Below are 72,089 nucleotides of genomic sequence, written 5' to 3'. Positions count from 1 at the left end.
CCATTAACAAGTAACAGTGAAACAACGTCAAGCTACAGAGAGATAAAAAAAGAAATGTACCAAAATTACTTTGAACAAAGATTGAAGCTAGTCCTATAGTAAACTCAATCTTGTCCAGACAAAGCTTAGTCTGAGTCTGTTAAACTGTTACTTAGTGTCTATAGACTTGCAGGTGCTGGTACTGAACATTTCCAACCAGAAACTGAGTGTGGCTGAAAGTATTCAAATTTCTGAATGTAGTTTAGTTTGATAAGTGCAGGGTTTCTGTACGTATGAATAAAGAACTATCACACTTTACTGTAGCAGTCATTTCTTCTCCACACCCACACATCTCCATTCTCCATTCTTTGATTGAAGTTTAATTGGCATTGATTGACATTGACTGACATTGACTGACATTTGACCGACACTGACTGATACTGACTGTCACTGACTGACATTGACCACACTGACTGACACTCACTGACATTGACCTTCAGCCTTCTCGGCAGAGTGCAGAGTGTAAAATGGCCGTACCGTCAGCTCGTTGCTCCGGTCCTCTCTTGCTCCTGTGTGAGGCTGGACTCCCCCTGTAAGGAGACACAGGATGAGCTGTGATAAGAGAGTGTGATCATGACAGAGCTGAGAGCCCCCCTATGAGACCCCTACTGCCTGTGAAACTCCTGTGCTCAGTGTACTGCACTTCACTAATGCTGTGCTGACTGCTCCTACATACAGCACCCACACTATTCTTTCACACTCCGCGTACTTCATGTGGATACTCACTGTGTCTCTTACACAGCTTCCAGGTAGCCGTGGCAACAGCTGCCACCAGCAACAGCATCCCTAGTGCCATCAGGATGATTGTGAGATCTGAAAGACTGTACGGCAGCAACAGGGTGTGTGAAATTTTCAGCCCATTTGAAATGCCCAAATGACACAGGAGTCTCTCTGAGTACTGCAGCCTTCTTCATCAGTTCAGAAGTGCACAGACAAGCACAAACATGTACAGAGAGAACTGCTGGACTCCAGAAACAGGGAGTGGAGAAAAAGGAAATGGAAGCACTAGGGGTCATGTGGGACACCAAGTACATGTAGCATGTACCATATACCAGCATGCACTGGGCCATGTTCTGCTGATAAGTGCTGGAGAGGCCTGGTTATCTGGACTTTACTGAGCACGTCTGCAGGAGGAGGCCTCACTGACTTTGAGACAGGGGGGATTTTGAGACACATTTGTCAGGAAATGTACCAATTTAAATATAAAGAATTTACTATGTTACTAATGGTAATCCTTTTGTTTTCATACTGAACTTCTTGATTTAAAAAGAAACAGATTTGAATATTTCACTGGCTCTTCCATCACAAATACCACACCTTTTATTGTAATTGTTTGTTGCTGGAACAGGTGAGATAGTTGTTGAGACTGTTGAATACTTTGAGGTTGAAGGCTTGGAGGATGTTGCTGCTGTGGTTGCTGTGGTAACCAGAAGAGATGTGCTTAGTGCTGCAGATGCTGAAGAATGGGGTGCTATGAAAAGTGGAGGAAAAAATAATAAAAAGTTAATCATATTTTATGAATATTTTATGGTGTTATGTGTAGTGTTATTGTATCTATGTGTGTGTGTGTGTGTGCCTGTGTGAATGCAAATGTTTCTGCTTGTGTGTGTGTGTGTGTGTGTGTGTGTGAATGGGGGCATGAGTACGTGTTCATGTGAAAGAACAGAACTCAGCACTGGTGTGCACCTGGCAGTTTGTGAGAGAGCACTAGCTAGCACCAAAGGGTTTCACAACATGACATTTAGAACACTCTGTTTCTCTCAACCCTCACTGACAGAAAGTGACAGAAAAGGTCATTGAAAATTCGAGGATAGAATGCATTCTTATACAGGCTCGTTTTGAGTTCCTTACGTGTAGTTGTAGTTTTCTGAGTGACAGTGAGGTGAACAGGGATCTGTAGTTCTCCAGCAGCACACCAATACCAGCCTGGGTCCTCCGATTTCAGCTCCCTCACCATCACAGTGAAGTCCTTTTTAGAGTGGTCATCTGTCATCTCTGATCTTCCATATTTACCAGGTTTACCAGAATTCACATCCAGACAGGAGCCCTTTATCCTGCACCACTTCTTCATGCTTATTGGTTCATTATAGTGACACCGGCCACCTCCTGCTGCTCAACCCAGAGTCCAGGAGGCCCTGAACACCACAGAATAAACACAAAAATATACAACATTCATTTATACACAAACTGTACAAGTCACTTGATGATCAATGCAAATAACTGTCATATTGGTACTGACGTGGATACAGATTGGGAGTGGTGTTGCAAAATAATGCAATTAAAGCACCAATCTGCTGGAGGTCCAAATACACCAATAGTTCTGCAGTGAAGTAATGACATGCCTGGACTTTTACATATTCTGGAAGAATTCAATACTGCTAGCATAAGAGGTAAGATCACTCATTTACCCACAATGCAGCAGTCTGCAGTAGAAAGTTCTGTGCAGCTTATGATTGCATAACACTGGAATAGTGAAGATGCCGTTATTAAGAGGAAGCAGGTCTCTCTGAATGCAGTGTGTGCTGCAGCCATCTTACCTGCAGTGACTGACAGGTGCAGATATGCTCCCTTATCTTGAGCGCGCTGGATCTCTACAGCACACCAGTAATATCCAGAGTCCCAGGTTGTCAGGATTGTCATGGTAACAGTGAAGACATGATGGGTGGGGTCATCAGTGATTGATGTTTTACCAGTACGTTTAGGAGAGTCAGTGCGTACTACAGTTTTACAAAAATTCCAGTTTGACCCATGACACCAGTATTTCACGTGATAGTCATATTCTCTATCATAGAGACATGGGATGGTGACAGATCTTCCTCTCTGTACAACTACTTTACTCACTGTGTACACTCAGTCAGCATCTGCAGAGAGAAACACACACATCATCAGTGTGGGTGAATTTTACAGAGCACAGTGTGGTGCAGTCTGTAGGGCAGCTGACTCTCAGGCTAAGTGTGAACCCTCCTGTGTGTTTAGGGTTCAATCTTCTGCACCCAACCTTTTTGATCTGTTCCCTTCTTCTCTCTCCTGTTTGAATAAGTGCTAAATGTTTGAATTTATATAGCACCTTCATTCACCCATTTCCACCCACTCACCATCTCATACACACACTCACACACCAACGGCAATTGGCTGCCATTCAAGGTACCAAGGGGGTTTGTCTTGCTCAGGGACACTTTGCTCTAACCGCCTGAGCCAATGCCGCCACAATAATATACACAGGGAAAAATCACTAATACTCTAATTCATTCTAATACACCATAATAAAAGACATAACCAACACACTGCATCGAGGTAAAATATGGTCTAACACCAACGCATTTTATGATGTCTTTGTATGAAATTAAAGTGTTTAATTGTCAAAACCAAGGCATTAAAAATGTTTCTCTATTTCCTGAGATCATGGACTTTTAAAAATGATACGAACGCATTATACAATGAAAACAATGATGTTTGAGAAGAACATGCTCTCTGGATGGCAGTACCATCACAGGTGGAGACTTAAAAGCAACAATTTGTGAGGGGGAGCTCCAGAAAATACTGTGTACCAATGAGCACACAAAGATGTGCATTTCGTCCACTCTTTCAGTTCTCTTTATTTTAGCAGATAAAATAAAGATAACTTTATTTCCTGAGGTTAATACCCTCTGCTCACCACAGTGATAAACATTGTACTGTGGGAACATTTTAATGTTGGGTTGAAGCCATTTCTGTGGAAGCATTCACACTTACAGAACAAAATAATATCAACTTCTCTTTTAAGTAAAACTCAGAGCCATTCTAATCATGCACGATGTGAAGTGTGAAAACGTTATATTGCAACTCCTTCCGCTTCTTGGGTTCAACATCACACACAAAGCTATGTTCACGCTTTAATTGTGTTTCGACATTTGTATTTGTACTTGTCAGCTCTTAATCCTTGTGTGGTCTTAAGGGTCAAAAATGACTCACCACTATGTTTAATAGCAGACAAAAAACCCCATTATGATCTTTTTTCAACTTGAAATTTGATGACAAAGTTTGTGATGAGTGACAGGTTTTTTCTTCATGCAAAATAGAATTCAGTTCATTAAAAGTTAATTAAGCTGCTTTAACGGTTCAAGGGTTTTGTGAAGGCATTTTTGACCCTTAGGCCAAGGGGAGTATACACAATGTGAAGACTACACAAGGGTTAAAGCAGAACTGCTGCTCACAGGATATTAAAATAAAAACATAAAATAAAAATATCTATCCTGTGAACAGCAGTTCTGCAGAAAGAAATGCCTTGTTAATCAGAGAGGTCTGAGGAGAAAGGCCTGACTGGTCAATACTGACAGGGAGGTGACAGTGATGTAAATAAGCGCACATTACAACAGTGATACGCAGAAGAGCATCTCTGGACACACAACGCATCAAACCTCTAAGTGGATAGGCTACAGCCGCAGATGAACACTCAGTCTAAAAAATAATCATCAATCAATACCTAATAAAGTGCTCACTGAGTGTATATATATTCAGAATAGAACTAATAAACTCAAATCGACCATCACTACATACTTTGAATTTATGCACTTCAATCTTTTTTGTTTGTTTTTTCTAGACACTGTGGTGCGTGAAAATCCCAGGAGATAAGCAGTTTCTGAGATATTCTAACCACCCTGTCTGGCACTAACAACCATTCTCCAGTCAAAATCACTTTTCTTCACATTTCTTCCTCATTCTGACATTTTGTTTGAAAAACAGCTGAACATCTACAAAAGCTGCATTTAGTAGCTGCCACATGATTGGCTGATTAAATATTTGCATTAACAAGCTGGTGTACAGGTCTACCTAATAAAGTGCTCACTGAGTGTATTCTAATCACATTAGTCCTATTATGTATTATGTAAACTACATACTTCAGTATTACTCATTCATTCAAGTTCATGGCACAGACAGTCTCTCTGCTACAATGCTAGTGTTCAGTATACAGTGTGAGAAACGAGTCCTACCTGGCAGCACAGTGAGGAAGAGGATGGAGAGGAAGAGTATCAGAGTGAGAGCCATATGTGCCTGATGGGTGTGTGTGTCTGTTAGAGACTCCAGCTCCCTTTAGGGTGAGTCTCACTTCCTGTTCATCTCAGTCCCCACCTCTTTGGTCCCTCGTACTCCGTAGTCTGTGCTCTCTCAGTGGCCAGAGCAGGATAACTAAAATTATCATTTAATATTTTTTATGTATACCAGAGGTGGGCAAAGAGCGCCATATCCATTTCTGGATTTCATACCAACTTCTGGCCTTAATTACATAATTAGCCTTTTACGACATCTGAAATTTTAGCTGCAGTACATTTCTTGATGACTGGTCTTATGTCCCCCATTTTACTGTCATCAAATCTTTGAGAGAACCAGTGTTGGTGCATTCAGCCAATTAGTTCATTTAACCAGGGTAACTGGTGGAAACAAAAACCTGCATACACCTTGGCCCTCAAGGACCGGAATTGCCCACCCCTCTATTATACTGTAAACTAAAATGATTCATACAGTTAGATCATTAAATTGTTATTCAGTGGTAATATTATTGTTCATTTTTAATTATATATATGTGAAAGTCTATTGGAAATTTGTCATTGGAATTGTCATTTGCTAGCGCTACCGGGAGATTGTGTTCGGAATGCTCTGGGGTTTTTTAAATCGCCGAGGAAAAATGTGATCATTCTAATCTGTCCAGCAGAGGGCGATAGTTCCTTTTCAAGTTAGGAAAATGATGGTGGTGAAAATGATGATGGAATGATGAAATGAAAATGATGATGGTCCAGTTGGAAAAATCAGAGTCAAATATTTGTAATGGGATGACTGGCTGTATTTGATGTTCTGAAATAGGAATCCTCAGGTTCCACACGTTACTGAACATCCAGGCCTCTTCCTTTGGGCTTGTGGACAAAATTCCTTTTGGGACATAGTCTTTCGTCACGTTGCTGCCCCCTACTGAACAGACAGGGAACATTCACGCAACGGTATCAAGATCAGTGGGGCTCTAATACGAGCACGCTTGAGCACAACTAAAAAAGGTGCAATAAAAACAGGAATAGGAATGTTTGTAAATATATGGGACTAAAAAGAAATGCAAGTTCCACAAGTCTTAGCACATGGCTTTAATATGCATCCCATAACATTTTGGGTGTTGATATTTCATGATCAATTAAACATATTTCGGATATGAATCAACTGTAAATCCAGCATAACGTACCTGTGTGTTCTGCCTGGCAACTGAGCTGTAAATCACATCACTATCTGCTGCAGAACGGTGAGACGAGTGTGTGGTCTGTACAGAACAGGACACGCACACACAATATTTCAGTCACTCAAAAAATAACATTACAGAGAGTTATGCAAACATTTCCCATTACATATTCTCTGGGTGAACTGCAGTGGGATTAGCTGGAGGTTAATCCTCAATACCACAAAAATGCATTAAAACTCAAACAGCTAATCGTTAACAGATTTGGAGAGAGTTCTGTGAAGGTTTAGACTGCAGCTACAAAACACACTGCAATTGATCGTGTGTTTTGTGTGTGTAAAATAAAGATGCAAATTGTGGTTAAACAACTCAAAAGGGGAATTTATATATTAATATGTTCTCATTTCACAGTGTGTTACTTTAAATTCTGATATTTACTGGCTGTGTCGCTGACTCTGAGGTATGATGAACAATCTCACCTGTAGATATTTCAGGATGACTGAGCTGTACAGAACCTCATCTGCAGGGTTTTCAGACGGCTGGGACAGTAAAGGGGAACGTTTCTGTTACTGAGCACGGTTAGCGGCTCAATTTAATTTAGTCTGTTCAGTCAATTCAAGTTCATTATGTGAAAAATGCCCCATTGAGGATTATCCCATGAATCAATATATAAACCATTTAATAAAAAAAAATGTTTAATGAATGAATTTAATGTCATTTCATTGCCTGACTGAACAGAAAGTGGATGATTGACAATAATTGGCATTGGCTGACATTGACTGACATGGACTGGCACAGACTGACACTCACTGACATTGACCCTCAGCCTTCTCGGCAGAGTGCAGAGTGTAAAACGGCCGTACCGTCAGCTCGTTGCTCCGGTCCTCTCTTACTCCTGTGTGAGGCTGGACTCCCTCTGTAAGGAGACAGGATGAGCTGTGATAAGAGAGTGTGATCATGACAGAGCTGAGAGCCCCCCTATGAGACCCCTACTGCCTGTGAAACTCCTGTGCTCAGTGTACTGCACTTCACTAATGCTGTGCTGACTGCTCCTACATACAGCACCCACACTATTCTTTCACACTCAGAGTACTTCATGTGGATACTCACTGTGTCTCTTACACAGCTGCCACCAGCAACAGCACCCCTAGTGCCATCAGGATGATTGTGAGATCTGAAAGACTGAACAGCAGCAACAGGGTGTGAAATTTTCTGCCAATTTGAAATGCTCAAATGACACAGAAGTCTCTCTCAGTACTGCAGCCTGCTCCATGAGTTCAGAAGAGCACAGACAAGCACAAACATGCACAGAGAGAACTGCTGGACTCCAGAAACAGGGAGTGAAGAAAAAGGAAATGGAAGCACTCAGGGTCATGTGGGACACCAAGTACATGCAGCGTATACCATATCCCAGCATGCACTGGACCATGTGCTGCTGATAAGTGCTGGAGAGGCCTGGTTATCTGGACTTTAGTGAGCACGTCTGCAGGAGGAGGCCTCACTGACTTTGAGACGGGGATTTTGAGACACATTTGTCAGAAAAAGTATCAACTTAAATAAAAAACTAGACAGACTTTACTATGTTACTAATTTTAATGCTTTTGTTTTTATACTGAACTTCTTGATTTAAAAAGAAACTGACTTGAAGATTTTACTGGCTCTTGGAGGATGTTGCTGCTGTGGTTGCTGTGGTCACCAGAAGAGATGTGCTTAGTGCTGCAGATGCTGAAGAATGGGTTGCAATGAAGAGACAGTGGAGGAAAAAATGATCTTAATTAATAAAGTCATTTTTATTAATATTTTATGGTGTTATTTATATTGTCATTGCATTTATATGTGTGTGCCTGTGTGAATACGAATGTGTGTGTGTGTGCTTCTATCTGTGAATGTGTGCATGAGTGTTGTGACACTGTGGTAAGAACTGGCGTGCACCCTACAGTCTGTGAGAGACCACTAGCTAGCACCAAAGGGTTTCACAACATGACATTTACAACACTCTGTTTCTCACAACCCTCACTGACAGAAAGTGACAGAAACCACCATTGAAAATTTGAGAATCGAATGCATTCAAATACATGCTTGTTTTGAGCTCCTTACGTGTGGTGACTGTGGTAGTTTTCTGAGTGACAGTAAGGTGAACAGGGATCTGTAGTTCTCCAGCAGCACACCAATACCAGCCTGGGTCCTCCATGTTCAGCTCCCTCACCGTCACAGTGAAGACCTTTTTAGAGCGGTCATCTTTCATCTCTGATCTTCCAGATTCACCAGAATTCACTTCCACACAGGAGCCCTCTATGCTGCACCACTTCTTCATGCTGCTCGGTTCATTATAGTGACACGGCACACTGACATGGCCCCCTTCCACACCGGCCACCTCCTGCTGCTCAACCCAGAGTCCAGGATAGTCTGAACAAAATAAAAACAAAAATATATGGCTATATATATTTGATTCAAAACCGTCCATGTATTTTGTTCACCACAATATCATGTCCATTTGTTTCAATAATCCATAGATGAACATTAAAACACACAACTATTTCTACAACAGTTCTGATACAAAATGGCTCCAAAAATACCACTGCATCAATAAATTTCCCGTACAAAATCAGCATGGATACAGACTGGGAGTGGGGTTGCAGAAAATGCAAGAAGCATTTATATAGAGCTGAAATTAACCAATCATTATGCAACAATTATACAATTATATTTTTCAACACACATGCCGGATCTTTTACATGTTTTGATTCTCAGACAACTGGTAATTAAAATGAAGGAAAACGCAGTGTTGCTAGGATAACCATTAGGATCAGTTATTTACCCACAGTGCAGCAGTCTGCAGTAGAAAGTTCTGTGCAGCATATGATTGGATAACACTGGAATAGTGAAGATGCCGTTATTAAGAGGAAGCAGGCCTCACTGAGTGCAGTGCGTGCTGCAGACATCTTTCCTCTGACCATCAGGTACAGATGTACTTTCTTATCTAGAATCAAATGATCCTCAATCTCTACAGCACACCAGTAATATCCAGAATTCTTCTTCTTCAGCTTTGTCATGGTAACGGTGAAGACATGATGGGTGTGGTCATCAGTGATTGTTTCAGTGCATACTACAGATTCACAAATATACCAGTATGACCCATAACACCAGTATTTCACATGATTTTCATATTCTCTATCATAGAGACATGGGATGGTGACAGATCTTCCTCTCTGTACAACTACTTCACTCACTGTGTACACACTGTCAGCATCTGCAGAGAGAAACACACACATCATCAGTGTGGGTGTATTTTACAGAGCAGTGTGGTGCAGTCTGTAGGGCAGCTGACTCTCAGGATAAGGGTGAACCGTCCTGTGTGTTTGGGGGTTCAATCCTCTGCACCCAACCATCTCCATCTGTTTCCCTCTTCTCACTCCGGTTTGAATAAATGCTAAATGTCAGCATTTATATAGCACCTTTATCCAAAGCGCTGTAACATTGATGCTTCTCATTCACCCATTCATACACATGCTCCCACACATGCAAGGCACCAAACAGCTGGTCAGGAGCGTTTAGGGGGTTTGTCTTGGTCAGGGACACTTTGATACACTGCCTGATGACTGCTCTTACCACCTGAGCCAATGTCGGCACAATAAAGTGCACAGGGGAACATCACTAATACTCTATTTCATTCTAATGCACCGTAACAAAAGGTGTAACCAACACACTGCATCTCGATAAAATATGGTCTACCACACCAATGCATTAAAATAAAGGCATCATTGGACTTTAATGCTGATAGGATTTTATGATGCTCTTGTGTGAAATTAAAGTGTTTGATTGTGAAAACCAAGACATTCCTTGACAATTCAATACAACATAATATATAATTTTTTTTTTTTTTTTACATAAAAGGAACAAATGTCTTTCACTGGAGTTCATTTTGAAATGTTTCTTGGATACCTCCTTAAAAGAAACAATGTGTGAGCGGTTAACTCCACAAAATACTGTCTACAAATGAGCACACACAGAATTCTTTCCACTCTTTCAGTTCTCTTTATTTTAGCAGAGCTATAAACAGCATTATTTCCTGTGGTTAATACCCTCTGCTCACCACAGTGACAGACATTGTACTGTGGGTACATTTTAATGTGGGGTAGAAGCCATTACTGTGAAAGCATTCACACTTACAGAACAAGATCATATCTACTTGAGTAAAACTCAGCTATAATTTAATGTATCGTCCACCCTTGTCCAACTGCAAATTGCACAAACATGCATTTCTTATCTGTTAAACACAAAAGGTGAGAAATAAAGGCGTATGAAGTGCAAGAGTTCATGAAAAATGTTCAATAAAAAAAGAAAAGAAACTGATTAATGACACGCATGCAAAGCATCTTTTTTAACTTGGCTAATCGTTTTTTAAGTACATGAATTCAAAATATGTATCCATGGTCAATTTGCGTTTATTAGTTCTATTCCTGCCCTGCGATAGACTGGCAACATGTCCATTTTTACATTTACATTTTAGTCATATGGCAGACGCTTTAAATCCAAAGCGATGTACAAATGCATAGGTTCTTCCAGAAGTTAAAGCATCACATCCATAACTAGCAAAATAAACATGAAGGGCTGTTCTAAACAAAATGGCCATAAGTGCAATTTCTTTTTCTTTTTTTGGGGGGTTAGACAAGAGGGATATCGGAGAGGGGGGGGGGGGGGGGGGGGATGGGGGATGGGGGTTCAGGAGGTAGGACTAAGGTACAGTTTAAAAAGGTGTGTTTTTAGCCTGCGTCAAAATAGGGAGGGATTCTGCTGTCCTGACAGTGGTAAGTGCGCACTGAGTGTATTTTAATCACATTAGTCCTATTATGCATTTTGTAAACTACATGCTTCAGTATTACTCATTCATTCAAGTTTATGGCACAGACAGTCTCTCTGCTACAATGCTCCAGAGTTCAGTATACAGCATTGTAGCAGAGAGACTGTGGCCAGAGCAGGATAACTATTACAATTTAATATGTCCCCCATTTTACTGTGATCTAATCTTTGACAGAACCATTGTTGGTGAGACGGGTGGGTGGGGGTTGGACCCGAAATGCACGACTCATGAACAATAATAGGATAAAGTCCCGTCAGGGCTTTATTCGGGACGAATCCCAGGAGCGTAGTCAAAACAAGCAAAGTCCATACACGTAGATCCAGCCAAACAAACAATAAACAAACAAAAAGCACGGTGCCGGGGGAAGAGGCAAACTCATAGTCGGTAGACGTGCAGGGAGGTCCGGTAGCAGGAGAGCGGTCAGCGGGGCAGAAGTACAGGCGGACGGCAGGCAGGGTCGTAGTCGTGGGCGATGCGAAAGTCGAAACGATAAAACAAACAGCGAGGCAAAGGTACAAAAAGCGGTAGGCGAGGACGTGGTCAAAAACTGGTCGGTGGTCGGTGGTCGGTGGTCGGTGGTCGGTGGTCGGTGGTCGGTGGTCGGTGGTCGGTGGTCGGTGGTCGTCTATGACCGTAATGCTCAAGAGTTGCTCGGACGTACAAGAGGCACACAATTTCGCAACGCACAGAAGCGCGACTGGGCTATAAATGCAGGTGTAGACAGGTGTAGTTAGTTACGAGAGCAGCAAGGAAATGGAAAACAGGTACGATGGATGACAAGTTTAACAAGGTAATTAGTCATCGTTAGTAATAAACCTATCCTGCCCTAGCATTAGTAAATTAGAAAATGACATGCACGAGAAACGTAAGGTAACATGAACACATGATTAGTTTGTTAGTTCTACCCAATCCTGATCTAGCGTCTGCGTACAAATAAACATAAATCCAAACATAACACTAAACGAACTAAGACGATAACCACTCAACATAACAAGGTAAAATAATCGTAACGAAACATAACTAGACTTGACGAGAAAATCAATGGTAACAAGAAACTAAACAACATGACGAACCTAGACTAACATAATACATGATAAGACAATACGTGACTAAGACAAAATGAATAAACATAAAACATGGCAAGACAGACCTGAAACGTGACAGTTGGTGCATTCAGCCAATTAGTTCATTTAGCCAGGGTAATTGGTGGAAACAAAAACCTGCATACACCCTGGCCCTCAATGACCGGAATTGCCACCCCTCTATTATACTGTAAACTAAATTGTTATTCACTGGTAATACTATTATTTTTCATTATATATGTCTATAGGAAATTTGTCATTGGAATTGAAATTTGTTCACGCTACTGGGAGATTGTGTTGGGAATGCTCTGTGGTTTTCTAAATCGCCGAGGAAAAATCTGATCGTTCCAATCTGTCCAGCAGAGGGCGATAGTTCCTTTTCAAGTTAGGAAAATTATGGTGTCTTTTTTGGTCCAGGAAGAAAAAGCAGAGTCAAATATTTGTAATGGGGTGACTGGCTGTGTTGGATGCTCTGAAATAGGAATCCTCAGGTTCCACACGTTGCTGAACATCCAGGCCTCTTCCTTTGGGCTTGTGGACAAAATTCCTGTTGGGACGCAGTCTTTCGTCACGTTGCTGCCCCCTACTGAACAGACAGGGAACATTCACGCAAAGGTTTCAAGATCAGTGGGGCTCTAATACGAGCACGCTTGAGCACAACTAGAAAAGGTGCAATAAAAACAGGAATAGGAATATTTGTAAATATATGGGACTAAAAAGAAATGCAAGTTCCACACGTCGTCGCACATGCATCCCATAACATTTTGGGTCTTGATATTTCATATTCAGTGAAACATATTTCTTATATAAACCAACTGTAAATCCAGCATAACGTACCTGTGTTTTCTGCCCGGCAACTGAGCTGTAAATCACATCACTATCTGCTGCAGAACGGTGAGACGAGTGTGTGGTCTGTACAGAACAGGACATGCACACACAATATTTCAGTATTTCAATAACATTACAGAGAGTTACGCAAACATTTCCCATTACATATTCTCTGGGTGAACTGCAGTGCGATTAGCTGGAGGTTAATCCTCAATACCACAAAAATGCATTAAAATTCAAACAGCGAATCGTTAACAGATTTGGATAGCAGTTCCTGAGTTCTGTGAAGGTTTAGACTGCAGCTACAAAACACTGCAATTGATCCTGTGTTTTGTGTGTGTAAAATAAAGATGCAAATTGTGGTTAAACAACTCAAAAGGGGAATATATATTAATATATATATATATATTAATATAATTAATATATAATATATTAATATTAATATATATTAATATGTTCTCATTTCACTTTAAATTCTGATATTTACTGGCTGTGTAGCTGACTCTGAGATATGATGAACAATCTCACCTGTAGATATCTCAGGATGACTGAGCTGTACAGGACCTCATCTGCAGGGTTTTCAGACGGCTGGGACAGTAAAGGGGAACATGTTTCTGTTACTGAGCACGGTTAGGGGGTCGGCTCAATTTAATTCAGTCAGTTCAGTCAATTCAAGTTCATTATGTGAAAAATGCCCCATTGAGGATTATCCCCTGAATCGATACATAAACCATTTAATTAAAACAAATGTTTAATGAATGAATTTAATGTCATTTCATTGCCTGACTGAACAAAAAGTGGAACTGACCCCAACCCTGTCCATGCTACCAGAGCAGAGGAGAACACACTAAATAAACTCACAAGTAAACATTCTGGACCATTTTCCCTCAAAATGAATGCTTGTTTTCAAAGCTGTTGAGAGCAGGATAATTTTTCAGCATTTAGCGCCTGTGAGTTCATCTCCACTATCACAGCCCATTGCTGCTCAGTGACTTCCTGTTTTGAGTTTAAATTATGTCACATGACAATCATTTACAGACGCTCTTTTCCAGAGTGGTGAACAGTGGAGAATATCAGTTACTCTCAGGAATACAGAAAAGTGGTATCACCACAGAGGCACAAAGGCGCATTTATCATCTCTTATAATCAAGTGTAATATTTGCCAATCAACTTATTTGTGTTGTAACAAAATAAAGTATGATTTCTAAGAAATACAGGATCTCTAAAGATGTAGGATGAGATGAGACTGAATAATAACAGAACGATTCTCTGCAAAGGCACTTTACAAATGTGTGAGAAATCCAGCCACTACTCAACCTGTGACTGTTGTGGACTTATTCTGTGTGATGATGACTGTGTGTTGGTGAACACTGTGCTGTAGGTCACTTCATCTTCAGAGTCTGCAGTCTGCCAGGGGAGAGACACAACATTGAACTCATAACAGCTGGTCTATCCATACAGACTTCTACCTTTCATATTGTACAGTAGGGCCGTTCAACTGGTGGACCAGAGACAAGCAAGTGAGCCCATTAACAAGTAACAGTGAAACAACGTCAAGCTACAGAGAGATAAAAAAAGAAATGTACCCAAATTGCTTTGAACAAAGATTGAAGCTAGTCCTATAGTAAACTCAATCTTGTCCAGACGAAGCTTAGTCTGAGTCTGTTAAACTGTTACTTAGTGTCTATAGACTTGCAGGTGCTGGTACTGAACATTTCCAACCAGAAACTGAGTGTGGGTGAATATATTCAACTTGAGATTTTTCTGAATGTAGTTTTGTTTGATAAGTGCAGCATTTCTGTATGTATGAATAAAGAACTATCACACTTTACTGTAGCAGTCATTTCTTCTCCACGCCCACACCCCCACAATCTCTGGATGTCCATCTCCATTCTGCAGTTCTGTGTTTTGCGGATCAGCTCAAATTTTGATTGAAGTTTAATTGGCATTGATTGACATTGACTGACATTGACTGACATTTGACCGACACTGACTGATACTGACTGACACTGATTGACAATGACCACACTCACTGACACTGACTGACATTGAACACATTGACTGACACTCACTGACATTGACCTTCAGCCTTCTCGGCAGAGTGCAGAGTGTAAAATGGCTGTACCGTCAGCTCGTTGGTCCGGTCCTCTCTTGCTCCTGTGTGAGGCTGGACTCCCTCTGTAAGGAGACACAGGATGAGCTGTGATAAGAGAGTGTGATCATGACAGAGCTGAGAGCCCCCCTATGAGACCCCTACTGCCTGTGAAACTCCTGTGCTCAGTGTACTGCACTTCACTAATGCTGTGCTGACTGCTCCTACATACAGCACCCACACTATTCTTTCACACTCCGCGTACTTCATGCGGATACTCACTGTGTCTCTTACACAGCTTCCAGGTAACCGTGGCAACAGCTGCCACCAGCAACAGCATCCCTAGTGCCATCAGGATGATTTTGAGATCTGAAAGACTGAACAGCAGCAACAGGGTGTGTGAAATTTTCTGCCCATTTGAAATGCTCAAATGACACAGGAGTTTCTCTCAGTACTGCAGCCTTCTCCATCAGTTCAGAAGAGCGCAGACAAGCACAAATATGCACAGAGAGAACTGCTGGACTCCAGAAACAGGGAGTGGAGAAAAAGGAAATGGAAGCACTCGGGGTCACGTGGGACACCAAGTACATGCAGCGTGTACCATATCCCAGCATGCACTGGGCCATGTGCTGCTGATAAGTGCTGGAGAGGCCTGGTTATCTGGACTTTAGTGAGCACGTCTGCAGGAGGAGGCCTCACTGACTTTGAGACAGGGCGGATTTTGAGACACATTTGTCAGGAAAAGTACCAATTTAAATATAAAGACTTTACTATGTTACTAATGTTAATCCTTTTGTTTTCATACTGAACTTCTTGATTTAAAAAGAAACAGATTTGAATATTTTACTGGCTCTTCCATCACAAATACCACACCTTTTATTGTAATTGTTTGTTGCTGGAACAGGTGAGATAGTTGTTGAGACTGTTGAATACTTTGAGGTTGAAGGCTTGGAGGATGTTGCTGCTGTGGTTGCTGCGGTAACCAGAAGAGATGTGCTTAGTGCTGCAGATGCTGAAGAATGGGTTGCTATGAAGAGTGGAGGAAAAAATAATAAAAAGTTAAGCATATTTTATGAATATTTTATGGTGTTATGTATAGTGTTATTGTATCTATGTGTGTGTGTGCCTGTGTGAATGCAAATGTTTGTGCTTGTGTGTGTATGTGTGTGTGTGCGAATGGGGGCATGAGTACGTGTTCATGTGAAAGAACAGAACTCAGCACTGGTGTGCACCTGGCAGTCGGTGAGAGAGCACTAGCTAGCACCAAAGGGTTTCACAACATGACATTTAGAACACTCTGTTTCTCTCAACCCTCACTGACAGAAAGTGACAGAAAAGATCATTGAAAATTCGAGGATAGAATGCATTCTTATACAGGCTCGTTTTGAGTTCCTTACGTGTGGTGACTGTGGTAGTTGTAGTTTTCTGAGTGACAGTGAGGTGAACAGGGATCTGTAGTTCTCCAGCAGCACACCAATACCAGCCTGTGTCCTCCATGTTCAGCTCCCTCACCATCACAGTGAAGACCTTTTTAGAGTGGTCTTCTTTCATCTCTGATCTTCCAGATTTACCAGAATTCTCTTCCAGACAGGAGCCCTTTATCCTGTACCACTTCTTCATGCTGCTCGGTTCATTATAGTGACACGGCACACTGACATGGCCCCCTTCCACACCGGCCACCTCCTGCTGCTCAACCCAGAGTCCAGGAATGTCTGAACACCACAGAATAAACACAAAAATATACAACATTCATTTATACACAAACTGTACAAGTCACTTGAAGATCAAAGCAAATAACTGTCATATTGGTACTGACTTGGATACAGATTGGGAGTGGTGTTGCAAAATAATGCAATTAAAGCACCAATCTGCTGGAGGTCCAAATACACCAATAGTTCTGCAGTGAAGTAATGACATGCCTGGACTTTTACATATTCTGGAAGAATTCAATACTGCTAGCATAAGAGGTAAAATCACTAATTTACCCACAATGCAGCAGTCTGCAGTAGAAAGTTCTGTGCAGCTTATGATTGCATAACACTGGAATAGTGAAGATGCCGTTATTAAGAGGAAGCAGGTCTCTCTGAGTGCAGTGTGTGCTGCAGCCATCTTACCTGCAGTGACTGACAGGTACAGACGTGCTCCCTTATCAAAAGCGCCCTGGATCTCTACAGCACACCAGTAATATCCAGAGTCCCAGGTTGTCAGCATTGTCATGGAAACAGTGAAGACATGATGGGTGGGGTCATCAGTGATTGATGTTTTACCAGAACGTTTAGGAGAGTCAGTGCGTACTACAGTTTTACAAAAATTCCAGTTTGACCCATGACACCAGCTTTTCACGTGATAGTCATATTCTCTATCATAGACACATGGGATGGTGACAGATTTTCCACGCTGTACAGCTACTTCACTCACTGTGTACACACCGTCAGCATCTGCAGAGAGAAACACACATCATCAGTGTGGGTGTATTTTACAGAGCACAATGTGGTGCAGTCTGTAGGGCAGCTGACTCTCAGGCTAAGTGTCAAACCTCCTGTGTGTTTAGGGTTCAATCTTCTGCACCCAACCATTTTGATCTCTTCCCTTCTTCTCTCTCCAGTTTGAATAAACGCTAAATGTCTGAATTCATATAGCACCTTCATTCACCCATTTTCACCCACTCACCCACTCATACACACACTCACACACCAACGGCGATTGGCTGCCATTCAAGGTACCAAGGGGGTTTGTCTTGCTCAGACACTTTGCTCTAACTGCCTGAGCCAATGCCGCCACAATAATATACACAGGGAAAAATCACTAATACTCTAATTCATTCTAATACACCATAACAAAAGACATAACCAACACACTGCATCGAGGTAAAATATGGTCTAACACACCAATGCATCTTATGATGTCTTTGTATGAAATTAAAGTGTTTGATTGGCAAAACCAAGGCATTAAAAATGTTTCTCTATTTCCTGAGATCATGGACTTTTACAAACGCATTATACAATGAAAACAATGATGTTTCAGAAGAACATGCTCTCTGGATGGCAGTACCATCACAGGTGGAGACTTAAAAGCAACAATTTGTGAGGGGGAGCTCCAGAAAATACTGTGTACCAATGAGCACACAAAGATGTGCATTTCGTCCACTCTTTCAGTTCTCTTTATTTTAGCAGAGCTACAAACAGCATTATTTCCTGAGGTTAATACCCTCTGCTCACCACAGTGACAAACATTGTACTGTGGGAACATTTTAACGTTGGGTTGAAGCCATTTCTGTGGAAACATTCACACTTACAGAACAAAATAATATCAACTTCTCTTTTTAAAGATATTCTTTAGGCCTTTTTCAGCTTTATTGGACAGTATATAGACAGGAAGAATGGGGACGAGAGAGAGGGAAAGACAAGCGACAAATTGTCAGACGGTCAGATTCAAACCGTTGACGTCGCGGCTCACAATGAGCATGCGGTCAGTGCTCTGCAGGCTGCGCCACCGAGACACCCCAACTTCTCTTTTAAGTAAAACTCAGAGCCATTCTAATCATGCACTATGTGAAGTGTGAAAAAGTCATATTGCAACTCCTTCCACTTCTTGGGTTCAACATCACACACAAAGCTATGTTCACGCTTTAATTGTGTTCAGACATTTGTATTTGTACTTGTCAGCTCTGAACGCTTGTGTTGTCTTACGGGTCAAAAATAGCAGGTTTAATAGCAGACAAAAAAACCCCATTATGATCTTTTTTCAACTTGAAATTTGATGACAAAGTTTGTGATGAGTGACAGGTTTTTTCTTCATGCAAAATAGAATTCAGTTCATTAAAAGTCAATTAAGCTGCTTTAAAGGTTCAAGGGTTTTGTGAAGGCATTTTTGACCCTTAGGCCAAGGGGAGTATACACAATGTGAAGACTACACAAGGGTTAAAGCAGAGCTGTGCTCACAGGATATAAAAAAAGAAAATATATATATATATATATATCCTGTGAACAGCAGTTCTGCAGAAAGAAATGCCTTGTTAATCAGAGAGGTCTGAGGAGAAAGGCCTGACTGGTCAGTACTGACAGGGAGGTGACAGTGATGTAAATAAGCTCACTACATACTTAGAATCTATGCACTTCAACCCTTTTTTTTTTTTTTTCTAGACACTGTGGTGCGTGAAAATCGCAGGAGATAAGCAGTTTCTGAGATATTCTATCCACCCTGTCTGGCGCTAACAACCATTCTCCGGTCAAAATGACTTTTCTTCACATTTCTTCCTCATTCTGACATTTTGTTTGAAAAACAGCCGAACATCTACAACAGTTGCATTTAGTAGCTGCCACATGATTGGCTGATTAAATATTTGCACTAACAAGCTGGTGTACAGGTCTACCTAACAAAGTGCTCACTGAGTGTATTGTAGTCACATTAGTCCTATTATGTATTATGTAAACTACATACTTCAGTATTACTCATTCATTCAAGTTCATGGCACAGACAGTCTCTCTGCTACAATGCTAGTGTTCAGTATACAGTGTGAGAAACAAGTCCTACCTGGCAGCACAGTGAGGAAGAGGATGGAGAGGAAGAGTATCAGAGTGAGAGCCATATGTTCCTGACGGGTGTGTGTGTCTGTTAGAGACTCCAGCTCCCTTTAGCGTGAGTCTCACTTCCTGTTCATCTCAGTCCCCACCTCTTTGGTCCCTCGTACTCTGTCGTCTGTGCTCTCTCAGTGGCCAGAGCAGGATAACTATTATTATCATTTAATATTTTTTATGTATTCCAGAGGTGGGCAAAGAGCGCCATATCCATTTCTGGATTTCATACCAACTTCTGGCCTTAATTACATAATTAGCCTTTTACGACATCTGACATTTTAGCTGCAGTACATTTCTTGATGACTGGTCTTGTGTCCCCCATTTTACTGTCATCAAATCTTTGAGAGAACCATTGTTGGTGCATTCAGCCAATTAGTTCATTTAGCCAGGGTAACTGGTGGAAACAAAAACCTGCATACACCTTGGCCGTCAAGGACCGGAATTGCCCACCCCTCTATTATACTGTAAACTGAAATGATTCATACAGTTAGATCATTAAATTGTTCTTCAGTGGTAATATTATTGTTCATTTTTAATTACATATATTTGAATATATTAGAAAATTACCTTTATACTTTAGGTCATTTGTAATTGTAATTGTCATTTGTTAGCGCTCCTGGGAAATTGTGTTTCGAATGCTCTGGGGTTTTTAAATCGCCGAGGAAAAATGTGATCGTTCTAATCTGTCCAGCAGAGGGTGATAGTTCCTTTTTTAGTTAGCAAAATTGTGGTGTCTTTTTTTGTCCAGTAATAAAATATTTGTCAAATATTTGTAATGGGGTGACTGGCTGTTTTTGATGCTCTGAAATAGGAATCCTCAGGTTCCACACGTTGCTGAACATCCAGGCCTCTTCCTTTCGGCTTGTGGTCAAAATTCCTGTTGGGACGACACTCTTTCGTCACGTTGCTGCCCCCTACTGAACAGACAGGGAACATTCACGCAAAGGTATCAGGATAATTGGGGTTCCAATACGAGCACGCTTGAGCACAACTCGAAAAGGTTAAACGAAAAACAGGAATAGGAATGTTTATCAATATAAGAGGGATTAAAAAATAAATGCAAGTTCCACAAGTCGCAGCACATGGCTTTAATACGTATCCCATAACATTTTGGGTGCTGATATTTCATGATCAATGAAACATATTTCTTATATAAATCAACAGTAATTCCACCAAAACGTACCTGTGTTTTCTGCCCGACAACTGAGCTGTAAATCACATCACCGGCTCTATCTGCTGCAGAACGGTGAGACGAGTGTGTGGTCTGCACACACAATATTTTAGTAACTCAAAAAATGACATGACAGGGAGTTACGCAAACATTTCCCATTACATATTCTCTGGGTCAACTGCAGTGCGATTAGCTGGAGGTTAATCTTCAAAACGAAAAAAAATTCATTAAATCTCGAACAGTTAATCGTTAATAGATTTGGATAGCAGTTCCTGAGTTCTGTGAAGGTTTAGACTGCAGCTACAAAACACACTGGAATTGATCCTGTGTTTTGTGTGTGTAAAATAAAGATGCAAATTGTGGTTAAACAACTCAAAAGGGGAATATATATATAAATATGTTCTCATTTCACAGTGTGGCACGTTAAATTCTGATATTTACTGGCTGTCTAGCTGACTCTGAGATATGATGAACAATCTCACCTGTAGATTTTTCAGGATAACTGAGCTGTACAGGACCTCATCTGCAGGGTTTTCAGATGGCTGGGACAGTAAAGGGGAACATGTTTCTGTTACTGAGCACGGTTAGGGGGTCGGCTCAATTTAATTCAGTCAATTCAAGTACATAATGTGAAAAATGCCCCATTGAGGATTATTCCATGAATCGATACATAAACCATTTAATCCCAAAAATTTTTTAATGAATTAATTTAATGTCATTTCATTGCCTGACTGAACAGAAAGTGGAACTGACCCCAACCCTGTCCATGCTACCAGAGCAGAGGAGAACACACTAAATTAACTCACTAGTAAACATTCTGGACCATTTTCCCTCAAAATGAATGCTTGCTTTCAGAGCAGGACAATTTTTCAGCATTTAGCGCCTGTGAGTTCCTCTCCACTATCATAGCCCATTGCTGCTCAGTGACCTGTTTTGAGTTTACATTACGTCACATGACAATCATTTACAGACGCTGTTTTCCAGAGTGGCGAATCGTGGAGAATATCAGTTACTCTCAGGAATACAGAAAAGTGGTATCACCACATACGCACAAAGGCGCATTTATCATCTCTTATAATCAAGTGTAATATTTGCCAATCAACCTACTTGTATTGTAACAAAATAAAGTATGATTTCTAAGAAATACAGGATCTCTAAGAGGATGGGATGAGACTGAATATTAACAATACGATTCTCAGCAAAAGCCCTTTATAAATGTGTGAGAAATCCCAGAGTGCTGCTGCTGGACATCTCCAACCAGAAACAGAGTGTGGCTGAAAGTATTCAACTTTCTGAATGTAGTTTAGTTTGATAAGTGCAGGGCTTCTGTATATATTGTAGCAAGCCGCTGGTTGAGAGAGAGAGAGAGAGAGAGAGAGAGAGAGAGAGAGAGAGAGAGAGAGAGAGAGAGAGAGAGAGAGAGAGAGAGAGAGAGAGAGAGAGAGAGAGAGAGAGAGAGAGAGAGAGAGAGAGAGAGAGAGAGAGAGAGAGAGAGAGAGAGAGAGAGAGAGAGAGAGAGAGAGAGAGAAAAATTGGGCCACCACAATAGGAATAAAGAACTATCACACTTTACTGTTGCAGTCATTTCTTCTACACGCCCACACCCCCACAATCACTGTATGTCCTTCTCCATTCTGCAGTTCTGTGTTTTGCGGATCAGCTCAAATTTTGATTGACGTTTGATTGATATTGACTGATACTGACTGAAATTGACTGACACTGACTGTCAATGACTGACATTGACTGACACTGATTGACATTGACCACACTGACTGACACTCACTGACATTGACCCTCAGCCTTCTCGGCAGAGTGCAGAGTGTAAAAAGCCAAATTAGCCTATCAACATTACTAATAGGAGTAAATGAGCATTCATTAAAATGTTTTACCATACGTGACTACTACATGTGACTGCAGTGGGGTATTTCTGATTATTTGGCTCTTTAACTTTGCGTTTCCATCGCAATAATACCATGTTTTGTTTCGCCTTTCTGCAGTATTAACTCAATTATTTCTTCCTACGGCCCATCACCGTTCATATACCTGCATAGCAGCGCTGTCTGCTCAATATAGCAATTGAGTATGTTGGAGCTGAAATGATGTCCTAAATTTTCTGATTGACGATGTTTGTTGAAAATTCCATGGCATATCGAGAGGTATATCTTTAATTTTCGAACTGTCTTTTGTTTTGAAGTCTGAGAAAAGGCGCGAAGCGGAGTGCCTTTACACCACCTAGCTGTGCCAATATCCACGATTGGTATATTGATATCGATATTGGTTCCACAGGTTCGAGTTCCATAACGCTTTTATACAACGGTTACCACATTTATCTTTCAAAATTTCACAAAAGAAAGACAAGACAAACTTTATTGTATTTTTAATGGAACTATGTTTTATGGTAAAAATGTATTATTCTGCTCAACAGTAGTTAATTGGTTGCTAAACAACGGTATTGTGAACTGGCTGGCAATAATGTATCCCCACTCCACTAACGAGGCAACGGTACTAACGTTAGTAGGAATAATATATACCCACTGCACTAACCTTAGCTAAGCAACGCTATTGCAATAAGGTATCCCCACTGCAATAACGTTAGCTGGCGAGCTAGTTTACGTTACATCAGACGACACTGACACACAATTGATGAGTTTTTGTTGTGGACGTTTATCGGGACACTGCCGGATAACGTGTTTCATCGTCATCGGCATTCGGCAGACGCTCTTATCCGGAGCGACGTACAGTTCATTGGACTTCATTGGAGCAGGAGACAATCCGCCCCTGGAGCAATGCAGGGTTAAGAGCCTTGCTCAAGGGCCCAACGGCTGTGCGGATCTTATTGTGGCTACACCGGGATTAGAACCACCGATCTTGCGTGTCCCAGTCATTTACCTCAGCCACTACGCTACAGGCCGCCCTCAGTTTATTTATTGGTTCCTGCTCTTTTCAAAATCATAGGACACTCACTAATGTTTACTTTACTTTGGTATTGTACTAGAGGCGTGATGATGATAATGTTTACAAAGTAGATAACCGTAATCTACAAACACTGAGTAATTTTAAACTTTCCATTTAGCAGTGCGTAGGCTATATCGTGGATATTGGCACGGCTGGAACGCAAACTGACCAATAGAGACAATGGACCTATCCGTTGCATATTTCCTGAGCTGCCACAGAACTAGCAGCAGCAGTGGAGTTTGGAGGAGGAGGCCTCACTGACTTTGAGACGGGGGATTTTGAGACAGGGGGGATTTTGAGACACATTTGTCAGGAAAAGTACCAACTAAAAAAAAAAACTAGACTACTATGTTACTAATGTTAATGCTTTTGTTTTTATACTGAACTTCTTGATTTAAAAAGAAACAGATTTGAATATTTTACTGGCTCTTCCATGAATACTACACCTTTTATTGTAATTGGTTGTTGCTGGAACAGGTGAGAGAGGTGTTGAGACTGTTGAATGATTTGAGGTTGAAGGCTTGGTGGATGTTGCTGCTGTGGTTGCTGAGGTAACCAGAAGAGACGTGCTTAGTGCTGCAGATGCTGAAGAATGGGGTGCTATGAAGAGTGGAGGAAAAAATGATGTTAATTAATAAAGTTAATAATTATTTTATGAATATTTTATGGGGTTATGTACAGTGTTATTGTATCTATGTGTGTGTGTGTGTGTGTGTGTGTGTCTGTGCCTGTGTGAATGCAAATGTTTGTGCTTGTGTGTGTTTGTGTGTATGTGTGTGTGTGTGTGTGTGTGTGTGTGTGTGTGTGTGTGTGTGTGTGTGTGTGTGTGTGTGTGTGCGAATGGGTGCATGAGAGTTGTGACACTGTTCATGTGAAAGAACAGAACTCAGCACTGGTGTGCACCTGGCAGTGTGCGAGAGAGCACTAGCTAGCACCAAAGGGTTTCACAACATGACATTTAGAACACTCTGTTTCTCTCAACCCTCACTGCCAGAAAGTAACAAAGTAAAGTAAAGATCATTGAAAATCTGAGGATAGAATGCATTCTTATACAGGCTCGTTTTGAGTTCCTTACGTGTGGTGACTGTGGTAGTTGTAGTTTTCTGAGTGACAGTGAGGTGAACAGGGATCTGTAGTTCTCCAGCAGCACACCAATACCAGCCTGTGTCCTCCATGTTCAGCTCCCTCACCGTCACAGTGAAGACCTTTTTAGAGTGGTCATCTTTCATCTCTGATCTTCCAGATTCACCAGAATTCACTTCCACACAGGAGCCCCCTATCCTGCACCACTTCTTCATGCTTCTTGATTTACTACAGTGACATGGCACACTGACATGGCCCCCTTCCACACCGGCCACCTCCTGCTGCTTAACCCAGAGTCCAGGAATGTCTGAACACCACAGAATAAACACAAAAATATACAACATTCTTTGATACACAAACCCTACAAGTCACTTGTAGACCAAAGTAAATAACTGTCGTATTGATACTGTCTTGCATACAGACTGGGAGTGGTGTAGCAAAATAATACAATTATTATGCTGGAGTCCAAATACACCAATAGTTTTGCAGTAAAACAATGACTTGCCTGGACTTTTACTTGTGGAAGAATTCAATACTGCTAGCATAAGGGGTAGGATCACTCATTTACCCACAATGCAGCAGTCTGCAGTAGAAAGTTCTGTGCAGCGTATGATTGGATAACACTGGAATAATGAAAATGCCGTTATTAAGAGGAAGCAGGTCTCACTGAATGCAGTGTGTGCTGCAGCCATCTTACCTGCAGTGACTGACAGGTGCAGACGTGCTCCTTATCTCCAGCGCCCTGGATCTCTACAGCACACCAGTAATATCCAGAGTCCATCATCTGAAGCTTTCTCATGGTAACAGTGAACACATGATGGGTGGGGTCATCAGTGATTGATGTTTTACATTTAACATTTGGAGAGTCAGTGTGTACTATATTATGGCAATTTCGCAATAAGTACCCCTGACACCAGTATTTCACATGATTTTCATATTCTCTATCATAGAGACATGGGAAGGTGACAGATCTTCCTCTGTGTACAACTACTTCACTCACTGTGTACACACCATCAGCATCTGCAGAGAGAAACACACACATCATCAGTGTGGGTGTATTTTACAGAGCACAGTGTGGTGCAGTCTGTAAGGCAGCTGACTCTCAGGCTAAGTGTGAACCCTCCTGTGTGTTTGGGGGTTCAATCCTCTGCACCCAACCATCTCGATTTGTTCCCCTCTTCTCTCTCCTGTTTGAATAAATGCTAAATGTCTGCATTTATATAGCACCTTTATCCAAAGCGCTGTAACACTGATGCTTCTCATTCACCCATTCATACACACATTCACACACACACCAACGGCGATTGGCTGCCACACAAAAAACAGCTGGTAAGGAGCATTTAGGGGTTGCTTGTCTTGCTCAGGAACACCTTGATACCGCCAGGGTGGAATGGAAACTGCAACCCTCCGTCTGCCAGACGACTGCTCTTTCCACCTGAGCCAATGTCACCACAATAAAGTGCACAGGGGAACATCACTAATACTCTAATTCATTTTAATGCACCGTAAGAAAAGGTGATTCCGACACACTGCATCTAGATAAAATATGGTCTACCACACCAATGCATTATAATAAAGGTATCATTGGACTTTAATGATGATTGGAGTTTATAATGTTCTTGAGTGGAATTAAAGTGTTTTATTGTGAAAACCAAGGTATTCCAGGAGAATACAATACAATAGTTCTTTTACACAAGACAAATCTTTCACTGGAGTTAATTTTGAAATGTTTCTTGGATACCTCCTTAAAAGCAAAAGTGTGTGAGGGGTTAACTCCAGAAAATACTGTGTACATATGAGCACACACACAGAATTGTCTCTTTCAGTTTTTATTTTAGCAGAGCTACAAACAGCATTATTTCCTGTGGTTAATCCCCTCAGGACATTGTACTGGGGGTACATTTTAATGTGGGGTTGAAGCCATTTCTGTGAAAGCATTCACACTTACAGAACAAGATCATATCTACTTCTCTTTTTAAGTAAAACTCAGAGCTATAATTTAATGTAATGTCCTCCCTTGTCCAATTGCAAAATGCACAAACTTAAATACATTTTTTTTATCTGTTTAACAAAAAAGGTGAGAAATTAAGGCGTATGAAGTGCAAGCGTTCATGAAAATGTTCAAGAAAAAAAGAAAAGAAACTGATTAATGACACACATGGAAAGCATCTTTTTTAACTTGACTTATCTTTTTTTAAAGTGCATGAATTCAGTCTGGAGCCATAGTCTATTTTTATTTGCGTTTTTAAATGTGTTCTAATCTGTCCAGCAGAGGGCGATAGTTCCTTTTCAAGTTAGGAAAATGTGGTGTCTTTTTTTGTCCAGTAGAGAAAAAAGAGTCAAATATTTGTAATGGGGTGACTGGCTGTATTTGATGCTCTGAAATAGGAATCCTCAGGTTCCACACGTTGCTGAACATCCAGGCCTCTTCCTTCGGGCTTGTGGACAAAATTCCTGTTGGGAAGTAGTCTGCCGTCACGTTGCTGCCCCCTACTGAACAGACAGGGAACATTCACGCAACGGTATCAAGATCAGTGGGGCTCTAATTCGAGCACGCTTGAGCACAACTAAAAAAGGTGCAATAAAAACAGGAATAGGAATGTTTGTAAATATATGAGGGACTAAAAAGAAATGCAAGTTCCACACGTCGTCGCACATGCATCCCATAACATTTTGGGTCTTGATATTTCATGATCAGTGAAACATATTTCTGATATAAACCAACTGTAAATCCAGCATAACGTACCTGTGTGTTCTGCCCGGCAACTGAGCTGTAAATCACATCACTATCTGCTGCAGAACGGCGAGACGAGTGTGTGGTCTGTACAGAACAGGACATGCACACACAATATTTCAGTAACTCAAAAAATAACATTACAGAGAGTTATGCAAACACTTCCCATTACATACTCTCTGGGTCAACTGCAGGGCGATTAGCTGGAGGTTAATCATCAATGCCACAAAAATGCATGAAAACTCAAACAGCTAATCGTTAACAGATTTGGATAGCAGTTCCTGAATTCTGTGAAGGTTTAGACTGCAGCTACAAAACACATTGCAATTGATCCTGTGTTTTGTGTGTCTAATGTACACATGCAAATTGATGCATGTGTACATTGCTTGTCTTGCTCAGGAACACCTTGATACACCCAGGGTGGAATGGAAACTGCAACCCTCCGTCTGCCAGACGACTGCTCTTTCCACCTGAGCCAATGTCACCACAATAAAGTGCACAGGGGAACATCACTAATACTCTAATTCATTTTAATGCACCGTAAGAAAAGGTGATTCCAACACACTGCATCTAGATAAAATATGGTCTACCACACCAATGCATTATAATAAAGGTATCATTGGACTTTAATGATGATTGGAGTTTATAATGTTCTTGAGTGGAATTAAAGTGTTTTATTGTGAAAACCAAGGCATTCCAGGAGAATACAATACAATAGTTCTTTTACATAAGACAAATCTTTCACTGGAGTTAATTTTGAAATGTTTCTTGGATACCTCCTTAAAAGCAAAAGTGTGTGAGGGGTTAACTCCAGAAAATACTGTGTACATATGAGCACACACACAGAATTGTCTCTTTCAGTTTTTATTTTAGCAGAGCTACAAACAGCATTATTTCCTGTGGTTAATCCCCTCAGGACATTGTACTGGGGGTACATTTTAATGTGGGGTTGAAGCCATTTCTGTGAAAGCATTCACACTTACAGAACAAGATCATATCTACTTCTCTTTTTAAGTAAAACTCAGAGCTATAATTTAATGTAATGTCCTCCCTTGTCCAATTGCAAAATGCACAAACTTAAATACATTTTTTTTATCTGTTTAACAAAAAAGGTGAGAAATTAAGGCGTATGAAGTGCAAGCGTTCATGAAAATGTTCAAGAAAAAAAGAAAAGAAACTGATTAATGACACACATGGAAAGCATCTTTTTTAACTTGACTTATCTTTTTTTAAAGTGCATGAATTCAGTCTGGAGCCATAGTCTATTTTTATTTGCGTTTTTAAATGTGTTCTAATCTGTCCAGCAGAGGGCGATAGTTCCTTTTCAAGTTAGGAAAATGTGGTGTCTTTTTTTGTCCAGTAGAGAAAAAAGAGTCAAATATTTGTAATGGGGTGACTGGCTGTATTTGATGCTCTGAAATAGGAATCCTCAGGTTCCACACGTTGCTGAACATCCAGGCCTCTTCCTTCGGGCTTGTGGACAAAATTCCTGTTGGGAAGTAGTCTGCCGTCACGTTGCTGCCCCCTACTGAACAGACAGGGAACATTCACGCAACGGTATCAAGATCAGTGGGGCTCTAATTCGAGCACGCTTGAGCACAACTAAAAAAGGTGCAATAAAAACAGGAATAGGAATGTTTGTAAATATATGAGGGACTAAAAAGAAATGCAAGTTCCACACGTCGTCGCACATGCATCCCATAACATTTTGGGTCTTGATATTTCATGATCAGTGAAACATATTTCTGATATAAACCAACTGTAAATCCAGCATAACGTACCTGTGTGTTCTGCCCGGCAACTGAGCTGTAAATCACATCACTATCTGCTGCAGAACGGCGAGACGAGTGTGTGGTCTGTACAGAACAGGACATGCACACACAATATTTCAGTAACTCAAAAAATAACATTACAGAGAGTTATGCAAACACTTCCCATTACATACTCTCTGGGTCAACTGCAGGGCGATTAGCTGGAGGTTAATCATCAATGCCACAAAAATGCATGAAAACTCAAACAGCTAATCGTTAACAGATTTGGATAGCAGTTCCTGAATTCTGTGAAGGTTTAGACTGCAGCTACAAAACACATTGCAATTGATCCTGTGTTTTGTGTGTCTAATGTACACATGCAAATTGTTGTTAAACAACTCAAAAGGAGAATATATATACATACATATAAATACGTTCACATTTCACTGTGTGCCACTTTAAATTCTGATATTTACTGGCTGTGTATCTGACTGAGATATGATGAACAATCTCACCTGTAGATTTTTCAGGACGACTGAGCTGTACAGAACTTCATCTGCAGGGTTTTCAGAAGGCTGGGACAGTAAAGGGGAACATGTTTCTGTTACTGACCATGGTGAGGGGGTTGGCTCAATTTAATTCAGTCAATTCAGTCAATTCAAGATCATAATGTGAAAAATGCCCCATTGAGGATTATCCCATGAATTCTTGTGTTTGATTTGCACTTTGTTGTACGTCGCTCTGGATAAGAGCTTCTGCTAAATGCAACATAATGTAATGTAATAAACCATTTAATCAAAAAAACTTTTAATGAATGAATTTAATGTCATTTAATTGCCTGACTAGTAAACATTCTGAACCATTTTCCCTCAAAATGAATGCTTGTTTTCAAAGCTGTTTTGAGAGCAGGATAATTTTTCAGCATTTAGCGCCTGTGAGTTCATCTCCACTATCACAGCCCATTGCTGCTCAGTGACTTCCTGTTTTGAGTTTACATTACATCACATGACAATCATTTACAGACGCTCTTTTCCAGAGTGGTGAACAGTGGAGAATATAAGTTACTCTCAGGAATACAGAAAAGTGGTATCACCACAGAGGCACAAAGGCGCATTTATAATCTCTTATAATCAAGTGTAATATTTGCCAATTTGTATTGTAACAAAATAAAGTATGATTTCTAAGAAATACAGGATCTCTAAAGATATGTAGGATGAGATGAGACTGAATATTAACAGTATGATTCTCTGCATAGGCACTTTACAAATGTGTGAGAAATCCAGCCACTACTCAACCTGTGACTGATGTGGACTTATTCTGTGTGATGACTGTGTGTTGGTGAACACTGTGCTGTAGGTCACTTCATCTTCAGAGTCTGCAGTCTGCCAGGGGAGAGACACAACGTTGAACTCATAACAGCTGGTCTATCCATACAGACTTCTACCTTTCATATTGTACAGTAGGGCCATTCAACTGCTGGACCAGAGGCAAGCAAGTGAGCCCATTAACAAGTAACAGTGAAACAACGTCAAGCTACAGAGAGATAAAAAAAGAAATGTACCAAAATTGTTTTGAACAAAGATCAAGGCTAGTCCTATAGTAAACTCAATCTTGTCCAGACGAAGCTTAGTCTGAGTCTGTTAAACTGTTACTTAGTGTCTATAGACTTGCAGGTGCTGGTACTGAACATCTCCAACCAGAAACTGAGTGTGGGTGAATATATTCAAGATTTTTCTGAATGTAGTTTTGTTTGATAAGTGCAGCATTTCTGTATGTATGAATAAAGAACTATCACACTTTACTGTAGCAGTTATTTCTTCTACTTCTTTCTTCTTCTTCTTCTACTCCCACACCCCCACAATCACTGTATGTCCTTCTCCATTCTGCAGTTTTGTGTTTTGCAGATCAGCTCAAATTTTGATTGAAGTTTAAATGGCATTGATTGACATTGACTGACATTTGACCGACACTGACTGATACTGACTGACACTGATTGACATTGACCACACTCACTGTCACTGACTGACATTGACCTTCAGCCTTCTTGGCAGAGTGCAGAGTGTAAAACGGCCGTACCGTCAGCTCGTTGCTCCGGTCCTCTCTTGCTCCTGTGTGAGGCTGGACTCCCTCTGTAAGGAGACACAGGATGAGCTGTGATAAGAGAGTGTGATCATGACAGAGCTGAGAGCCCCCTATGAGACCCCTACTGCCTGTCAAACTCCTGTGCTCAGTGTACTGTACTTCACTAATGCTGTGCTGACTGCTCCTACATACAGCACCCACACTATACTTTCACACTCAGCGTACTTCATGTGGATACTCACTGTGTCTCTTACACAGCTTCCAGGTAACCGTGGCAACAGCTGCCACCAGCAACAGCATCCCTAGTGCCATCAGGATGATCGTGAGATCTGAAGGACTGAACAGCAGCAACAGGGTGTGTGAAATTTTCTGCCCATTTGAAATGCTCAAATGACACAGGAGTCTCTCTCAGTACTGCAGCCTTCTCCATCAGTTCAGAAGAGCACAGACAAGCACAAACATGCACAGAGAGAACTGCTGGACTCCAGAAACAGGGAGTGGAGAAAAAGGAACTGGAAGCACTAGGGATCATGTGGTACACCAAGTACATGCAGCGTGTACCATATCCCAGCATGCACTGGGCCATGTGCTGCTGATAAGTGCTGGAGAGGCCTGGTTATCTGGACTTTAGTGAGCACGGCTGCAGGAGGAGGCCTCACTGACTTTGAGACAGGGGGGATTTTGAGACACATTTGTCAGGAAAAGTACCAACTTAAATATAAAGACTTTACTATGTTACTAATGTTAATCCTTTTGTTTTCATACTGAACTTCTTGATTTAAAAAGAAACAGATTTGAATATTTTACTGGCTCTTCCATCAGAAATACCACACTTTTTATTGTAATTGGTTGTTGCTGGAACAGGTGAGAAAGGTGTTGAGACTGTTGAATACTTTGAGGTTGAAGGCTTGGAGGATGTTGCTGCTGTGGTTGCTGTGGTAACCAGAAGAGATGTGCTTAGTGCTGCAGATGCTGAAGAATGGGGTGCTATGAAGAGTGGAGGAAAAATTAATAAAAAGTTAATCATATTTTATGAATATTTTATGGTGTTATGTATAGTGTTATTGTATCTATGTGTGTGTGTGTTTGTGTGTGTGTGTGTGTGTGTGTGCCTGTGTGAATGCAAATGTTTGTGCTTGTGTGTGTGTGTGTGTGCGAATGGGGGCATGAGTACGTGTTCATGTGAAAGAACAGAACTCAGCACTGGTGTGCACCTGGCAGTCGGTGAGAGAGCACTAGCTAGCACCAAAGGGTTTCACAACATGACATTTAGAACACTCTGTTTCTCTCAACCCTCACTGCCAGAAAGTAACAAAGTAAAGTAAAGATCATTGAAAATTTGATGATAGAATGCATTCTTATACAGGCTTGTTTTGAGTTCCTTACGTGTGGTGACTGTGGTAGTTGTAGTTTTCTGAGTGACAGTGAGGCGAACAGGGATCTGTAGTTCTCCAACAGCACACCAATGCCAGCCTGTGTCCTCCATGTTCAGCTCCCTCACCGTCACAGTGAAGACCTTTTTAGAGTGGTCATCTTTCATCTCTGATCTTCCAGATTCACCAGAATTCACTTCCACACAGGAGCCCCCTATCCTGCACCACTTCTTCATGCTTCTTGATTTACTATAGTGACATGGCACACTGACATGGCCCCCTTCCACACCGGCCACCTCCTGCTGCTCAACCCAGAGTCCAGGAGGCCCTGAACGCCACAGAATACAGACCAAAATGTTTTGAATTGCATCACTTAACCCTCTGAAACCAAAATAAACTAAAGTTAATTATTTTCATACTCCCATGGATACAGATTGGGAATGGGGTCGCAAAAAGTGCAATTAATGTTGGCAGCACACTCTAATTCTTTATGAAGAGTCAAAATGAATGGGATTGCAGAGTAACCAAGATATTTTTAAACTCACATGCCAGCACTTTAAAAAAATGATTTTCCAAAACTCAATGATAACTGCTTGGAAAATTCACTCATTCTGCAGTAGGAAGTGTGCAGCGTATGGTTGGATAACACTTGAATAGTGAAGAAGTCATTATTAAGAGCTTAGGAAGCAGGTCTCACTGAGTGCAGTGTGTGCTGCAGCCATATTACCTGCAGTGACTGACAGGTGTAGATATGCTCCCTTATCTCGAGCGCGCTGGATCTTTACAGCACACCAGTAATATCCAGAGTCCTTCATCTTAAGTTTTCTCATGGTAACAGTGAACACATGATGGGTGGGGTCATCAGTGATTGATGTTTCACCTTTAACTGTTGGAGAGTCAGTGCGTACTACAGTTTCACACTTATTCCTGTCTGAACCATGACACCAGTATTTCACATGATTTTCATATTCTCTATCATAGGGACATGGGATGGTGACAGATCTTCCACTCTGCACAGCTACTCTACTCACTGTGTACACACCGTCAGCATCTGCAGAGAGAAACACACATCATCAGTGTGGGTGTATTTTACAGAGCACAGTGTGGTGCAGCCTGTAGGGCAGCTGACTCTCAGGCTAAGTGTCAACCCTCCTGTGTGTTTAGGGTTCAATCTTCTGCACCCAACCATTTTGATCTCTTCCCTTCTTCTCTCTCCTGTTTGAATAAATGCTAAATGTCAGAATTTATATAGCACCTTCATTCACCCATTTCCACCCACTCACCCACTCATACACACACTCACACACCAACGGCGATTGGCTGCCATTCAAGGTACCAAGGGGGTTTGTCTAACCGCCTGAGCCAATGCCGCCACAATAATATACACAGGGAAAAATCACTAATACTCTAATTCATTCTAATACACCATAACAAAAGACATAACCAACACACTGCATCGAGGTAAAATATGGTCTAACACACCAATGCATTTTATGATGTCTTTGTATGAAATTAAAGTGTTTGATTGTCAAAACCAAGGCATTAAAAATGTTTCTCTATTTCCTGAGATCATGGACTTTTAAAAATGATACAAACGCATTATACAATGAAAACAATGATGTTTGAGAAGAACATGCTCTCTGGATGGCAGTACCATCACAGGTGGAGACTTAAAAGCAACAGTTTGTGAGGGGGAGCTGCAGAAAATACTGTGTACCAATGAGCACACAAAGATGTGCATTTCGTCCACTCTTTCAGTTCTCTTTATTTTAGCAGAGCTACAAACAGCATTATTTCCTGAGGTTAATACCCTCTGCTCACCACAGTGACAAACATTGTACTGTGGGAACATTTTAATGTTGGGTTGAAGCCATTTCTGTGGAAACATTCACACTTACAGAACAAAATAATATCAACTTCTCTTTTTAAAGATATTCTTTAGGCCTTTTTCAGCTTTATTGGACAGTATATAGACAGGAAGAATGGGGGCGAGAGAGAGGGAAAGACAAGCGACAAATTGCCAGACGGTCAGATTCAAACCGTTGACGTCGCGGCTCACAATGAGCATGCGGTCAGTGCTCTGCAGGCTGCGCTACCGAGACACCCCAATTTCTCTTTTAAGTAAAACTCAGAGCCATTCTAATCATGCACTATGTGAAGTGTGAAAAAGTCATATTGCAACTCCTTCCGCTTCTTGGGTTCAACATCACACACAAAGCTATGTTCACGCTTTAATTGTGTTCAGACATTTGTATTTGTTCTTGTCAGCTCTGAACGCTTGTGTTGTCTTACGGGTCAAAAATGACTCACCACTATGTTTAATAGCAGACAAAAATACCCCATTATGATCTTTTTTCAACTTGAAATTTGATGACAAAGTTTGTGATGAGTGACAGGTTTTTTCTTCTTGCAAAATAGAATTCAGTTCATTAAAAGTCAATTAAGCTGCTTTAATGGTTCAAGGGTTTTGTGAAGGCATTTTTGACCCTTAGGCCAAGGGGAGTATACACAATGTGAAGACTACACAAGGGTTAAAGCAGAACTGTTGCTCACAGGATATAAAAAAATATATATATATATATATATATATATCCTGTGAACAGCAGTTCTGCAGAAAGAAATGCCTTGTTAATCAGAGAGGTCTGAGGAGAAAGGCTTGACTGGTCAGTACTGACAGGGAGGTGACAGTGACGTAAATAAGCTCACTACATACTTAGAATCTATGCACTTCAACCCTTTTTTTTTCTTTTTCTAGACACTGTGGTGTGTGAAAATCCCAGGAGATAAGCAGTTTCTGAGATATTCTAACCACCCTGTCTGGCACTAACAACCATTCTCCGGTCAAAATGACTTTTCTTCACATTTCTTCCTCATTCTGACATTTTGTTTGAAAAACAGCCGAACATCTACAACAGTTGCATTTAGTAGCTGCCACATGATTGGCTGATTAAATATTTGCACTAACAAGCTGGTGTACAGGTCTACCTAACAAAGTGCTCACTGAGTGTATTGTAGTCACATTAGTCCTATTATGTATTATGTAAACTACATACTTCAGTATTACTCATTCATTCAAGTTTAAGGCACAGGTAGTCTCTCTGCTACAATGCTCCAGAGTTCAGTATACAGTGTGAGAAACGAGTCCTACCTGGCAGCACAGTGAGGAAGAGGATGGAGAGGTAGAGTATCAGAGTGAGAGCCATATGTGCCTGATGGGTGTGTGTGTCTGTTAGAGACTCCAGCTCCCTTTAGCGTGAGTCTCACTTCCTGTTCATCTCAGTCCCCACCTCTTTGGTCCCTCGTACTCTGTCGTCTGTGCTCTCTCAGTGGCCAGAGCAGGTTAACTCTTATTATTATTTAATATTTATGTATTCCAGAGGTGGGCAAAGGGCGCCATATGCATTTCTGGATTTCATACCAACTTCTGGCCTTAATTACATAATTAGCCTTTTACGACATCTGACATTTTAGCTGCAGTACATTTCTTGATGACTGGTCTTGTGTCCCCCATTTTACTGTCATCAAATCTTTGAGAGAACCATTGTTGGTGCATTCAGCCAATTAGTTCATTTAGCCAGGGTAACTGGTGGAAACAAAAACCTGCATACACCTTGGCCGTCAAGGACCGGAATTGCCCACCCCTCTATTATACTGTAAACTGAAATGATTCATACAGTTAGATCATTAAATTGTTATTCAGTGGTAATATTATTGTTCATTTTTAATTACATATATTTGAATATATTAGAAAATTACCTATATACTATAGGTCATTTGTAATTGTAATTGTCATTTGTTAGCGCTCCTGGGAAATTGTGTTTCGAATGCTCTGGGGTTTTTAAATCGGCGAGGAAAAATGTGATCGTTCTAATCTGTCCAGCAGTGGGCGATAGTTCCTTTTTTAGTTAGTAAAATTGTGGTGTCTTTTTTTGTCCAGTAATAAAAAACAGAGTCAAATATTTGTAATGAGGTGACTGGCTGTATTTGATGCTCTGAAATAGGAATCCTCAGGTTCCACACGTTGCTGAACATCCAGGCCTCTTCCTTTCGGCTTGTGGTCAAAATTCCTGTTGGGACGACATTCTTTCGTCACGTTGCTGCCCCCTACTAAACAGACAGGGAACATTCACGCAAAGGTATCAGGATAATTGGGGTTCCAATACGAGCACACTTGAGCACAACTAGAAAAGGTTAAACGGAAAACAGGAATAGGAATGTTTATCAATATAAAAAATAAATGCAAGTTCCACAAGTCGCAGCACATGGCTTTAATATGTATCCCATAACATTTGGGGTTTTGATATTTCATGAACAGTGAAACATATTTCTTATATAAATCAACAGTAATTCCAGCAAAACGTACCTGTGTTTTCTGCCCGACAACTGAGGTGTAAATCACATCACTATCTGCTGCAGAACGGTGAGACGAGTGTGTGGTCTGTACAGAACAGGACATGCACACACAATATTTCAGTAACTCAAAAAATTACATTACAGAGAGTTACGCAAACATTTCCCATTACATATTCTCTGGGTCAACTGCAGTGCGATTAGCTGGAGGTTAATCTTCAAAACGACAAAAATGCATTAAATCTCGAACAGTTAATCGTTAATAGCTTTGGATAGCAGTTCCTGAGTTCTGTGAAGGTTTAGACTGCAGCTACAAAACACACTGGAATTGATCCTGTGTTTTGTGTGTGTAAAATAAAGATGCAAATTGTGGTTAAACAACTCAAAAGGGGAATATATATATAAATATGTTCTCATTTCACAGTGTGCCACGTTAAATTCTGATAGTTACTGGCTGTCTAGCTGACTCTGAGATATGATGAACAATCTCACCTGTAGATTTTTCAGGACGACTGAGCTGGACAGGACCTCATCTGCAGTGTTTTCAGATGGCTGGGACAGTAAAGGGGGAACATGTTTCCTTGACTGACCACGGTTAGGGGGTCGGCTCAATTTAATTCAGTCAATTCAAGTACATAATGTGAAAAATGCCCCATTGAGGATTATTCCATGAATCGATACATAAACCATTTAATCCCAAAAAAATTTTAATGAATTCATTTAATGTAATTTCATTGCCTGACTGAACAGAAAGTGGAACTGACCCCAAGGAGGAGGAGAGCACACTAAATAAACTCTGGACCATTTTCCCTCAAAATGAATGCTTGTTTTTCAGAGCAGGATAATATTTTAGCATTTAGCGCCTGTGAGTTCCTCTCCACTATCATAGCCCATTGCTGCTCAGTGACTTCCTGTTTTTAGTTTACATTACGTCACATGACAATCATTTACAGACGCTGTTTTCCAGAGTGGTGAATCGTGGAGAATATCAGTTACTCTCAGGAATACAGAAAAGTGGTATCACCACATAGGCACAAAGGCGCATTTATCATCTCTTATAATCAAGTGTGATATTTGCCAATCAACCTACTTATATTGTAACAAAATAAAGTGTGATTTCTAAGAAATACAGGATCTCTAAGAGGATGGGATGAGACTGAATATTAACAATACGATTCTCTGCAAAGGCACTTTATAAATGTGTGAGAAATCCCAGAGTGCTGCTGCTGGACATCTCCAACCAGAAACTGAGTGTGGCTGAAAGTATTCAACTTTCTGAATGTAGTTTAGTTTGATAATTGCAGCATTTCTGTATGTATGAATAAAGAACTATCACACTTTACTGTAGCAGTCATTTCTTCTCCACGACCACACCCCCACAATCACCGTATGTCCTTCTCCATTCTGCAGTTCTGTGTTTTGCGGATCAGCTCAAATTTTGATTGACGTTTGATTGATATTGACTGATACTGACTGAAATTGACTGACACTGACTGTCAATGACTGACATTGACTGACACTCACTGGCACTCACTGTCACTGACTGACATTGACTGACACTGATTGACATTGACCACACTGACTGACACTCAATGACATTGACCTTCAGCCTTCTCGGCAGAGTGCAGAGTGTAAAACGGCCGTACCGTCAGCTCGTTGCTCCGGTCCTCTCTTGCTCCTGTGTGAGGCTGGACTCCCTCTGTAAGGAGACACAGGATGAGCTGTGATAAGAGAGTGTGATCATGACAGAGCTGAGAGCCCCCCTATGAGACCCCTACTGCCTGTGAGACTCCTGTGCTCAGTGTACTGCACTTCACTAATGCTGTGCTGACTGCTCCTACATACAGCACCCACACTATTCTTTCACACTCAGCGTACTTCATGTGGATACTCACTGTGTCTCTTACACAGCTTCGAGGTAACCACCAGCAACAGCTGCCACCAGCAACAGCATCCCTAGTGCCATCAGGATGATTGTGAGATCTGAAGGACTGAACGGCAGCAACAGGGTGTGTGAAATCTTCTGCCCATTTGAAATGTCAAAATGACACAGGAGTCTCTCTGAGTACTGCAGCCTTCTCCATCAGTTCAGAAGAGCACAGACAAGCACAAACATGCACAGAGAGAACTGTTGGATTCTAGAAACAGGGAGTGGAGTAAAAGGAAATGGAAGCACTAGGGGTCATGTGGGACACCAAGTACATGCAGCATCTACCAGAGAGATGTGTGTCACCACAAGGGGTCAAAAGAGCCATTTTTGGCGAAAGGAATCTGCAAACCATATTTGAGCCTTATAATGAAGGTAACACAGCCTATCAAGCCCAAATTAGCCTATCAACATTACTAATAGGTGTAAATGAGCATTCATTAAAATGTTTTACCATACCTGACTACTACATGTGACTGCAGTGGGGTATTTCTGATTATTTGGCTCTTTAACTTTGCGTTTCCATCACAACTTTGCGTTTCGCCTTTCTGCAGTATTAACTCAATTATTTCTTCCTACGGCCCATCACCGTTCATATACCTGCATAGCAGCGTTGTCTGCTCAATATAGTTCACATCGCTTGACTCATCGCAGGCAATTGAGTATGCTGGAGCTGAAATGATGTCCTAAATTTTCTGATTGACGATGTTTGTTGAAAATTCCATGGCATATCGAGAGGTATATCTTTAATTTTCGAACTGTTTGGTTTTTGAAGTCTGAGAAAAGACGCGAAGCGGAGTGCCTTTACACCACCTAGCTGTACCAATATCCACGATTGGTATATCGATATCGATTTATACAGCGGTTACCACATTTATCTTTCAAAATTTTACAAAAGAAAGACAAGACAAACTTTAATGTATTTTTAATGGAACTATGTTTTATGGTAAAAATGTATTATTCTGCTCAACAGTAGTTAATTGGTTGCTAAACAACGGTATTGTGAACTGGCTAGCAATAATGTATCCCCACTCCACTATCGAGGCAACGGTACTAACGTTAGTAGGAATAATATATCCCCACTGCACTAACCTTAGGTAAGCAACGCTATTGCAATAAGGTATCCCCACTGCATTAACGTTAGCTGGCGAGCTAGTTTACGTTACATCAGACGACACTGACACACAATTGATGAGCTTTTGTTGTGGACGTTTATCAGGACACTGCCGGATAACGTGCAGGAATTGAAATAACTCTGAGACGGGTGCGTGGGGGTTGGACCCAAAATGCACGACTCAGAAACAATAGTAATATAAAGACCCCTCAGGGCTTTATTCGGGACGAATCCCAGGAGAGTAGTCAACACAAGCAAAGTCCATACACGTAGATCCAGCCAAACAAAAAGTAAACAAACAAAAAGCACGGTGCCGAGGGAAGAGGCAAACTCGTAGTCGGTAGACGTGCAGGGAGGTCCGGTAGCCGGAGAGCTGTCAGCGGGGCAGATGAACAGACGGACGGCAGGCAGAGGCGTAGTCGTGGACGAAGCGGGAGTCGAAACCATGAAACAATCAGCGAAGCAAAACTACAAAAACGGTAGGCAAGGACGAAGTCAAAAAACAAACGATGGTCACAAAACAGAAATCAATAAACAATGGTCGGTAAACAGGCGTGGATCGTAACGTGTAATCAAACAGTAACTAATGCTCAAGAGTTGCGTGGTAAACAGAGGCAGACAATTTCGCAGTGAACAGTTGCGCGACTGGGCTATAAATGCAGGTGTAGACAGGTGTAGACAATTAGTTAGAGCGTAGCAAGGAAATGGAAAACAGGTGCGATGGATGACAAGTTTAACAAGGAGATTAGTAATCGTTAGTAATAAACCTATCCTGCCCTAGCATTAGTAAATTAGTAAATGACATGCACGAGAAACGTAAGGTAACATGAACACATGATTAGTCTTGTTAGTTTCTACCCAATCCTGATCTAGCGTTAGTAGTTTTAGTAAATAGACAAATAGAAACACTAGGGGAGTGAAGGACAGAACGAGAGAGAGAGAGAGAGAGAGAGAAAAGGCGGAACGCAAGGTTTGCGGAAAAACATGTAAAAGTGTATGCATAACAACGACCAGTTAACGTAACAATAAACATGCATCGAAACATAACACAAAGCGAAACTAAGACGATAATCACTCAACATAACCAGGTAATATAATCGTAACGAAACATAACTAGACATGACGAGAAAATAAATCGTAACAAGAAATAAACTAAACAACATGACGAACCTAGACTAACATAATACGTGATAAGACACTACGTGACTAAGACAACATGAATAAACATAAATCAACATAAAACATGGTGAGACAGACCTGAAACGTGACAAACTCTGTGTTTCAATTCCTGTTTCATCGTCATCGGCATTCGGCAGACGCTCTTATCCGGAGCGACGTACAGTTCAATGGACTTAGCAGGAGACAATCCTCCCCTGGAGCAATGCAGGGTTAAGAGCCTTGCTCAAGGGCCCAACGGCTGTGCGGATCTTATTGTGGCTACACCGGGATTAGAACCACCGATCTTGCGTGTCCCAGTCATTTACCTCAGCCACTACGCTACAGGCCGCCCTTAGTTTATTTATTGGTTCCTGCTCTTTTCGAAATCATAGGACACTCACTAATGTTTACTTTACTTTGGTATTGTACTAGAGGCGTGATGATGATAATGTTTACAAAGTAGATAACCGTAATCTACAAACACTGAGTAATTTTAAAAATTCCATTTAGCAGTGCGTAGGCTATATCGTGGATATTGGCACGGCTGGAACGCAAACTGACCAATAGAGACAATGGACCTATCCGTTGTATATCTCCTGAGCTGCCACAGAACTAGCAGCAGCAGTGGAGTTTGGAGGAGGAGGCCTCACTGACTTTGAGACAGGGGGGATTTTGAGACACATTTGTCAGGAAAAGTACCAACTTAAATAAAAAACTAGACTACTATGTTACTAATGTTAATGCTTTTGTTTTTATACTGAACTTCTTGATTTAAAAAGAAACAGATTTGAATATTTTACTGGCTCTTCCATGAATACTACACCTTTATTGTAATTGGTTGTTGCTGGAACAGGTGAGAGAGGTGTTGAGACTGTTGAATGATTTGAGGTTGAAGGCTTGGAGGATGTTAATGATGTTAAAAAATGATGTTAATTAATAAAGTTAATAATTTTTTATGAATATTTTATGGGGTTATGTATAGTGTTATTGTATCTATGTGTGTGTGTGTGTGTGTGTGTGTGTGTGTGTGTGTGTATGTGCCTGTGTGAATGCAAATGTTTGTGTTTGTGTGTATGTGTGTGTGTATGTGTGTGTGTGTGCGAATTGGTGCATGAGAGTTGTGACACTGTTCATGTGAAAGAACAGAATTCAGCACTGGTGTGCACCTGGCAGTCTGCGAGAGAGCACTAGCTAGCACCAAAGGGTTTCACAACATGACATTTAGAACACTCTGTTTCTCTCAACCCTCACTGCCAGAAAGTAACAAAGTAAAGTAAAGATCATTGAAAATCTGAGGATAGAATGCATTCTTATGCAGGCTCGTTTTGAGTTCCTTACGTGTGGTGACTGTGGTAGTTGTAGTTTTCTGAGTGACAGTGAGGTGAACAGGGATCTGTAGTTCTCCAGCAGCACACCCATACCAGCCTGTGTCCTCCATGTTCAGCTCCCTCACCATCACAGTGAAGACCTTTTTAGAGCGGTTATCTTTCATCTCTGATCTTCCAGATTCACCAGAATTCAATTCCACACAGGAGCCCTCTATCCTGCACCACTTCTTCATGCTTCTTGATTTACTATAGTGACATGGCACACCGGCCAACTCCTGCTGCTTAAACCAGAGTCCAGGAGTGTCTGAAGACCACAGAATAAACACAAAAATATACAACATTCTTTGATACACAAACCCTACAAGTCACTTGAAGATCAAAGCAAATAACTGTCATATTGGTACTGACTTGGATACAGATTGGGAGTGGTGTTGCAAAATAATACAATTAAAGCACCAATCTGCTGGAGGTCCAAATACACCAATAGTTATGCAGTGAAGTAATGACATGCCTGGACTTTTACATGTTCTGGAAGAATTCAATACTGCTAGCATAAGAGGTAAGATCACTCATTTACCCACAATGCAGCAGTCTGCAGTAGAAAGTTCTGTGCAGCTTATGATTGCATAACACTGGAATAGTGAAGATGCCGTTATTAAGAGGAAGCAGGTCTCTCTGAGTGCAGTGTGTGCTGCAGCCATCTTACCTGCAGTGACTGACAGGTACAGATATGCTCCCTTATCTCCAGCGCGCTGGATCTCTACAGCACACCAGTAATATCCAGAGTCCCAGGTTGTCAGCATTGTCATGTTAACAGTGAAGACATGATGGGTGGGGTCATCAGTGATTGATGTTTTACCAGTATGTTTAGGAGAGTCAGTGCGTACTACAGTTTTACAAAAATTCCAGTTTGACCCATGACACCAGTATTTCACGTGATAGTCATATTCTCTATCATAGACACATGGGATGGTGACATATTTTCCACGCTGTGCAACTACTCTACTCACTGTGTACACACCATCAGCATCTGCAGAGAGAAACACGCACATCATCAGTGTGGGTGTATTTTACAGAGCACAGTGTGGTGCAGTCTGTAGGGCAGCTGACTCTCAGGCTAAGTGTCAACCCTCCTGTGCGTTTAGGGTTCAATCTTCTGCACCCAACCATTTTGATCTCTTCCCTTCTTCTCTCTCCTGTTTGAATAAATGCTAAATGTCAGAATTTATATAGCACCTTCATTCACCCATTTCCACCCACTCACCCACTCATACACACACTCACACACCAACGGCGATTGGCTGCCATTCAAGGTACCAAGGGGGTTTGTCTTGCTCGGGGACACTTTGCTCTAACCGCCTGAGCCAATGCCGCCACAATAATATACACAGGGAAAAATCACTAATACTCTAATTCATTCTAATACACCATAACAAAAGACATAACCAACACACTGCATCGAGGTAAAATATGGTCTAACACACCAATGCATTTTATGATGTCTTTGTATGAAATTAAAGTGTTTGATTGTCAAAACCAAGGCATTAAAAATGTTTCTCTATTTCCTGAGATCATGGACTTTTAAAAATGATACAAACGCATTATACAATGAAAACAATGATGTTTGAGAAGAACATGCTCTCTGGATGGCAGTACCATCACAGGTGGAGACTTAAAAGCAACAGTTTGTGAGGGGGAGCTGCAGAAAATACTGTGTACCAATGAGCACACAAAGATGTGCATTTCGTCCACTCTTTCAGTTCTCTTTATTTTAGCAGAGCTACAAACAGCATTATTTCCTGAGGTTAATACCCTCTGCTCACCACAGTGATAAACATTGTACTGTGGGAACATTTTAATGTTGGGTTGAAGCCATTTCTGTGGAAACATTCACACTTACAGAACAAAATAATATCAACTTCTCTTTTTAAAGATATTCTTTAGGCCTTTTTCAGCTTTATTGGACAGTATATAGACAGGAAGAATGGGGGCGAGAGAGAGGGAAAGACAAGCGACAAATTGCCAGACGGTCAGATTCAAACCGTTGACGTCGCGGCTCACAATGAGCATGCGGTCAGTGCTCTGCAGGCTGCGCTACCGAGACACCCCAATTTCTCTTTTAAGTAAAACTCAGAGCCATTCTAATCATGCACTATGTGAAGTGTGAAAAAGTCATATTGCAACTCCTTCCGCTTCTTGGGTTCAACATCACACACAAAGCTATGTTCACGCTTTAATTGTGTTCAGACATTTGTATTTGTTCTTGTCAGCTCTGAACGCTTGTGTTGTCTTACGGGTCAAAAATGACTCACCACTATGTTTAATAGCAGACAAAAATACCCCATTATGATCTTTTTTCAACTTGAAATTTGATGACAAAGTTTGTGATGAGTGACAGGTTTTTTCTTCATGCAAAATAGAATTCAGTTCATTAAAAGTCAATTAAGCTCCTTTAACGGTTCATGGGTTTTGTGAAGGCATTTTTGACCCTTAGGCCAAGGGGAGTATACACAATGTGAAGACTACACAAGGGTTAAAGCAGAACTGCTGCTCACAAGATATAAAAAAAAATATATTAAAAAAAAATATATGTCCTGTGAACAGCAGTTCTGCAGAAAGAAATGCCTTGTTAATCAGAGAGATCTGAGGAGAAAGGCCTGACTGGTCAGTAGTGACAGGGAAGTGACAGTGATGTAAATAAGCGCACATTACAACAGTGATACGCAGAAGAGCATCTCTGGACACACAACGCATCAAACCTCTAAGTGGATAGGCTACAGCCGCAGACGACCACTCAGTCTAAAAAATAATCATCAATCAATACCTAATAAAGTGCTCACTGAGTGTATATATAATCAGAATAGAACTAATAAACTCAAATCGACCATCACTACATGCTTAGAATTTATGCACTTCAACCCTTTTTTTTTTTTTCTAGACACTGTGGTGTGTGAAAATCCCAGGAGATAAGCAGTTTCTGAGATATTCTAACCACCCTGTCTGGCACTAACAACCATTCTCCGGTTAAAATAACTTTTCTTCACATTTCTTCCTCATTCTGACATTTTGTTTGAAAAACAGCCGAACATCTACAACAGTTGCATTTAGTAGCTGCCACATGATTGGCTGATTAAATATTTGCATTAACAAGCTGGTGTACAGGTCTACCAAATAAAGTGCTCACTGAGTGTATTCTAATCACATTAGTCCTATTATGTATTATGTAAACTACATACTTCAGTATTACTCATTCATTCAAGTTCATGGCACAGACAGTCTCTCTGCTACAATGCTAGTGTTCAGTATACAGTGTGAGAAACGAGTCCTACCTGGCAGCACAGTGAGGAAGAGGATGGGGAGGAAGAGTATCAGAGTGAGAGCCATATGTGCCTGATGGGTGTGTGTGTCTGTTAGAGACTCCAGCTCCCTTTAGCGTGAGTCTCACTTCCTGTTCATCTCAGTCCCCACCTCTTTGGTCCCTCATACTCTGTAGTCTGTGCTCTCTCAGTGGCCAGAGCAGGATAACTATTATTATCATTTAATATTTTTTATGTATTCCAGAGGTGGGCAAAGAGCGCCATATCCATTTCTGGATTTCATACCAACTTCTGGCCTTAATTACATAATTAGCCTTTTACAACATCTGACATTTTAGCTGCAGTACATTTCTTGATGACTGGTCTTGTGTCCCCCATTTTACTGTCATCAAATCTTTGAGAGAACCAGTGTTGGTGCATTCAGCCAATTAGTTCATTTAGCCAGGGTAACTGGTGGAAACAAAAACCTGCATACACCCTGGCCTTCAAGGACCGGAATTGCCCACCCCTCTATTATACTGTAAACTGAAATGATTCATACAGTTAGATCATTAAATTGTTTTTCAGTGGTAATATTATTGTTCATTTTTAATGAGATATATTTGAATATATTTGAAAATTACCTATATGCTCTAGGAAATTTGTAATTGTAATTGTCATTTGTTAGCGCTCCTGGGAAATTGTGTTTCGAATGCTCTGGGGGTTTTTAAATCGCCGAGGAAAAATGTGATCGTTCTAATCTGTCCAGCAGAGGACGGTAGTTCCTGTTTTAGTTAGCAAAATTGTGGCGTCTTTTTTTGTCCAGTAATAAAAAGCAGAGTCAAATATTTGTAATGTAGTGACTGGCTGTATTTGATGCTCTGAAATAGGAATCCTCAGGTTCCACACGTTGCTGAACATCCAGGCCTCTTCCTTTCAGCTTGTGGACAAAATTCCTGTTGGGACGACACTCTTTCGTCACGTTGCTGCCCCCTACTGAACAGACAGGGAACATTCACGCAAAGGTATCAGGATAATTGGGGTTCCAATACGAGCACGCTTGAGCACAACTAGAAAAGGTTAAACGAAAAACAGGAATAGGAATGTTTATCAATATAAGAGGGATTAAAAAATAAATGCAAGTTCCACAAGTCGCAGCACATGGCTTTAATATGTATCCCATAACATTTTGGGTGCTGATATTTCATGATTAATGAAACATATTTCTTATATAAATCAACAGTAATTCCAGCAAAACGTACCTGTGTTTTCTGCCCGACAACTGAGCTGTAAATCACATCACTATCTGCTGCAGAACAGTGAGACGAGTGTGTGGTCTGTACAGAACAGGACATGCACACACAATATTTTAGTAACTCAAAAAATAACATTACAGAGAGTTACGCAAACATTTCCCATTACATATTCTCTGGGTCAACTGCAGTGCGATTAGCTGGAGGTTAATCTTCAAAACGACAAAAATGCATTAAATCTCGAACAGTTAATCGTTAATAGATTTGGATAGCAGTTCCTGAGTTCTGTGAAGGTTTAGACTGCAGCTACAAAACATACTGGAATTGATCCTGTGTTTTGTGTGTGTAAAATAAAGATGCAAATTGTGGTTAAACAACTCAAAAGGGGAATATATATATAAATATGTTCTCATTTCACAGTGTGCCACGTTAAATTCTGATATTTACTGGCTGTGTAGCTGACTCTGTGATATGATGAACAATCTCACCTGTAGATTTTTCAGGACGACTGAGCTGTACAGGACCTCATCTACAGGGTTTTCAGACGGCTGGGACAGTAAAGGGGAACATGTTTCCTTGACTGACCACGGTTAGGGGGTCGGCTCAATTTAATTCAGTCAATTCAAGTACATAATGTGAAAAATGCCTCATTGAGGATTATTCCATGAATCGATACATAAACCATTTAATCCCAAAAAAATTTTAATGAATTAATTTAATGTCATTTCATTGCCTGACTGAACAGAAAGTGGAACTGACCCCAACCCTGTCCATGCTACCAGAGCAGAGGAGAGCACACTAAATAAACTCTGGACCATTTTCCCTCAAAATGAATGCTTGTTTTTCAGAGCAGGATAATATTTTAGCATTTAGCGCCTGTGAGTTCCTCTCCACTATCATAGCCCATTGCTCCTCAGTGACCTGTTTTGAGTTTACATTACGTCACATGACAATCATTTACAGACGCTGTTTTCCAGAGTGGCGAATCGTGGAGAATATCAGTTACTCTCAGGAATACAGAAAAGTGGTATCACCACATACGCACAAAGGCGCATTTATCATCTCTTATAATCAAGTGTAATATTTGCCAATCAACCTACTTGTATTGTAACAAAATAAAGTATGATTTCTAAGAAATACAGGATCTCTAAGAGGATGGGATGAGACTGAATATTAACAAAACGATTCTCTGCAAAGGCACTTTATAAATGTGTGAGAAATCCCAGAGTGCTGCTGCTGGACATCTCCAACCAGAAACTGAGTGTGGCTGAAAGTATTCAACTTTCTGAATGTAGTTTAGTTTGATAAGTGCAGGGTTTCTGTATGTATGAATAAAGTACTTTCACATTTTACTGTTGCAGTAATTTCTTCTCCATGACCACACCCCCACAATCACTGTATGTCCTTCTCCATTCTGCAGTTCTGTGTTTTGCGGATCAGCTCAAATTTTGATTGACGTTTGATTGATATTGACTGATACTGACTGAAATTGACTGACATTGACTGACACTCACTGTCACTGACTGACACTGATTGACATTGACCACACTCACTGTCACTGACTGACATTGACCTTCAGCCTTCTCGGCAGAGTGCAGAGTGTAAAACGGCCGTACCGTCAGCTCGTTGCTCCGGTCCTCTCTTGCTCCTGTGTGAGGCTGGACTCCCTCTGTAAGGAGACACAGGATGAGCTGTGATAAGAGAGTGTGATCATGACAGAGCTGAGAGCCCCCCTATGAGACCCCTACTGCCTGTGAGACTCCTGTGCTCAGTGTACTGCACTTCACTAATGCTGTGCTGACTGCTCCTACATACAGCACCCACACTATTCTTTCACACTCAGCGTACTTCATGTGGATACTCACTGTGTCTCTTACACAGCTTCCAGGTAACCGTGGCAACAGCTGCCACCAGCAACAGCATCCCTAGTGCCATCAGGATGATTGTGAGATCTGAAGGACTGAACAGCAGCAACAGGGTGTGTGAAATTTTCTGCCCATTTGAAATGCCCAAATGACACAGGAGTCTCTCTCAGTACTGCAGCCTTCTCCATCAGTTCAGAAGAGCACAGACAAACACAAACATGCACAGAGAGAACTGCTGGACTCCAGAAACAGGGAGTGGAGAAAAAGGAAATGGAAGCACGAGGGGTCATGTGGGACACCAAGTACATGCAGCGTGTATCATATCCCAGCATGCACTGGGCCATGTGCTGCTGATAAGTGCTGGAGAGGCCTGGTTATCTGGACTTTAGTGAGCACGGCTGCAGGAGGAGGCCTCACTGACTTTGAGACAGGGGGGATTTTGAGACACATTTGTCAGGAAAAGTATCAACTGAAATAAAAAACTAGACAGACTTTACTATGTTACTAAAGTTAATGCTTTTGTTTTTATACTGAACTTCTTGATTTAAAAAGAAACTGACTTGAAGATTTTACTGGCTCTTCCATCATGAATACCACACCTTTTATTGTCAGTAGTTGTTGCTGGAACAGGTGAGAGAGGTGTTGAGACTGTTGAATGCTTTGAGGTTGAAGGCTTGGAGGATGTTGCTGCTGTGGTTGCTGAGGTAACCAGAAGAGACGTGCTTAGTGCTGCAGCTGCTGAAGAATGGGATGCTATGAAGAGTGAAAATGATCTTAATTAATAAAGTTAATAATTTTTCATGAAGATTTTATGGTGTTATTTATAGTGTCATTGTATCTTTGTGTGTGTGTGTGTGTATGTGCCTGTGTGAATGCGAATGTGTGTGCTTGTGCGTGTTTGTGTGTGCGTGAATGTGTGTGTGAGTGTTTGTGCAATTCTCTGTATATAGGCTTAGACCAGTCCTCTCTCTGCCGTCTGCAGCTAGTGCAGAACGCTGCTGCCCGCCTTCTGACTGGCAAAAAGAAGCGGGAACATATTACACCAGCACTGTCATCCCTACATTGGCTTCCTGTCCGTTACAGAATACATTTTAAAATTTTATTATTTGTTTTTAAGGCAATGAATGGTCTAGCACCTACGTACTTGTCTGAACTCGTCAATATGTATACCCCAGCTAGATCACTTAGATCATGCAATCAGCAACTTTTGGATGTCCCTATGTCGAGGAGAGCTAGGAGGGGTGACCGGGCCTTTGAGGTAGCTGGCCCCAAGTTGTGGAACAGCCTACCGCCACATATTAAATCTACCCAAAACATAGATGTTTTTAAATCCTTGTTAAAAACCCACCTTTTTAGTGAGGCCTTTATGTCAGACATAAATGGGGAATCCAGATAATGTACATGTATTTCATTTTATTTCATTTCATTTCATTTCATTTCATTTCATTTCATTTCATTTTATTTCTTTTTATCTCATTTTGTTTCATTTTATCTTTAATTTTATTGCCTGGTTTTGTACAGCACTTTGGTCAACCATGGTTGTTTTAAATGTGCTTTATAAATAAAGTTTAATATTATTATTATTATTATTATTATTATTATGTGTGTGTGCACGAATGGGTGCATGATTGTTGTGACACTGTGTTCATGTGAAAGAACAGAACTCAGCACTGGTGTGCACCTGGCAGTCTGTGAGAGAGCACTAGCTAGCACCAAAGGGTTTCACAACATGACATTTAGAACACTGTTTCTCTCAACCCTCACTGACAGAAAGTGACAGAAAAGATCATTGAAAATTCGAGGATAGAATGCATTCTTATACAGGCTCGTTTTGAGTTCCTTACGTGTGGTGACTGTGGTAGTTGTAGTTTTCTGAGTGACAGTGAGGTGAACAGGGATCTGTAGTTCTCCAGCAGCACACCAATACCAGCCTGTGTCCTCCATGTTCAGCTCCCTCACCATCACAGTGAAGACCTTTTTAGAGCGGTCATCTTTCATCTCTGATCTTCCAGATTCACCAGAATTCATTTCCACACAGGAGCCCCTTATCCTGCACCACTTCTTCTTGCTTCTTGATTTACTATAGTGACATGGCCCCCTTCCACACCGGCCAACTCCTGCTGCTTAACCCAGAGTCCAGGAATGTCTGAACACCACAGAATAAGCACAAAAATATACAACATTCTTTGATACACAAACCCTACAAGTCACTTGTAGACCAAAGTAAATAACTGTCGTATTGATACTGTCTTGCATACAGACTGGGAGTGGTGTAGCAAAATAATACAATTATTATGCTGGAGTCCAAATACACCAATAGTTTTGCAGTAAAACAATGACTTGCCTAGACTTTTACTTGTGGAAGAATTCAATACTGCTAGCATAAGTGGTAGGATCACTCATTTACCCACAATGCAGCAGTCTGCAGTAGAAAGTTCTGTGCAGCGTATGATTGGATAACACTGGAATAATGAAGACGCCGTTATTAAGAGGAAGCAGGTCTCACTGAATGCAGTGTGTGCTGCAGCCATCTTACCTGCAGTGACTGACAGGTGCAGATGTGCTCTCTTATCTCCAGCGCCCTGGATCTCTACAGCACACCAGTAATATCCAGAGTCCTTCCTCTGAAGCTTTCTCATGGTAACAGTGAACACATGATGGGTGGGGTCATAAGTGATTGATGTTTTACGTTTAAAATTTGGAGAGTCAGTGCAAACTATATTATGGCAATTTCGCAATAAGTACCCCTGACACCAGTATTTCACATGATTTTCATATTCTCTATCATAGACACATGGGATGGTGACAGATCTTCCACTCTGTACAACTACTTCACTCACTGTGTACACACCGGCATCTGCAGAGAGAAACACACACATCATCAGTCTGGGTGTATTTTACAGAGCACAGTGTGGTGCAGTCTGTAAAGCAGCTGACTCTCAGGCTAAGAGTGAACCCTCCTGTGTGTTTGGGGGTTCAATCCTCTACACCCAACCATCGCGATCTGTTCCCCTCTTCTCTCTCCTGTTTGAATAAATGCTAAATGTCTGCATTTATATAGCACCTTTATCCAAAGCGCTGTAACATTGATGCTTCTCATTTCCCAATTCATACACATGCTTCCACACACACCAATGGCAATTGGCTCCCATGCAAGACACCAAACAGCTGGTCAGGAGCATTTAAGGGTTGCTTGTCTTGCTCAGGAACACCTTGATACAGCCAGGGTGGAATGGAAACTGCAACCCTCCGTCTGCCAGACGACTGCTCTTACCACCTGAGCCAATGTCACCACAATAAAGTGCACAGGGGAACATCACTAATACTCTAATTCATTTTAATGCACCGTAAGAAAAGGTGATTCCAACACACTGCATCTAGGTAAAATATGGTCTACCACACCAATGCATTATAATAAAGGTATCATTGGACTTTAATGATGATTGGATTTTATGATGTTCTTGTGTGGAATTAAAGTGTTTGATTGTGAAAACCAAGGCATTCCAAGAGAATACAATACAATAGTTCTTTTACATAAGACAAATCTTTCACTGGAGTTAATTTTGAAATGTTTCTTGGATACCTCCTTAAAAGCAAAAGTGTGTGAGGGGTTAACTCCAGAAAATACTGTGTACATATGAGCACACACACAGAATTGTCTCTTTCAGTTTTTATTTTAGCAGAGCTACAAACAGCATTATTTCCTGTGGTTAATCCCCTCAGGACATTGTACTGGGGGTACATTTTAATGTGGGGTTGAAGCCATTTCTGTGAAAGCATTCACACTTACAGAACAAGATCATATCTACTTCTCTTTTAAAGTAAAACTCAGAGCTATAATTTAATGTAATGTCCTCCCTTGTCCAATTGCAAAATGCACAAACTGAAATACATTTTTTTTATCTGTTAAACAAAAAAGGTGAGACATAAAGGCGTATTAAGTGCAAGCGTTCATGAAAATGTTCAAGAAAAAAAGAAAAGAAACTGATTAATGACACACATGCAAAGCATCTTTTTTAACTTGACTAATCGTTTTTTAAAGTGCATGAATTCAAAGTATGTAGCCATAGTCTATTTTTATTTGCGTTTTTAAATGTGTTCTAATCTGTCCAGCAGAGGGCGATAGTTCCTTTTCAAGTTGTGGTGTCTTTTTTTGTCGAGTAGAGAAAAAAGAGTCAAATATTTGTAATGGGGTGACTGGCTGTATTTGATGCTCTGAAATAGGAATCCTCAGGTTCCACACGTTGCTGAACATCCAGGCCACTTCCTTCGGGCTTGTGGACAAAATTCCTGTTGGGAAGTAGTCTTTCGTCACTTTGCTGCCCCCTACTGAACAGACAGGGAACATTCACGCAAAGGTATCAAGATAATTGGGGCTCTACTACGAGCACGCTTGAGCACAACTAAAAAAGGTGCAATAAAAACAGGAATAGGAATGTTTGTGAATATATGAGGGACTAAAAAGAAATGCAAGTTCCACACGTCATCGCATATGCATCCCATCACATTTTGGGTCTTGATATTTCATGATCATCCATCCATCCATCCATCCATTATCTTAACCCGCTTATCCTGAACAGGGTCGCAGGGGGGCTGGAGCCTATCCCAGCATACATTGGGCGAAAGGCAGGAATACACCCTGGACAGGTCGCCAGTCCATCGCAGGGCACACACACCATTCACTCACACATTCATACCTACGGGCAATTTAGACTCTCCAATCAGCCTAACCTGCATGTCTTTGGACTGTGGGAGGAAACCGGAGTACCCGGAGGAAACCCACGCAGACACGGGGAGAACATGCAAACTCCGCACAGAGAGGCCCTTGCCGACGGGGATTCGAACCCAGGGCCTCCTTGCTGTGAGGCGGCAGTGCTACCCACTGCACCATCCGTGCCGCCTATTTCATGATCAGTGAAACATATTTCTGATATAAACCAACTGTAAATCCAGCATAACGTACCTGTGTGTTCTGCCCGGCAACTGAGCTGTAAATCACATCACTATCTGCTGCAGAACGGTGAGACGAGTGTGTTGTCTGTACAGAACAGGACATGCACACACAATATTTCAGTCACTCAAAAAATAACATTACAGAGAGTTACGCAAACATTTCCCATTACATATTCTCTGGGTGAACTGCAGTGCGATTAGCTGGAGGTTAATCATCAATGCCAGAAAAATGCATGAAAACTCGAACAGCTAATCGTTAACAGATTTGGATAGCAGTTCCTGAATTCTGTGAAGGTTTAGACTGCAGCTACAAAACACATTGCAATTGATCCTGTGTTTTGTGTGTCTAATGTAAACATGCAAATTGTTGTTAAACAACTCAAAAGGAGAATATATATACATACATATAAATATGTTCACATTTCACAGTGTGCCACTTTAAATTCTGATATTTACTGGAATGTAGCTGATTCTGAGATATGATGAACAATCTCACCTGTAGATTTTTCAGGACCACTGAGCTGTACAGAACCTCATCTGCAGGGTTTTCAGAAGGCTGGGACAGTAAAGGGGAACATGTTTCTGTTACTGACCATGGTTAGGGGGTTGGCTCAATTTAATTCAGTCAATTCAGTCAATTCAAGATCATAATGTGAAAAATGCCCCATTGAGGATTATCCCATGAATTCTTGTGTTTGATTTGCACTTTGTTGTACGTCGCTCTGGATAAGAGCGTCTGCTAAATGCCACGTAATGTAATGTAATAAACCAAAGTTTAATGAAAAAGTTTAATGAATGAATTTAATGTCATTTCATTGCCTGACTAGCAAACATTCAGAATCATTTTCCCTCAAAATGAATGCTTGTTTTCAAAGCTGTTGAGAGCAGGATAATTTTTCAGCATTTAGCGCCTGTGAGTTCATCTCCATTATCACAGCCCTTTGCTGCTCAGTGAGCTGTATAGGACCTCATCTGCAGGGTTTTCAGACGGCTGGGACAGTAAAGGGGAACATGTTTCTGTTACTGACCATGGTTAGGGGGTCGGCTCAATTTAATTCAGTCAATTCAAGTACATAATGTGAAAAATGCCCCATTGAGGATTATTCCATGAATCGATACATAAACCATTTAATCCCCAAAAAAATTTCATTAATTAATTTAATGTCATTTCATTGCCTGACTGAACAGAAAGTGGAACTGACCCCAACCCTGTCCATGCTACCAGAGCAGAGGAGAACACACTAAATAAACTCACAAGTAAACATTCTGGACCATTTTCCCTCAAAATGAATGCTTGTTTTCAGAGCAGGATAATATTTTAGCATTTAGCGCCTGTGAGTTCCTCTCCACTATCACAGCCCATTGCTGCTCAGTGACTTCCTGTTTTGAGTTTACATTACATCACATGACAATCATTTACAGACGCTCTTTTCCAGAGTGGTGAACAGTGGAGAATATCAGTTACTCTCAGGAATACAGAAAAGTGGTATCACTGAGTCTGGTAAACCGTTACTTAGTGTCTATAGACTTGAAGGTGCTGGTACTGGACATCTCCAACCAGAAACTGAGTGTGCCTGAAAGTATTGAACTTAAGATTTTTCTGAATGTAGTTTAGTTTGATAAGTGCAGCATTTCTGTATGTATGAATAAATAACTATCACACTTTACTGTAGCAGTCATTTCTTCTCCACGCCCACACCCCCACAATATCTGTATGTCCATCTCCATTCTGCAGTTCTGTGTTTTGCGGATCAGCTCAAATTTTGATTGAAGTTTAATTGGCATTGACTGACATTGACTGACATTTGACCGACACTGACTGATACTGACTGACACTGATTGACATTGACCACACTGACTGACACTGATTGACATTGACCCTCAGCCTTCTCGGCAGAGTGCAGAGTGTAAAACGGCCGTACCGTCAGCTCGTTGCTCCGGTCCTCTCTTGCTCCTGAGTGAGGCTGGACTCCCTCTGTAATGAGACACAGGATGAGCTGTGATAAGAGAGTGTGATCATGACAGAGCTGAGAGCCCCCCTATGAGACCCCTACTGCCTGTGAAACTCCTGTCCTCAGTGTACTGCACTTCACTAATGCTGTGCTGACTGCTCCTACATACAGCACCCACACTATTCTTTCACACTCAGCATACTTCATGTGGATACTCACTGTGTCTCTTACACAGCTTCCAGGTAACCGTGGCAACAGCTGCCACCAGCAACAGCATCCCTAGTGCCATCAGGATGATTGTGAGATCTAAAGGACTGAACAGCAGCAACAGGGTGTGTGAAATTTTCTGCCCATTTGAAATGCCCAAATGACACAGTCTCTCTCAGTACTGCAGCCTTCTCCATCAGTTCAGAAGAGCACAGACAAGCACAAACATGCACAGAGAGAACTGCTGGACTCCAGAAACAGGGAGTGGAGAAAAAGGAAATGGAAGCGCTCAGGGTCATGTGGGACACCAAGTACTTGCAGCTTGTACCATATCCCAGCATGCACTGGGCCATGTGCTGCTGATAAGTGCTGGTGAGGCCTGGTTAGCTGGACTTTAGTGAGCACGGCTGCAGGAGGAAGCCTCACTGACTTTGAGACAGGAGGGATTTTGAGACACATTTGTCAGGAAAAGTATCAACTTAAATAAAAAACTAGACAGACTTTACTATGGTACGAATGTTAATGCTTTTGTTTTTATACTGAACTTCTTGATTTAAAAAGCATCTGACTTGAAGATTTTACTGGCTCTTCCATCATGAATACCACACCTTTTATTGTAATTGGTTGTTGCTGGAACAGGTGAGAGAGGTGTTGAGACTCTTGAATGCCTTGAGGTTGAAGGCTCGGAGGATGTTGCTGCTGTGGTTGCTGTGGTCACCAGAAGAGACGTGCTTAGTGCTGCAGATGCTGAAGAATGGGTTGCAATGAAGAGACAGTGGAGGAAAAAATTATGTTCGATAATAAAGTTAATACATTTTATTTTATATTTTATAGTGTTATTTATAGTGCCATTGCATTTGCATGTGTGTGTGCATGTGTGTTACTGTGTGAATGTGAATGTGTGTGCTTCTGTGTGTGTGTGTGCGCGCATGTGAATGTGTGCATGAGGGTTGTGACATTGTGGTAAGAACAGAACTCAGCACTAGCACCAGAGGGTGGAAATACATTTCACAACATGACATTTAGAACACTCTTTTTCTCTCAACCCTCACTGACAGAAAGTGACAGAAAAGATCATTGAAAATTCGAGGAAAGAATGCATTCTTATACAGGCTCGTTTTGAGTTACTTACATGTGGTGACTGTGGTCATTGTAGTTTTCTGAGTGACAGTGAGGTGAACAGGGATCTGTAGTTCTCCAGCAGCACACCGATACCAGCCTGTGTCCTCCATGTTCAGCTCCCTCATCGTCACAGTGAAGACCTTTTTAGAGCGGTCATCTTTCATCTCTGATCTTCCAGATTTACCAGAATTCACTTCCACACAGGAGCCCTCTATCCTGCACCACTTCTTCATGCTGCTCGGTTCATTATAGTGACACGGCACACTGACATGGCCCCCTTCCACACCGGCCACCTCCTGCTGCTCAACCCAGAGTCCAGGAATGCCTGAACACCACAGAATAAACAAAAAAATATACAACATTCATTGATACACAAACTCTACAAGTCACTTGTAGACCAAAGCAAATAACAGTCGTATTGATAATGTCTTGGATACAGACTGGAAATGGTGTAGCAAAATAATGCAATTAAAGCAACACCCTGCTGGAAGTGCAGAGTCCAAATACACCAATAGTTCTGCAGTGAAGCAATGACTTGCCTGGACTTTTACTTGTGGAAGAATTCAATACTGCTAGCATAAGGGGTAGGATCACTCATTTACCCACAGTGCAGCAGTCTGCAGTAGAAAGTTCTGTGCAGCGTATGATTGGATAACACTGGAAGAGTGAAGATGCCGTTACTAAGAGGAAGCAGGTCTCACTGAGTACAGTGTGTGCTGCAGCCATCTTACCTGCAGTGACTGACAGGTGCAGATATGCTCCCTTATCTGGAGCATGCTGGATCTCTACAGCACACCAGTAATATCCAGAGTCCTTCATCTTAAGCTTTCTCATGGTAACAGTGAACACATGATGGGTGGGGTCATCAGTGATTGATGTTTCACCTTTAACTATTGGATGGTCAGTGCGTACTACATATTCACAAAAATCCCAGTCTGGACCATGACGCCAGTATTTCACATGATTTTCATATTCTCTATGATAGAGACATGGGATGGTGAAAGATCTTCCACTCTGTACAGCTACTTCTCTCACTGTGTACACACCGTCAGCATCTGCAGAGAGAAACACACAAATCATCAGTGTGGGTGTATTTTACAGAGCACAGTGTGGTGCAGTCTGTAAGGCAGCTGACTCTCAGGCTAAGTGTTAACCGTCCTGTGTGTTTGGGGCTTCAATCCTCTGCACCCAACCATCTCGATCTGTTTCCCTCTTCTCTCTCCTGTTTGAGTAAATGCTAAATATCTGCATTTATATAGCACCTTTATCCAAAATGCTGTAACATTGATGCTTCTCATTCACCCATTCATACACACATTCACACATTCACACACACACACCAATGGCGATTGGCTGCCACACAAGGCACAAAACAGCTGGTAAGGAGCATTTAGGGGTTGCTTGTCTTGCTCAGGGACACCTTGATACACCCAGGGTGGAATCGAAACGGCAACCCTCTGCCTGCCAGACGACTGCTCTTTCCACCTGAGCCAATGTCGGCACAATAAAGTGCACAGGGGAACATCACTAATACTCTAATTCATTCTAATGCACTGTAACAAAAGGTGTAACCAACACACTGCATCTAGGTAAAATATGGTCAACCATACCAATGGATTATAATAAAGGTATCATTGGATTTTAATGATGATTGGATTTTAGGATGTTCTTGTGTGGAATTAAATTGTTTGATTGTGAAAACCAAGGCATTCCTGGAGAATACAATACAACATAATAGTTTTTTTACAAAAGAAAAATCTTTCACTGGAGTTTCTTGGATACCTCTTTAAAAGCAAAAGTGTGTGAGGGGTTAACTCCAGAAAATACTGTGTACATATGAGCACAAGCACAGAATTCTTTCCACTCTTTCAATTCTCTCTTTCAATTTATATTTTCGCAGAGCTACAAACAGCATTGTTTCCTGTGGTTAATCGCCTCTGCTTACCACAGTGAGGGACATTGTACTGTGGGGACATTTTAATGTGGGGTTGAAGCCATTTCACTGGAAGCATTCACACTTACAGAACAAAATCATATCAACTTCTCTTTTTTTAAAACTCAGAGCCATTCTAACCATGCAAAGTATGTGTTGTGGCCAGTTGCGTAGTGGTTAAGGAAAATGACTGGGACCTGCAAGGTTGGTGGTTCTAATCCTGGTGTAGCCATAATAAGATCTGCACAGCCGTTGGGCCCTTGAGCAAGGCCCTTAACCCTGCATTGCTCTGGGGGAGGATTGTCTCCTGCTTAGTCTAATCAACTGGGCGTCGCTCTGGATAAGAGTGTCTGCCAAATGCGTATTATGTAATGAAGTGTGAAAAAGTCATATTGCAACTCTTTCCGCTTCTTGGGTTCAACATCACACACAAAGCTATGGGACATATTCACTCTTTGTTTTTTGAAAGTTACAGTTGTATTTGTCAGCTCTTAACCCTTGTGTTGTCCAAAGGATAAAAAAATAAAGTCAAAACTGTTTAGCAGCAGAGAAAACCCCCTCAATGATCTTTTTTCAACTTGAAATTTGATGACAAAGTTTGTGATGAGTGACAAGATATTTCTTCATGCAAAATATAATTCAATTCATTAAAATTCAATTAACCTGCTTTATTTTAGCGGTTTAGTGAAGGCATTTTGACCCTTAGGACAAGGGGAGTTGACTGAATGTTAAGACTACACAAGGGTTAAAGTGCATAAATTCTAAATATATAACCATGGTCTATTTGAGTTTATTAGTTCTATTCTGATTATATATACACTCAGTGAGCACTTTATTAGGTATTGATTAGACTTATTTTTTAGACTGAGTGGTCGTTCGCGGCTGTAGCCTATCCACTGATAGGTTTGTCGCATTGTGTGTCCAGAGATGCTCTTCTGCGTATCACTGTTGTAATGTGCACATATTTACGTCACTGTCACCTCCCTGTAAGTATTGACCAGTCAGGCCTTTCTCCTCAGACCTCTCTGATTAACAAGGCATTTCTTTCTGCAGAACTGCTGCTTGCACCATGCTCTGAAAACTCAAGACACTGTTGTGCATGAAAAACCCAGGAGATAAGCAGTTTCTGAGACACTCTAACCTCCCTGTCTGGCACCAACAACCAATCTCCAGTCAAACTCACTTTTCTTCACATTTCTTCCTCATTCTGACATTACATTTTTTTGAAAAACAGCTAAACTTCGACAACCACTCCATTTAGTTGCTGCCACATGATTTGCTGATTAAATATTTGCATTAACAAAGCTGGTGTACAGGTCTACCTAATAAAGTGTTCACTGAGTATTCTAATCACATTAGTCCTATTATGTATTATGCAAACTACAAGCTTCAGTTTAACTCATTCATTCAAGTTTATGGCACAGACAGTCTCACTGCTACAATGCTCCAGAGTTCAGTATACAGTGTTAGAAACGAGTCCTACCTGGCAGCACAGTGAGGAAGAGGATGGAGAGGAAGAGTATCAGAGTGAGAGCCATATGTGCCTGATGGGTGTGTGTGTCTGTGAGAGACTCCAGCTCCCATTAGCACGAGTCTCACTTCCTGTTCCTCTCAGTCCCCACCTCTTTGGTCCCTCGTACTCCGTAGTCTGTGCTCTTTCAGTGGCCAGAGCACGATAACTATTTTTATCATTTAAAATGTATGTATTCCAGAGGTGGGTAAAGAGTGCCATATCCATTTCTGGATTTCATACCAACTTCTGACCTTAATTACATAATTAGCCTTTTGCGAAATCTGAAATTTTAGCTGCAGTACATTTTTTGATGACTGGTTGTGTGTCCCCCGTTTTACTGTGATCTAATCTTTGACAGAACCAGTGTTGGTGCATTCAGCCAATTAGTTCATTTAGCCAGGGTAATTGGTGGAAACCAGAATTGTCCACCCCTCTATTATACTGTAAACTGAAATGATAAATACAGTTACATCATTAAATTGTTATTCAGTGGCAATATTATTGTTATTTTTAATTATATATATTTTAATATATTTGAAAATTACTTATATACTATAGGTAATTTGTAATTGTAATTGTCATTTGTTAGCGCTCCTGGGAAATTGTGTTTGGAATGCTCTGGGGTTTTTTAAATCGCCGAGGAAAAATGTGATCGTTCTAATCTGTCCAGTAGAGGGCAATAGTTCCTTTTCAAGTTAGGAAAATGATGGTGTCTTTTTTTGTCCAGCAGGGACAAGCAGAGTCAAATATTTGTAATGTAGTGACTGGCTGTATTTGATGCTCTGAAATAGGAATCCTCAGGTTCCACACGTTGCTGAACATCCAGGCCTCTTCCTTTGGGCATGTGGACAAAATTCCTGTTGGTACCGTAACTCTTTCGTAACGTTTCTGCCCCCTACTGAACAGACAGGGAACATGCACGCAACGGTATCAAGATAATTGGGGTTCCAATACATTAAATTACATTACATTACATTACGTGGCATTTAGCAGACACTCTTATCTAGAGCGACATACAACAAAGTGCAAATCAAACACAAGAACAAGTGCAAAAGTGGACCTGAGAGGACAGTACTGTCCCGAGTCCTAGTGTAAACATACAGAAATTCAGAACCCTTGAAGAGTACAATTAACATACAAACTAGCATACCATTGTTGGCAGCTAGAATACAACAACAGCCAATAAAAACAACAATACCTATACAAGTAACAATATCTATACATAAGTGCTATTACGGTCTAAGGCTAATCACGGTGATTGTGAGTTGGGGAGGGAAAGGTGTAGCCTGAAGAGATGGGTCTTCAGTCTGTGCTTGAAGGAGGTCAGAGACTGCCGTTCTGACATCCACCGGGAGGTCATTCCACCACCATGGGACCAGGACAGACAGCAGTCGTGAGCGTGAAGTGCAGGTGTGGCGAGGGGGAGGCGCCAGACAGCACAAAGTGGCAAAACGGAGGGGTCTTGTTGGTGTATAGGTCTTTATAAGGGATTGAATATATACAGGGGCTGATCCTTTAACTGCCTGGTATGCGAGCACCAAAGTTTTAAATTTGATGCGAGCCATAACAGGCAGCCAGTGGAGGTTGCTGAGCAGGGGGGTGACATGTGAATGTCTGGGAACATTGAATACCAGACGGGCTGCAGCATTCTGGATGAGTTGTAGGGGTCTGATGGCAGATGCTGGAAGCCAGCCAGCAGAGAATTGCAATAGTCCAGGCGGGACAGGACCATTGCTTGAACAAGGAGCTGAGTGGAGTAGGTGGTGAGAAAGGGTCAGATTCTCCGGATGTTGTACAGGAAGAACCTGCAAGCCCGGGTCACCGTAGTGATGTTCGTGGAGAAGGATAGCCTGTTGTCCATCACCACTCCAAGGTGTCTTGCACTAGGGGATGAGGTCACTGTGGTATCCCCTAGTGAGATGGAGAAATCAGAGAAGGGAGAGGTTAAAGCAGGGATGAAGATCACGTCTGTCTTACCTGGGTTGAGCTTTAGATGGTGGTTGCCCATCCAGCTCTGGATGTCTCTCAGGCAGGTGGAGATACGGGTAGAGACCTGTGTGTCTGATCGGGGGAAGGAAAGCGACGTATAACAAAGTGCATACCCATAACCAGGGATAAGTTCGCTGAAAGACCCTAGAGGGAAGTACAATTTCAACTGCTACCTGTACAACAAAGATAAGGACGAGGGCCCATTTTTTTTTTTTTTTATTTTATTTATTTTTTGAACAAAGAAACAAACAACAAAAGTGACCAAAGTTACCTATCCAAACACTGCTTACCTAGCCAACTAAAAATACCGATACACAAAGCAAGTCACAGAGACAACAATTAAGGTTCACAGGGAGGTAGGGAGGGATGGGGAGAGGTGCTGCTTGAAGAGGTGTGTCTTCAGCTTGCGCTTGAAGGTGGGGAGAGATTCTACAGTCATTCTACATCATTCATAGATAGGATGGGGCGGCCTGTAGCGTAGTGGTTAAGGTCAGGAAGGGCTGCCGTTTGTGAGGAGCCTGAGAGCTGGTACATGTCAAGGACAATACACTGTTTGGACTAGCTTTGGGGAGTTTCAGGGCCAAAGGAGATAAGGGGAAGATGTTTTAGTTGAGAGGTCACAGGGGTCATGGGAAGAGAAGGTGCCTGTAACCCACCACCTATGGGAAAGGTTCCGGACACTCCCACAGGCACTGCTGTCATTACACCGGTGACTGCTCTCCTAGATTAAATATTCAAAACTGCTATTGAGATAGATTGAGATTGGGGAGAGATTCTACAGTTCTGACCTCAACGGGGAGTTCGTTCCACCACCGTGGAGCCAGAACAGACAGTAGACGTGAGCGTGAGGTGGAGGTTCGGAGAGGGGGAGGTGCCAAGCGGCCTGTGGAGGCTGAACGAAGAGGTCTGGCAGGGGTGTAGGGTCTGATGATTTTTTGTAGATAAGCTGGGGAAGACCCCCTAACTGCTTGGAAGGCTAGCACCAATGTTTTGAATTTGATGCGAGCCATGACAGGCAGCCAGTGGAGGGAAGTAAGCAGGGGGGTGACGTGTGAGTATTTGGGAAGGTTGAAGACCAGACGAGCTGCTGCATTCTCGATAAGTTGGAGGGGTCTGATGGCGGACGCTGGGAGGCCAGCCAAGAGGGAATTGCAGTAGTCCAAGCGGGATAGAACCATCGCTTGGACCAGGAGCTGGGTCGAGTAGGGGGTCAGAAAGGGGCGGATTCTCCGTATGTTGTATAGGAAGAACCTGCAAGACTGGGTCACCGCCGCAATGTTATCGGAAAGGGACAGTCTGCTGTCCATCACCACGCCGAGGTTCCTTGCACTGGGTGACGGCGTGAGTGTGGTATCCCTGAGGGAAATGGAGAGATCCAGATGAGGAGAGATATTAGCAGGGATGAATATCATTTCAGTCTTGCCTGGGTTGAGCTTTAGATGGTGGTTGTCCATCCAGCTCTGGATGTCCCTCAGGCAAGCAGAGATAAGGGCTGAAACCTGCGTATCAGATGGCGGGAACAAAACGAAGAGTTGGGTATCGTCCACGTAGCAGTGGTAGGATAGCCCATGTGCAGTGATCACAGGGCCAAGGGAGCGAGTGTAAAGAGAAAAAAGAAGCGGGCCTAGGACTGAGCCCTGGGGAACTCCTGTAGTGAGGGGCCGAGGTGTCGATACCGAACCAGCCCAAGCAACCTGAAGGAGCGACCAGAGAGGTAGGACTCAATCCAGTCCAGGGCTGTGCCACAGATGCCCGATATGCATAGCTGATGAAATTAACAAACAAAGTGAGTTAACTAACTGCGACCTTAAAAAGCTAAAAGAAGTGTTAATGCAAGGCAAATATGCTGTAGGTAAAAATCAATGTGGTTTGATCGATATGAAACCATACACAATAGAAGGAAAAAGGATAACTATATTTTCAGATGGAAGTAAAACTAAACAAATGGGTGATCAGGCGCGAGCAGCATATATAATTAAAAGCACCCTTCCTCTGCGGCAAGGTATGGGAAGACAGATTCTAGCCAGGCTAGAAAGCACAGTAATATCAATAGGAAAACCCAAAGAAATCAGATCAGACAATGGAGCTCATTTCAAGAATACCTTTATCAATAAATGGTGTATCAAAAACAATATAGAAAGAATATTCTCCCCACCCTATCATCCTCAAGCAAATGGGATAGTAGAGAGGAAAATACAAACAGTGAAGAGATTGATAGCCAAAACTTGTAATAGCAAGGATTGGGATCAGAACATAATAAAATTACATGAGCAGATAAATGACTATGACACTACGGGGGGGGGGGGGGTCCCTGTAAAGGTGAGGTTTGGACCCATAGACAGGGTAGAGAAAGTGTTAGATAAAAATATGGTAAAATTGAAAAAGGGAGGAATAACCTCAGTGGCACAGTGTAAGAAAGTATAATGGAGGTAGGACCACATACATATTTACTGCCTAAAAGCTTGTTCCTTAAAGTCTGGGTCAAGGTGGTCAGACAGACAGATGGGACATTTAGAGTTTTAACAGCTAGAAAAGGTCATGACCTTGCACAAAATGGAGGCCAGAAATAAAAAAAAACCCTGTCCAGTGCTGGAAGACATTAAAGGGCCAGGCTGTTGCATCCTGTGTTCATGTAATGAGTTAAGGATATCAGGGACCTGGTGGGTCAAGAGTACCCCCAAAAATAGAGGGGTTACCAGGGGACGCCCTATGGGGAATGACAACCCAGACAGGGCACTCTCCAGTAGTGATGATGCACAGATTTGTGGTCTGTGGACAACGCAGAATTAGCATTGCAACAAATACCACTTTCCTCATGGCTAGAGAGATAGAGGGGCCTGAGAAGGGGGGGGCAGCCTAGAAAGAAGTGTTACTGCCTTGAAACAGCAGAAGGGGAACTCGTGACATGTAATGAATGCAGAGAACTCATTTCCGAGGGATCAGCTGTAGCAGCAGGCCTCACTCATGCATTAATCCCCTATGATAAAAATGAATGCCTCCAAAGGTCAGGAAAGGTCAACATACGCCCAGCCCATTATGGGTAGACAACGAGACGACCAATTAAGAAATGTGATTGAACAGACATATAACTACGGGCCCACCTGGCTGCTGATGGTTAACTGAAAGGGGGAAACAGATACCAGACCTATGAGGTTTAGGTGAAAAGCCATAAATAGAGAAGGAATGGTAGTATGGAGATTAACGAGGAAAGTTAAAAATTGTCTGTACCCACCAGAAGATGCTGAAGTACTTGACGTACCTTTTGGGGATCACACAACCAGAGCATGTCATAGCAGTGATACAGATCTATTAATGAGAAAGTTCAAAGCTAGAGCACAAAAAGCAGGGCAAGTGGCATACTTCAGGTTGCATGCTTTCCCTGTAGAAGGGATATTAAAAGGGGTGAGAAGACAATTAACTGTGTGCGCAGAAGGCCTAATTGATGGGCAAGTGAGAGAAACACTTGTGGTTGAGGAATCCCGGCGGGGAGCCACAGGGCGGATAAACCCTCGCCACAACCATTCTGATGATAAAGATGAGGCCACAGGGCCTCTCTACACACTAACCATAACAGTCACCACCAGAGTTGTGGTTGGCGAAGGTGTATACTCTGTTTCAGCTAGGCACTCAGTTGAACCCCTGTCTACAGACGAAGAGGGAGGAGAAGCAGACACTACGGGAAAAGCAGCTGAACCTGTAGTTCCAGACACCGAGCCAGAGTACAAGGACGTCAGCGATTTTGCTACTCCAATACCACTGAGAGATACCCTGAGCAATGGAGGACCTAGTGATGCTTCTCAGCAATGACGCCCAAGGAGGCCGAGAATGTCGTGTTTCAGCGGGTGTTTCCGATCAGGAACTGCTGACAGAGTACATGAAAATCCGAAACCAAAAGAAAAATCAACAAATCCTACGCAGTGAGTCTTCGAAGAAGGAACAAGATCGGGAAAGGAAAGGGTTAGCAATAATAGGGTTAATATTTCTTGTAGCAGTCATAGGATTAGGAAGTTATGTAATGAAATACTTACCAATACACATGCGTTACTAAGGAAATAAATGTGATCTGGTGTAAATACAACATGACGTCACCAGGAAGTGAAAACAGTACCGAAAGTTGCGGTCAGGAAGACAAAAAAGATATAAGGGAAATATCAATCTCTAAAAACGACGTTAAAAAGGGTGTAATGACAATGGCATGCACATGGGAAGGAGATGAATACGCAACCTTCAAATATAGGCCCGTAGAAGAACAACTTAGAAATTAGATAAGTTGGTACTGGACTAAAGTTATGAAAGGAAAAAATCCTAAAACAAACTACAGGGCAGAATGGATTCATTATACGTTAATGAGTGGTTGGTGGGAGGCCTATGCTGGAGATATAGGGAATAATGCACAAAACCAAGACTATTTCATGTCCCTGACTACTTTATGCCACCGCTCAGGACTAATTACACAAGGAAGCAAGAACATGGAGTTATGCCTCAACTAATTTATTTTAATGATACATTTGGAAAAAGGGTCTAGTAGTATCTAGTAAATTAGACCTCTGGGGCCCTACTTAAAAATATAGGGGGTCATAACCCCAGATAACACTTGCAGGAGAGGAAAAGAGTTGATATAGCAACAGCCAGCTTGTGACCTTTGAGACGACTTGTGCCTGGTATGGAAAGCTTGGAAGGAGATGATTAATACAGGACAAGTACATGAAGGATATAAGTGGATGAGAAATGTAACCCTTTATAGCAACACAAGTAAACATATTTTTATAGGGAGAGGAAGGTTCTCTGGTGTGATCAGAGCAATCTGGATAGGAGTTAAACAGGGAATGAATAATGGAGTAGATATGGTCAAAGAAACCACCTCCACTATGATGTCCTGGGGATGGAACACTATTAAATCCCTGTTTGGGCCCTGGGTATGGGTTATAGGGGTTGGAATACTAATCATAGGAATACTATATGTCATTTTTGTATGCTTAAGGTGCAGGCGTCATAGACAACAGTATGCATACCACAAGCTCAAGTCTCAAGAACAAGAGCATGAGCATCATCGCACTTTTGCTGAAATCGTGTCCAGACGACCCCGGCAAGAAATCACTGACTGTTAATGGAGGCCTAAGATAAACATAGGGAAAAGATAGAGGGGTGAAGGACACTGACCTCAAAAACCAAAATGGCTATGAAAAGGCCTAAATAGATAAAGTATAAAACCTGGAACAGTCAGAGACACAAGTCACACCAGAAAAACAGCTGAAGGAAGCATTCAGGAATAATGGCTCGGAACAGTTCCTATGAAACCATTAACCAAACCGGGGATTTATCAGGGGAAGGGGATCCGGGAGTGCGGGAGAACGGTGAAGCAGTACCGTTAGCTCTATCCATGGTGAGTTCCCTCCTCTTGTTCGTGATTTGGATCTTGGTAACATAGAAACAGTAATTAAAGTCATTAGGAGGCAAAATTGTTAATTGAGTTCTAGAACCAAAGCACGGATTTATGTGGTTACCAGGAATGCGGAAGGGCAAGATATCAGATAAAGATGACAGATATAATTCGAATACTGAATATGAGATTTGATTTTTGTCAATAACAGGCACCTTAGGAATACAAATATGGAATTACAAATTTACTACGTGGCTGGTATTAGTACAACATGCATTAACTGTGGGTTATCTAATTCTAATTTTTCTAGTTGGCAGGTGTTAAGAAATAATATAAATTATATACCTGATCATGCTCGTGTTTGATGGGTCACAAATAATACCAGCCCTCAGTTGTATGTCCATGGAAATGTGGATAATTGTGAATCAAGGTGTAGGGGCAGGAGCCCAGAGAACAATTTCTATCTCTCGTGTCCCTAGTAATCAACACTGTCAAGGGCCTCCGAACAAGGAAGGGGATTTAACAGAGTCCTCAAACTATGCAATCAGAATTCACCCAGAAAGCCTGGGCTCCTGAGAGCATCTCAGGATTCAAAATCCGTGAAGAAAGCCGTACAAAATATCATTCATAGTTCACAGGAGTCCCCACACTAAAGTTACAAATCCAAGACTAAACTCCAAAGTGAGGTGTTCCGTGTAAGAACATTTGCATAACCTCCTTCACCAGACCAGCAAACCTTATACATAAATCCATGCAACCAACAGAGATGTAACTCGATCCGTTGGAAGTTTAAGGTTGATTGGAGAAATGGAAATGGAATGGGGCATGGAAAAACTTATAATATATTCCGGTAGAGGTAGGATGAAGAAATAATATAAAATAAAGAAAAATTGTATCTGATCTCTGACAGAATATAACCGGGAAATGGATTATGGAAAACGAACAAGTGGAAGCCAGTGAATCACAATCCCCAGTGACAGCCCTAAAGGAGGAGTTGGCAAACGAAACAGATACGCCCAGTTATCCCATAGAATTAGGAGGGTGTCGTAATCATGTGGTGAATACTCTGTTTGCCTTGGGAGATAAGAGGAGGTTATTTAACACCTGCAACCTCAAATACCACCCACTAGATTCCTGTCTAAACTGTGAGATAACCGTGAAGTCTAGGCAGAGGGCCAGGGGCCTGTACGGTTGTCTCTGCAGCCCGTGCTTTGTCTCGAACAAGACTGAATGCGTCAATATCATCAACATAGAAAATCACAGACACACCCAATTTGAAATCTTAGAGCATACAATAACTGTATATCCAGACATTCCAAATTACCCATCGCCAGAAGGACTAGTCACACCCCTACCATGTATCGGCACAGTTAAGTTCTCTCCTTATGATAAACAAAGAGGAAATGTTGTAAAAATGCACAGGAATGTATTTCCTTATATCCACCAAGACCTTGAAGGGAAAAAACAGAATATATATATATAATCAAGAGAAACAAAATACCCGCTCGGCAGCTGTAAAAACACTCGAAAGGGGAAAACTATGTGGGGGAGGGGTTTGTATTATCTGTGTGTTATTTTATCTTTAAAGACGGTTTGGGGTATACCCCTGAAGCTTCCTGGTCTCAAGATGCAGTTACGAGGTTGAAGGGGGTGAAGTTTCGAGGATGTGAGAGACATTGCCCATTTCACGCTGCGAGGAGGCATGTGTGGATGCCTGGAATCTGTCTGCTTCAACATGAAGACAACGCTCAGGAATGGACAGGACTTTGGATACGAGGCGCCTGTAGAGGAGTGGCTTTTGGGACTATTGGTTGCATCATTGTTTTGTTCTTTTATTTTTTGTTTTTATATTAGCACACTGCGGATGTGCAACTGTCTAAAATGAGGTGGCTAACGATGGAGTGAGGCACGAAACAGGCACATTACTGTTGGATAAGCTTGCTATGTGTGTGGCTTAGAAGCCGCAAAAGAGGGAAATTATATAGAATATTGTCCCTAGTTATTCTATGTTTATCTTATGAATCAGTATGATTATCTTATGTTATTCTATGTATCAGGATGAGGAAAGTAGACAAATTATTTTTCTCTTTAAACATGTTATTATGGTTATATTATGGAAGAAAAGTATAATGTAACCTAGGATTTATATATCCAGATATGGATTCTCAAGCATATAGTCAGAGGACTGCTTAAAAGAATAAATTGTGCTTGTGACAGATAACCAGAAAAAATGTAAGGGAGGGGTGAGTGCTCTGCTCAGCTTACGTCATATAGGCATATGTGCAGGAGATAGGGCAGAACACTCTCCCATTGGTAGGTGCGCTCATGGGCTTGGTTGATGATAAAAAAACAATGAGGAGGATGACAGATGGGAGCCCAGTTAGTACTTGGTACTCCCTACCGTTTGATCCCTGGATGTTAAAGCTGTATGGGTTAATTCAGAGGCACTTACGGGCTAAGATTGGCTTAGTGCGAGGGGTTGAAGGGGGTGTCTGATGAGAGATTGACAGGAGGATGGGTTAGGCAGGAATGCATTGTTAACCCCTCGCACACGCCATTGAGGTGGTAGCAAGAACGCCCGTATATGCGGTTCAGAGCTAATGAGCAGCCATAATTGTCAGCAGAGGAGTCTGAAGTCGGGGTAGAGTACTAAGGAGCAAGGTTTAAGGTCTGACTGAGGCCATGAATAGAATGAGTTCCAGCATGACCTTGGAGGAGATTCAACATGCTGAGCGAGCAGTCGGGGAATACCCCAACCCTACAGGGGAGAAGCATAATGCCTGGTTAAAGCAAAAAGATGAGGAAAACAATATAGATGATGGGGAAATGATAATCTGATAATTTATTGGATAGATTCAAAGGACTGACTGTAGAGGAGTTGGGGGATGAATTACACTCGGCTATTAATTGGATGTCCTTTGTAGATTTCTTAAGGTGCCACAAAAAAGAGCACCTGAAGAGTGTATTGAGATGGTGGAAGGCACTTACTGCTGGCTTGTATGATGTCAAAGTTTGGAGAGAGTCCAAGGAGAGATTATGACAGGGAGACAAATAACAGTGATGAATAGGCTCATTAAAAAAGTTGCATAAGAGATAAGTGTCTTCCCACTCGGTATACTGGGGACATTTCTTATCAAAAAAGGTACACTTTCATATAAATTAAGGATATATAAGGAGTGAGCTTTTAGACATTAAAAAGCAGAAAAAATAAGAAGAAAGAAGAGAGAAGAAAAAACACTTAACAAGATATCTAAGGGCTGTTGAGGAGAGAGCAACGCAGGACAGCTGTAGTCAAGCTGGAGCGACACGCTCCCTCTGCGCGCCACTCCAGGATATGGATATGGAGAACGGAGTGACGTACGCAGTGCGGACTCAGCCCAAGAGTTGTGGCAAAGGGCTGATGTTGAAAGAGCAACGCAGAACAACTATAATCGAGCTTGAGTGGTAATTATAATCTATATTACTTGTAGAAGTAGGAAAAGCAGTACATAGAAGTTCAACGTTATAAGTTTCCTTTCATTTTTATGCCTTTTATTTTTCATTAAGATACTATATAAGGTAGAAAAAATGTAGAAAAGTTTTAGAGTGTAGATGCACATAATATTCTAGGAATAGTTTCTTTTAACTTCCAGAAGGGGGAGCTATAGGATAAGGTAAAGGCCAAAGAGGATGGATATTTGAGGGGTGCACCTTGAATTTAACATCTGGTGGAAAGGTGAATTAGAAAGAGCTAAAGGGGTTATATGAACCTTGTATGTGATTAGCAAACTGAAAGATGATGTTTAACCTGTCAGCTGTATAACTCTATTCTTTTGATTCTTTTGATTATAATAAAGTATATCTGACTATAATCATATGTGATAAAGGTTCTTTTAGAGGAATACAGTGAATACAGGAAATCGTATACCAGATTTGCATCACACCC

General features: G+C 41.5%; 1 protein-coding gene across 1 annotated transcript; it reads right to left on the bottom strand.

Annotated features, from left to right (window-relative positions):
- Positions 1–14,314: 14,314 nt before the first annotated feature.
- LOC133126709 (polymeric immunoglobulin receptor-like) lies at positions 14,315–59,325 on the bottom strand. The gene is made up of 7 exons (XM_061239045.1): positions 59,295–59,325; positions 58,081–58,404; positions 57,360–57,674; positions 43,408–43,731; positions 16,611–16,810; positions 15,132–15,206; positions 14,315–14,413 (listed from the first exon to the last, which is right to left on the bottom strand). Exons 1-7 carry the CDS (start codon positions 59,323–59,325, stop codon positions 14,315–14,317), a joined length of 1,368 nt encoding a protein of 455 aa, XP_061095029.1.
- Positions 59,326–72,089: the final 12,764 nt, after the last annotated feature.

Source organism: Conger conger, chromosome 4 (assembly GCF_963514075.1).
Source record: "Conger conger chromosome 4, fConCon1.1, whole genome shotgun sequence".
NCBI lineage: Eukaryota > Metazoa > Chordata > Actinopteri > Anguilliformes > Congridae > Conger > Conger conger.
This window is presented reverse-complemented; position numbering and strand designations above follow the sequence as displayed.

What these genes read in the sequence shown, in the direction of transcription:
- LOC133126709 (XM_061239045.1), bottom strand. Translation starts at nt 59,325, where the DNA reads ATGTCCCCACAGTACAATGTCCCTCACTGTG. An exon ending in GCACCTGTCAGTCACTGCAG is followed by an intron (nt 57,675 to 58,080) that starts GTAAGATGGCTG and finishes TGTGGTGTTCAG; the next exon opens with GCATTCCTGGACTCTGGGTT. An exon ending in ACCGGACCAACGAGCTGACG is followed by an intron (nt 14,414 to 15,131) that starts GTACAGCCATTT and finishes CTCCCCTGGCAG; the next exon opens with ACTGCAGACTCTGAAGATGA.